General features: G+C 44.9%; 3 protein-coding genes and 1 pseudogene across 3 annotated transcripts; 1 reads left to right on the top strand and 3 right to left on the bottom strand.

Annotated features, from left to right (window-relative positions):
• Positions 1-2,664: 2,664 nt before the first annotated feature.
• Positions 2,665-9,583, bottom strand: Ensa (endosulfine alpha). Its single transcript, XM_051157712.1, has 4 exons — positions 9,388-9,583; positions 7,679-7,804; positions 5,692-5,858; positions 2,665-2,874 (listed from the first exon to the last, which is right to left on the bottom strand). The coding sequence occupies exons 1-4, from the start codon at positions 9,442-9,444 to the stop codon at positions 2,859-2,861; spliced, it is 366 nt and encodes a 121-aa protein (XP_051013669.1). The 5' UTR covers positions 9,445-9,583; the 3' UTR covers positions 2,665-2,858.
• Positions 9,584-12,733: 3,150 nt separating this feature from the next.
• Positions 12,734-35,988, bottom strand: Golph3l (golgi phosphoprotein 3 like). The gene is made up of 5 exons (XM_051157710.1): positions 35,782-35,988; positions 32,670-32,858; positions 20,149-20,280; positions 17,927-18,041; positions 12,734-13,180 (listed from the first exon to the last, which is right to left on the bottom strand). The coding sequence occupies exons 2-5, from the start codon at positions 32,850-32,852 to the stop codon at positions 12,753-12,755; spliced, it is 858 nt and encodes a 285-aa protein (XP_051013667.1). The 5' UTR covers positions 32,853-32,858; positions 35,782-35,988; the 3' UTR covers positions 12,734-12,752.
• On the top strand, positions 13,242-13,333 carry LOC127199750 (uncharacterized; annotated as a pseudogene).
• A 1,206-nt stretch (positions 35,989-37,194) lies between the features above and the next one.
• Hormad1 (HORMA domain containing 1) lies at positions 37,195-68,907 on the bottom strand. Its single transcript, XM_051156949.1, has 14 exons — positions 68,872-68,907; positions 67,117-67,261; positions 64,237-64,300; positions 63,299-63,335; positions 60,354-60,374; positions 60,077-60,103; positions 56,306-56,373; positions 55,463-55,614; positions 51,890-52,134; positions 50,037-50,103; positions 49,883-49,959; positions 46,589-46,672; positions 42,059-42,130; positions 37,195-37,275 (listed from the first exon to the last, which is right to left on the bottom strand). Exons 1-14 carry the CDS (start codon positions 68,905-68,907, stop codon positions 37,195-37,197), a joined length of 1,176 nt encoding a protein of 391 aa, XP_051012906.1.
• Between the last annotated feature and the right edge of the window lie 1,978 nt (positions 68,908-70,885).

Below are 70,885 nucleotides of genomic sequence, written 5' to 3'. Positions count from 1 at the left end.
GTGTAGGCTACACTAGTTAAAGTCAAAACTGGCAGGCAGCTGCCTTGACTCCAGCCGTCCTGCCAGGGCTGACAGGCTTATCACAGTCACCGCCAACTGTGTTAGAGCAGCCGAGGCTCTCTTCACCCAGTTCTTCTGAGATAAGGGTTCCAGGGAACACCTGGCTGAGGTCCTCAGCAGAGCCTAGGGTAGCTATGGCAGCGTACTTTTATTCCACACACAGAAGGTGGGGCGGCAGAAGTCAAGTTTGGGGTCAGCCTAGGCTACACAAGAATGCACGTGAAAAAACTGAAGGCTGCTTGGCTATTGACTGTGTTTACCTAGGTTGCTTGGGTATGTTGAATAAAGAATAAATACCAATAGTTAAGTTATTTGTGACGGAGTCTCATTGTGTAGCCCTGACTGTCCTGGAACTACATGGACCAGGATGGCCTTGAAGTCAGAGATCTACCTGACTCTGCCTCCCAACTCCAGCCCCTTATTTTTTTTAATTTTTTTTTTTTTTACTTACCGGTAAGAGCTTACTATGTAGTCCTTGGCTGGCCTGATGCCAACTCTGTAAACCAGGCTGGCCTCAATCTCTTAAGAGGCACCTGCCTCTGCTTCCCAAGTGCTGAGATTAAAGGCGTGTGCCACAGTGCCACAGCCCAGCCCAATTTTAAAACATACTTTTATTATATGTGTGTGCTTGCCACCCTGAGTGTCAGCTCTGTGCTTCCACTGTTATGTGGGCTCTGAGGTTGGTGGGGTTCTCAGGTCTGTGCGGCAGGGGCATCACCCACCGAGCATCTCCCCAGCCCCAAACACTGCTATACAGGTAACCCAAAACACTTCTTGGTACCCAGGGATATTTCAGCATTACAGTTAAAACTAAGGCACTGGGACTCCAGAGCAGCAGGGAGGTGATAACACAGGGGCTAGACACTCCCACAAGCTCTTCCTCTGCCAGTTTCCCAAGCACCTTATTTCCATACCCCAACCTCCTCGCCTGTGTGGAAGAGTCTGTACTACCTGGATGCTCGGACACAGCTTTCCCACTCCTCAGCCCTTTGCACTTGGAAGCCATGAACCCAGCGTGCTTGGGGAAGGCATGGGGCTCTGTGCTTATACCGGGAGCACACAGCTTTGAATGCTCCTGTCAAAGTACTGAACTCTTCTTTTTTTTTAACATATTATTCTTTCAGCTACACAGTGAAAAAATTTGTATTTTTATTTATTCTTAATTTTTTGGCATATGTTTGTGTTGTTGGGTGTACTCATGTCACTGTGCATGTGACGGCGCCCTCTGCTGGGGGCTGAGAGTAAGTTCTCTTCCGTTGTTGTGGGTTCTGGGAATCACACTGAGACATGGCTGCAAGTGCCCTTATCATCCATTTTTGGTTTGTTTTGAGGCTGAGTCCTAGCACACAGCCTTGACCTGTAGCTCACTGCACAGAGCAGGCTGGCCTTGCCCCTGTGAGCCTCCACTTGTGGAGTCTGGGTCACAGGCGCCTACTACCCGACCCCCCAAGGGCTGGACTCCAGGCGCGCCCAGCCCAGCCCAGCCCAGCCCAGCTCCCTTCTTAATGCTCTCTCAGCTCTGTTCAGCAGGACAAACTTTTAGGATGTATCAAGCCCCCTGGATGAATGAGACGAGAGAAAAGGCAGGAACATCAAGCAGCTACAGATTCACCTGGAAAGCTTCTGGCTAAGAGAAACCAGTGTCATGGACACCCACAGCCAGACTTCTTCTCTGTGGTGGCCCCCGAGCCCAGCACATTGGTGGCATACTTCTCTTTCAGTGGCAGGGTTTCAGGAAGGCAGGGCGGATCGCATGTGGGGGAGTCACGCTGCTTTCCGCTGGCCAGCAACAGAAAGGCCAGCTTCTTTTGCTTATTACTAAGAACTCACACATCTCCCACTGACAGAATTTAGGAATAGAAACTGAAGGGGAAGGGAGCCCCATTTTTTGCTGAGCCTGGACTGAGCTTTGGGCATCAGCCCACTGTTTAATCAAGTCCCCTGAAGCTCTCCTTTTGTAAGGTGGGCAGAGTGTGCCAACATTCCTCCTCCCTCTCCCTACGTGAGGAGCCCTGCCAGAGACCCCGTGTTCCTTGCAGGGCCAATACCAGTCTTCCCCGGCAGTCATATCTTCAGTATTGTTTTCTTCATTCTCCCAAACCCCAATAAAACACACCAACTGCTTCAGAGAATTTCTGGTTTTGGTTTTTTGGGTATTTTTTGTTGTTGTTGTTGCTTTATTTCAAAGACTGAAAAAAATTCCCCAGGGATCTGTGGGGCGCCCCACTCACTGCCCTTCTCTCAGTGGCAAACCTGTTTCATGGACAGCACTTTTTAAAAAGAACAATTCACACTGAACCCGAGAGACACGGCCTCGGTAGAGAGCATGACGCCCTTTCTTGGACACCAGGTCACTAGCCACGTTCAAATAACGCCCCTCTCTTCAGAGCGGAAGCCCTTCCCATCAGTCTCCTGACAACGCCTTCACCTCACACCATCCCACACCAACCCCACGGTTAAGGAGGATGGTGGGAAATTTTCCCTCCTATCAATTACAAACCCTAGCCCATCCGTCTTCACTCCGCCCTCTCAGCCCCACCCTCGGGATTTCAGTGAGTTTTCTCCCAACAGTTATTTGGAAAAAAAAAAAGGTAAAACAAAACAAAACAAAAAGTTCACAGTCTTGGTGCTCAGCCCAAGGGGCTCCATGCGCTGGGACACCAGTGGGCAGGGATCTCTGCCTCTCTAGCCTGCACCCCGGCCACCTCCTGACCCCTGGTGCAAAGCAGGGAGGGGCAGGAGCCAGCACAGGACCCAAGTGGGCAGCGTCTCTCGATCTGGTAGAGCCCCAGGCAGCTTCACTCCACTTGGCCACTGTGGATGGACACAAAAAGAAACAAACACACACACACACACACACACACACACAAACGAAAATACTGTCAAGTAAAAGGGGAAAACATCTTCAATTCCATCCCAGTCTTGACCCCATGGTTTCTCCAAATACTTCATTATGCTACCTGACATATGCCTAAATATTAATTATAAGAAAGTTGAAAAAAAAAAAAAAAACACATTTCAGTCTTGTCTTACTCACAAAAAGAATTTCTGTCTTTTTGACATACGCATGGAAAACAGAACAACAGTTCTTTTTTTTTCTCTTTCTTTGGTTTTTCGAGACAGGGTTTCTCTGTGTAGCCCTGGCTGTCCTGGACTCGCTTTGTAGACTAGGCTGGCCTCGAACTCACATTGATCCGCCTGCCTCTGCTGGGATTAAAGGCGTGAGCCACCACGCCCGGCCAGAACAACAGTTCTTAAGACATCAAGTAACTGGAGGTGTCAGAGTACAGTGGTGAGATGCCTGTCTCAGGAGCCCCACAGGCCCGGCCACTGCTGAGGTGCTGACTGGCCCGGGCCAGGGTCAGACCACATACTTGCTGGGGGAACGGGGCAGCCTGGACTCGATCAGATATATCTGGATTCCGAAATGGCTCTTCCTTGCTAAGAAACAGCCTGAGAAGTGCAGTTTGTTTCCTTGCCATGGAGGAGTGAGACTACCAGTTTGATTTTTGACTTCCTTTTCCCCTTTCCCGTGTGTGTGTGTGTGTGTGTGTGTGTGTGTGTGTGTACACACACGTACCCACTGGCTATTGTGTATATTACTGGAGGTCTCTTGCACACTAGGAAAGCATTCTGCACGTGAACAATATTCCCTAGCCCTCTTTGCTTTTTGAGACAGGATCTCACTAAATTCCCAAGGCCAGCTTTGAACTCACTCACTCTGCAGCCCAGGTTAGCCTTGAAGTAGCAAATCATCCTGCCTCAGCTTTCTGAACAGCTGGGATTACAAGTCAGCTAGATTTCCCCATCTCTCCTGTCCTTCCTAAACACCAGACTCATTGTGAATATTAGCCTTGAAGACACAAAACTGACCAATCGGGAAGGCAGCTCAGACAGGAGAGAAAAAGGTACAGAATTTGAGAAGATCGGAGATGAAGAAAACGTACAAAATTATATATATATTTATATATATAATAACATGACATATCTATGTACAACATGGCTGGGACATTGAAGAAACTATACAATGGTGTTCAGCATTGTCCCCTTCCCACATGGACTTTTGATTAGGGATGACAGCATGAGAAAATGGAGCAAAAACCACAAAACTTATATACAATTACAAATGAGAGTCGAGGAGTTTGGAGGCCAGGGAGACCAGGGGTCCTGCTCGTCCCACTCCTTCCTCACCAGCCTACGCCTACCACCCTGAACGACGGCCAGTCAGGAAAAGAGCATGTTTACACGCCTTCTGCCCTGACGCTCACATCAACTAACTCGCACACTAGAATCTGTGAGGGGAGAGAGTGCACCACCTTGCTCTCCTGAACACTTCTCACTCTCGCCCTCTCTGCCACTAACGAGCAGGTGGCAGTCAGTGAGATCCAGGCCAAACTGGTGATGACACAGCAGGACAGGCTGCTGTGTCCTCCCTACACCCTCTTTGCAGCCTCCACCAGGGAACCGTCTGCTAAGCACCAGCTGCCCCAGCTGGCAGTAGCACTAAGCTCTGGGGATCAGCTCCCTTCACCCTCTCTGTTTCTCCATGGCCGATGCACACCTAGCATCTGATTACAGCGGAAGCGTGGACGCACGTGATGGCCCATCCGACCTGCCGCGGGAGCAGGCCTGCAGCAGCTAGGGCCAGCTGTAGACCCAGGAAGGTGGGTGGAGCGGAGCACCTCCAGGGCCTTTTCGGGTTTGTTCTCTCGCCCTCTTCCAAAAAGGCCATGTACCTATGAGACTCTGCTGCCTGAGGCGATGCCCTTAACCCTCACTGCCTCTTCCCATGCAGTGCTCTCCAGGCTTCACAGAGCCGAGGCCCAGCCACCCGCCTGCCTCACCTTTGGTTCTACAATGAGCAGCAGCTATGGCAGGGTTAGGAGTGAGACTTGGTGAGACTTAGCTGTTACATGTTTGCTTCTGTTTACCGATGAGGGACAGAACCCAGAGAGGCTACATGACCTGGCCAAGCTCACACATCAGTGCTGCTGAGCACGAGAGCCCGGGTATTTCAATTCCTAAATTCTTTCCACTAGCCCATAATACTTTCAAAAGCAGCATGCTGGAAGAGAACCGATACCAACTTTTCGTGAGTGACTAACTTGACACTCCGTGAGAAGCAGGGCAGCTGCTGGGGGACACAGCAGTGGTTAGGCGGGCACTGTAGTTTCAGGCAAGCAAACCCCTCTCCTTTCCACAGGCTCCCCAAACACCCACGACGGGAACACGATGCACAGAGGCCTAAGGGACAGCACACTTAGAAGCACAGAGCGTCTCCTCCTCTACCTCCCCACAGTCACGTCAGCCTTGGGACACTGAGCCTGCCACACTGCTCCGAGGCTCAGCCTCTGAGGACTTACTCCTCCAAAAGGAGCACCCCCCACAGGAAAAGCTGCAGTGCTGTGCACCTCTAGTCTTTCCTACTTTTGGGTCTCTACTGGGCTACAGTGAGGGTGTACAAGTTTCAATTTACCCAAAGACATGGACTCAGAGCCCCTCTTCAACCTAAGCCCCCAGCAGAACGTCTTCCCCGGATGGCAAGCTGAGCTCTGACTAGGTGCCCATTCCCTGCCTACAATATATAAAAGTCCAGTGGGTGAGGAAGGGGAAGAGAGGGGCCCAGGTTACCCCGCAAGCTTGCTGGTGACGAGCGAGGACTTCCTCTGGGGCAGGTCCTGCGGGGTAGGGATGTGGTCCCCGGTCACTAGGTTCTTGTCTGGTCCTGCGCTCGGCAGCTGCTTGTTCTTCATCTTGGCTTTGGCCATGTTGTAGTCTCCTGAGTCAAAGTACTTTTGCTAGGGGACAGGAGGGAGGTCGAGATGAGGTGCAACTCTGGGGTTTTCAAAGGTCACGTGACCGCCAGCCCAAGCTCACGCAAGCCAGCCATCCGAGCATTCCCCACGCACACAGGCCACATCACATCTAGCATGCTCTGACCGCGTCAGTGTCACAGTGTCCTAGCAGAAACATGGGCCTCTCTAGTCTGAGGGGCAGTTACATCCCTGAGCCTGGGTGACAACCCTTGCACCCGCTGTACCGTGCTCAGCCCAGGAAGGTTCCATTAGGATCTCTGACTTCTCTCTGAACAGTGCAGTGAGGACTGTACTAGGTGACAAAGCAATACCTCGGTGCTGGGCAAACAAATGAGTAAGCCTCCAAGAAGGGTCAATTTGGGGCTACCAGCAACCAGAGATCAACCTAAAACCAGCTACCTCAGCGCTAGGAACTATCCTCGCAGACCAGGAATAGGAACTGGGCTTGTTCATGAAGCAGCGTGCTCTCCAGACTCCCACACATGTTCCATGGTGAGACAGTCTGCCTACGCCTGGCTCGCTTAAGGCAAGATAAGCTGCAAATCAGCATCACACCGGCGTCTGTGACTAAGACTGAGTGCCTAGGACTCTCCACAGGAGGCCACTTCCCTCCCCATGCCTCCCTCACACTCTAGCTCTAGCCTTAGGCTCTGCGGTCAGCTCACGGCAGGGAAAAACCTGACCAAGACGAAGACGGCTGTGAAGGCAGACCTCCATTGTTGAGGAAGGTCCTTCTGGTTGGGTTTGTTTGTTTGTTTTGTTTTTGTGGTCTTATGGGTTGGATGCAGGCTGGACAAGTGCTTTCGCATGGGGCAACATCCTCTGTCATTCCACACAGGAGGAAGAACTGTCTGTGTGCTCCCTTTCGGTTTTGTTTTTTGATACAGTCTCGCTATGTAGCCTTAGCTGGCCTGGAAGGCACTATGTAGACCAGACTGGCCTCAGTCTCAAGAAGATATCTACCTGCCTCTGCTGCCCCAGTGCTGGAATTAAAGGTATGTACTTTTTAATTTAAGAGTTTTTTTTTTTTTTTTTTTAATTTTATTTATGTGTGCACACGTGTCCTCGGAAGCCAGAGAATTTCCTGGGGCTGAAGTCACAGCTGCCTGGTGTGGGTGCTGGGAACCAAACTTTGGGTTTCTCAGAGAGCTGCAGCTCAGCTCTCTTAACTGCTGATCCACTCTCCAGCCCTCCTTTTCTCCACCGCCCCCGACCCCTTTCTTTATATATATATATATATATATATATATATATATATATGTATATGTATTTTTACCCCTTTCTTTTTAAAGGCAGGGCCTCACTTTGGCCCAGGTTGTTCTTGCATTTGTGGTAATGTTCTTGCTTCAGCTTAGGTGTTGAGATCACAGACATGAGTCACCACACGCAGCTAAAGGAAGCTCTCTGAGGAGCACACTAACGTCTGGTGCCAGGAGCAGTAGGCGAAGGCAGCCCACTGATGAGCTGAGGCTTTCTGGGTCTTCTGGATGACTCACTCTAAACTTACCTCTGGTTTGCAAGAAGTGCACAGCCCCTCAGCCCACCACCACTCAGCCAGGCAACTGCTCTACCACGCTACCTTCCGTCCCGGCCTCCACCCACCCAATGCCCAGTGTTAACCCTCCATTTCCTGTGGTCAGAAGGGGAATGGCATCACCGCAGGGGTTCAAACAGTCTACTGTCCTCTTTCCAAGTTTCTAACTCATCTCTACAAGTGCCCGGTAACCAAGCCTACAGAAAAACACGCAGATGAACCTCTAGGGACTTCATCCAAGGTGCCACAGAAAAAGGGCGTCGCATACCCCTTTCTGGAGTCTCTTCATGAGGAAGTCGGAGCCTCCAGGCTTCTGTCCTAGGCTTGGGTATTTGGCCTTTAGCTTTGCCTCCTCAGCTCTCTCGGGAAGAATACCTTCTTTCTCCTGTGTATCCTGAAGAGAACAAGCCAACTGAAATCAAAGACTGGACACAATGACTTCTGCTATCTGATAGCCTTTATATCACCACCTCCCCCAGACAGCTGCCTGCTCCTCATAAACACACCATCTCCACGCTGTTCTTTTTACAGAGTGTGTGTATGTTTTTAAATTGTGTGTCTTCTGCATGGGCGTGTGTAGTGCACCACGAGGCTGCCTGCTGCCCTTGGGCTCAGAAGGGGTATCAGGTCCCCTAGAACTGGAGCTATGGATGGTTGTTGAGACGCCATGTGGGTGCTGGGAGCCAAACCCAGATCCTCTGCAAGAGCAACCACTGGGCCATTTTTCTGGCTTCTCCGCAATTTCAGTTAAGACTTTTGTCTAAATCCCTAACGCTCAAGATAACCGCATAACGTGAACAGAAGCAAGCTAGTTCCTATGCCACACCAAGGAGGCAGCCCGTGGCCCGAGCACTGGTTAAGGGTGGCACCAAAACATGGTAACTGAACCATAGAGCAAGTCACAGCTCACTCAGCAACGATGGTAGGAAAGATTAAAAAGAAGCTACTGGCCAGGGCTTTTAGCAGTACCAGGAAGGGGGCTGACTGGTGTTCTGAGAGGCTCCTTCCTCACTCAAACTCCCAGAAGCCATCTGGTCTCACTGTGCAGGATCCCAGGCATCTGGCCTCTTACAGAGATAGCCACTTAAGTAATATACTTCCATAAATGCAGCCAGGCGAGAGGCAAACAGAGATGAACACACCACTAGGTTTTTTTTTGTGTGTGTGTTGTTGTTTTTTCTTTCGAGACAGAGTTTCTTTGTGTAGACCAGGCTGGCCTCGAACTCAAAGCTCCACCTGCCTCTGCCTCCAGAGTGCTGGGATTAAAGGTGTGCGCCACCACCGCCCGGCTACTGGATATTTCTCTGGACAAACTGGTACAGAGCCTTGACTTCAGTGTTAAGTAACTCAAGTACAGAGCCCAAGAAGGGTTTAGTTGGTGGTAGTGTTTTCCTCAGGCGATGGTGGGTGGACTATATCCCACTGCGGAGGAATTCGAGGGGTTCTGCAAGTCACTGACGGGGAGCAGTAACAAATCATCCCTCCCAAAATAGGGTCTGAGGAAGCTGCCCCCTGAACCTAGCCAAGGTAACGATCACTCTTCTCCCCTCCCCGAGTAACTGGTTCATTTTAAACATCTTCACCTTGGCCTGTCTCTTCCTGTGGGTGAAAGCCGAGCTCCAGCCTGGTGGTCGGGTCGCCTTATTTCTACTAATCAAACAGTCCGTCTACACCTCAGGACCACCAGCCAGCCCCCTTTCATTCGCCTCACCTCTCCAAACACCCGCCCACGCCAGGACTCGGCCAATTATAGAACAGTCTTCACAGGCCTAGTAGCCAATAAAGCAGGGGATCGCACAGAATGACAACCAGCTTGACTAATCGAAACCAGAGCACCAGGCCGCGCCGGAGCGCAGGCTGCGCGACGCCAGCAGTGGCCAATCCCTGCGGAGCCCGAGGCGCGGGCGGCCAATCAGCGTCTGCGGGGGGCGGACCTCGCCCGCGCGGCGGTCCCCCCCGTCCCTCCCGCCCTCTCACCTGCTTCTCCTCGCCCGTCTCCTCCGCAGGGTTCTCCTCCTCTTGTTTCTGAGACATGGCAGGGCCGGGGCTGCGCGGTGCAGGGCCCGGGAAGTCAGCCGGACGAGGGAAGGGGGGAGGGGAAGACCGGGACAACCTGACCTGCTGCTTCGGCTCCTGTCACTATGGTTGCTCAGTCAAAATGGCGGCCCGAGCCCGTGACGTTGAGACCGCCCCCTCCTATGGGAGCCAATGAGGGTGGGCTCGATGGGGCAATGACGTAACGACGCACCAATAAGCGTTGACTGGAGGCGGGGGGAAATCTTCAGGGGCGACAGGCAAGCTAGAACACCAGCCGGGATAGAGCGCGAGCCGCAGGAACCAATTAGAAGCCAGCAAGGGGGCGGGGGCGGGGCAGGACAGCAGCTCGCCTCGGTATTTTTGCATCTTAGGTGGGCAGAAGCTTCTCTCAGCCGGGTCCCGGGCAGGCTGTTTATTCTCTGGCGTTAGGAGGAAGTTACCGACACATCCAGAAATAAAAATTGGAGGACAAACTGATCAATTCAGTAGTTTCCCGGGATTTAGTGCTAGCTTGTATGAGACTGCGTCTTCCTGTAATGGTTTTCGTTCCACACTTTAATCCTTATGCAGAGATGTTCATTTCTTGGTTTTAGGAGTGCAGTTGTAGGTACATGGTAAAAAAATTTAAATTTAGCACATATATTAAATACCATTTAGTGTAAACAGAATCAGTTCAACAAAGCTTTCAACTTGTGTGGTGGTTCCTGCCTGTATTATCCGTACAAAGGACACAGACGCAGGAAGATCTCTTGAGTTTTGAGGTTGACTTAGACTAACACACAGTGCGACCCTGTCTCAAAAACCAAAATCAACCCAAGAAATAGAATAGTTCCTGAGCTTCTGTCAGTAGACAGTACTGTATTACTTTTATGGGAATGCATACAGAAGGCAGCCCCTGCCCCTCAAAGCAAGGTGGTGCTGCGTGCCTTTAATCCCAGCACTCTGGGAGGCAGAGGCAGGTGGATCGCTGTGAGTTCCAGGCCAGCCTGATATATAAAATGAGTCTAGGACAGCCAAGGCTAACACAGAGAGACCCTGTCTGGAAAAAAACCAAACCAAACCAAACCAAACCCAAATAAACCAAAACACACAACTAAGGAATAGGGACCAGAGAGATGGCTGGGCAGGTAAAGTCAAACCTGATGATCAGAATTCAATCCCAGGGATTAGGAGAAAATCAGTTCTCACTTTACATAGCAAAGCACAGCCAGGCCTAACAAGCCATTTCTTCCTGTTCCTTGTGCTGCAGACACTCTGAGGGAGGGAAGAATGAGAAGCCAACCAGAGCAGAGTTGTGTTTTTGTTAGCTAATGGTCAGAGCTGGCGCCCTGGCTCTCACAGGCGTTATTAGGTTTTCTCTAGTGTCTCTGCAAGGTGTTCACAGCAGAGGGCATTCTCATTCTCCTCGGGGCAACCAACTGTGCCTGAGATAGAGACTCAACTGGGATGCCAGCTGGTGCCCAGGTCAGCACTGCTGTGCCCTGTCAAGACATACCACAGTTAATAAAGTTATGAACCATGCACAGAAAGACAGAGGCACAACTATTGATCTTTATTATACAGAAATGTGAAGGCGATATGCACTAAGTGAGTGTTTGGCAGTGAATGTTACACAGATTTGAAGTGAAGACATCTTCATTTTATGGACATATAAAAATAAACACGGAGAGTTACAACAAAGAACTCAACTGCTATCCCCCAGTCAAGCTGAAGCTTCCCACAGGAAACCCTGCTTTCAATTCACGCTGGATTGTTCCACTGGGAGGACAAGCTGCACCGCTAGGTAACACAGGGTGGGCTCCACCTAGCTTCTCCAACTGTAACTCACATCTTATGCATCTAAGAGACACAGGAAATGAAAACAGTAACAATGAGCCCGGGAACTTTCGTGGACCTAGGTAAGTTAAGAGTTACTTATGACCAGGAGGATTTGGTATTAGTCAAGTCACCTGTACTGGCTGTGTGACAGCCTGTCTCTCCGCAGTGGTCAGCACAGTGCAGGGCTGGCCTCCTCACGGCCAGCTGCCACTGACACTCAACTGCCCAGCTACACGGGAGCTCATCTAACAGGGTCTTTCCTCACCCTCACTGCTGAAGCAAAACCTTTGAAGGGGTTTGGCCAGAACAATGGCTGTGCTGAAAGAAGACACAATTTGGAGTGTGTTTGGAGATTAAATATAGACAGAATTACTGCCAAAGCCCTTAAACATAGGGAGAATTTACCAATTTAGGTAGGAAATAAAAACAGAGACAAAGAAGATAGCAGAGTCTGGCTGCAGTGTCTGGACTCAATGCTGTTATTTGGGATTTGAAACACAATGCCCTTAATTTAATCAGAGTAGAGATATTTAAAGTAGCCTGGAGCATACAGGACAGTCAACATGCAAAGGATGAAAAGTGTTTAATTTTGAGTGAGAGATGGTTTCATATAGCCAAGGTTAGCCCCGAACTCACTAAAAGCTACTCCAGAGTTTGAGCTCTCAATGCATCTGCTGCTGTCTTCCAGGTGCTAGGATGACCGGTGTGAGCCCCCACACCTGTCTTCCAGGTGCTAGGATGACCGGTGTGAGCCCCCACACCTGTCTTCCAGGTGCTAGGATGACCGGTGTGAGCCCCCACACCTGGCTTCGAAGATGCGAGGTCTCTGGCTGCCTCCCTTCCCTACAAGCTCTAACGCTGGCTGAATGAAGGAGGTGACTGAAGCACATGGCTCTTAGTGAGTCTGGAAGCAGGATGGCTGCTAACAGGGCAATGGAGCACATCTCTGCTTTCAGAACTACGGGATTTGGGTCATCAAACAGAGTGTTCTCATTAGATAAAGGTGAGAAAATCACAGGAGGGTGGGACAATCTCAGGAACCATTTGCTTCAAAACTTAGTCTTGTTTCCAGCATGCCTCATTCAGAGACAGTGATCTCAGAGAGTGCCAGGTTTAGAGGAGTTGGGGAGACAAAGGCTGAGAAAACACGAACATGGGAGAAAAACTAGACAGTGCTTGCTCTTTGTCTCCTGCACAGTCCCCATGTACAAACTCCTGCTTACGCAAAAGCACACTGGTCAAAACCGAACCCAGGCACGGGAGGTGTTTACTGGACCTGAGCGGGTTCACCCTTTCGTTCAGAATTAGAGTGGGAGTGAGGAGAAATGGTCGGCTGAGAACGGCGACGGCCTGTGGAGAGGCCCTGAGGCTCTGCTCCCCAAGTCATGAGCTCTGATTGAAAAGGAGGCAAAGATGAAGACAGTGTCTCAGCGGTGGGGTCTCCGCCAGTCAGCAGCCGGCAGGGGAGGAGAGCCTGTGCGCTGGCTTTACGACCTGTTGAAGGCTGCCAGCACGGCCCAGATCATCTCTGTGGCACTGTGCTTTGTCCCCTCCACTTCAGGGTCCAGTTCTACTAGGTCCTTGGCTCGATTCATCGCCACATCGTACTTATCGTCTGTCAGACAGGAGAAGACGCTCTCCAGCACGTCGGAGGAGTGGGCCAGCACCAGGAGTGCCAGCGTTCGCCGGTCCATGCGCTGCGGGTCATTCACCCACCGCTCTAGCACACTGTCTTGGAGCTTTTTCACTAGCCGCTGTTTCTCCGTCGTATTGGTCACTGGGTGAGTGGTCATGTCGAACAGCAGGAAATTCTGCTTCTCTGTGGTTAGAATGCCCTTCTCCACCAGGTTCTTGGCGACTCGCTCTCGTACATTCCTCAGCTGGTACTGTAATTTGAAGGGGTTCCACGTCTCACCTGTGGGAAACAAAACGGGAAAAAAGCCAGTGTGTTATTTGGGTTGGTAAAATGGAAAAGATTGCTTGCCTTGGCAGCACATATACTAAGATAGGAATGATACACAGAAGATTAGCATGACCCCTGCAAATTCATTTAGTGTTCCATATTTAAAAATAAAATACACACCTTTAATTCTAGCACTCAGGGAGGCAGAGGCAGGTGGATTGCTGTGAGTTCCAGGCCAGCCTGGTCTACAAACAGAGTCCAGGACAGCCAAGGCTACACAGAGAAACCCTGTCTCAAAAAACCAACAAACTTAAATGTATTTTTACTATATACATATATATAATTGAGAGGACTAAAGTCCCTTTCTTTTACTTATCAGGTGGAAGGCCTACCAAGGAGTGGGGGGCTGAAGTATTGAGCCCCACTCACGATGGCCCATTCTAGCTTCCTTGAAGAGTAACGTTCTAGAAAAGGAAAGGCAAGAGGACAAGAGGCTGCCTGTCACTCCACCAGCCATAGAGAGGAGGGGACCACACTAGGAGAAATGGGCTCGGAGTCTCAAAGAAGGGTTCCATAGCTGTGCCAGAGAAGCCCATTTGACTGAGTAGTGAATCTCATAGGTTTGTCTTGAGACAGGGTTTCTCTGTGTAGCCTTGGCTGACCTGGACTCACTTTGTAGACCAGGCTGGCCTCGAACTCACAGTCAGCCCCCCCAACCCCCCCACCCCGCCTCTGCCTCCCCAGTGCTCAGATTAAAGGCGTGTGCCACCATGCCTGGATGAATATAGAGAATCTTAAGTCTAAAGATGTTGCTGAAAACTATGGAAGTCTTGGTACAGAACAATTGTCAGGATGCTGAGAGCAAACATCAACTGGAAAAGCCAGAAAAAAAGCAGGAAAACCTCTGGTGGGTGCTTATATACCAGATCACACACACAGGAGTGGTCACAACAGGATTTGGAGCCTGCTTAGCGGATGTCCCTGACACTAAGAATTTAAGCATAGCCTCTGACTGAACACCTAACAGTAAGCTGCTGTCCTCCCCGCCCCGAGCCACTTTGCTTCCTAAGACAGCACCTGAGCATATACAGGGTGATTCTCCTGCCTCAGGGTTACAGATGTGCATTCCCATGCCTAGAGAAGCAGCAGCTGTAGCCGGGCTGCACACACACAACTATGCAAATAAAAACGTAATAACAACAGGAACTGCCTAAAAGGCATACCCCCTGACATGCCTGTAAGGGTATTTCTGAGAGGTTTTACCTGACAAGGAAAGACTCTTCCCAGACGTTTGCTGTGTACCTACACTGGGGAAAGGAGACAAAGAAAGCCCTTCGAGAGCCAGCATTCACAAGCACTGCCTACTGCCCCCATGCTGTGCTGTGCCTGCCATGATGGGCAGTACTGTGTCAAAATTTGCATGAAAATAAAGCCTCTCTCTCTCTAAGTCAAAATAAACCACCCCCCCTCTTTTCTTCCCCCAAGACAGTGTTTCTCTGTGTAGCCTTGGCTGTCCTGGACTCGCTCTGTAGACCAGGCTGGCCTCGAACTCACAGAGATCCTCCTGCCTCTGCCTCCCGAGTGCTGGGGCTAAAGGCGTGCGCCACCACAGCCAGCTAAATTCTCCCCTCTTAAATTGCTTCTTGGCATGTGTTTGGTCACAGCAATAAAAGTAATACAGGTGCTTTGGCAAAAGCTTTGACTAACAAGTGGCTTATTTTAACCAGGTGACTTTAGGTAGACAGATAGATAGGCAGGCAGAAAGACAGACAGACAGGCAGGCAGACACATAGCACACAGGTGAGGATGCTTTAGCAGTTGAGAATGCATTCTGCTCTTGTAGGGGATGCAAGTTAGTGTCCCAGTACCTATATGTCAAGTGGCTCATGACTGCCTATAAGGACAGCTATCAGCTATAGAAGGGACCTCACACTCCTTTCTTGGCCTTTGCAGGCACCTGCACTCACATGAACACATCCACATACACACACAGACATAGACTCAGAATTAAAATAAAAATTAGAAAAAGAGTGGAAAGCCGGGCGTGGTGGCGCACGCCTTTAATCCCAGCACTCGGGAGGCAGAGGCAGGCGGATCGCTGTGAGTTCGAGGCCAGCCTGGTCTACAAAGCGAGTCCATGATGGTCAAGGCTACACAGAGAAACCCTGTCTCAAAAAACCAAAAAAAAAAAAAAAAAAAAAAAAAAAAAAAGAAAAAGAAAAAGAAAAAGAGTGGAAAAGTAGTATCAGAGGTTATATAGACATATAGATATTTTGGAGTTTGAGAGAAAAACAAACAAAATAAAAAACTTACTGAAGAGGTCACCAACAAGTTTGAGCTAGCAAAAGCGTTGGCAGTCTTTGACATTAATAAAGGGTGTGCATTTGCACTGGGCACTGTGAGTTCATCTCCTGCTACACAGTGCCCTTGAGGCCACTCCAGGCTCCGTGGAGTCCTGTCTTACAATACAAAATGAGATTATGCAGTCTGAAGTGAGCCTTAGAGAAACACGGGATGCCGTCAGGACTGGCACATGTGTTAAAAAAAAGTACACAGAAGGAGAGATGTCGGGGAGAAAAAACATTTTAAAAATGGCAGGATCCCATATTTCACGAAAAACACTAGTCTACACATTTGGAACTCAGTGAAGCCCACCTAGGACACATGCAGAGAGAATCATATCTAAAGCAGGGACTGGAAGGTAGCCTGAGGAAAATGACTTGTCATATCAGTGCTGCAGTCAGAAAAACAGAGGCCAGAAAGCTCTCCCCCCCCCCCCCCCCCCCCCCGCCATCCCCTGCTTCTTTAGAAGGGTGGGTGTCTCGATGTAGACCTGGGAGTCCTGAAACTCAGGAGATCCACCGGCCTCTGCCTCCTGAGTGCTAGGATTACAAGTGTGCCTCCACACCAGGTACTACTTAATTGTTTATTCTGGGACAAAGTCTCATGAAGTTGTCCACAGACGAGGCCGGTGAGGTGGCTCACAGGCCAAGGCACTTGCCAGCCAAGCCTGACTACCTTAGTTCAAGGCCCTGGACCCAGACGGTGAAAGGAGAGAACCAGCTCCTCCATCGTGTCCCTGGACCTCGTCACATGCACTGCAGTGGCAGGGGCTGGGGAGGGGCGCACACAGGCAGGGAAAAACAGCAAGAAAAAAAACTTTTTAAAAAAAGATTTATTGCTGGGCGTGGTGGCGCACGCCTTTAATCCCAGCACTCGGGAGGCAGAGGCAGGTGTATCTCTGTGAGTTCGAGGCCAGCCTGGTCTACAAAGCGAGTCCAGGACAGCCAAGGCTACACAGAGAAACCCTGTCTCCAAAACCCCCCCCCCCCAAAAATTTTTTTTAAGTTTAATAAGCTTTAATAAAAGTTTATCTTATAAGCAGGTGGTGGTGGTGCAGAGGCAGGTGGATCGCTATGAGTTTAAAGCCAGCCTGATCTACAAAGCAAGTTCAGGACCGCCAAGACTACACAGAGAGACCCTGTCTGAAAAAAAAAAGTTTATTTTATGGGACTGGAGAGATGGCTCAGAGGTTAAGAGCACTGTCTGCTCCTCCAGAGGTCCTGAGTTCAATTCCCAGCAACCACATGGTGGCTCACATGGTGACCTAGTGCCCTCTTCTGGCCTGCAGGAGTGCATGGCGGCCCACTGCAGACATAGTAAATAAATATTTTTAAAGAAGTTTATTTTATAAAAGGGCTGGTGAAATAGTTTGGTGGGTAAAAGCACTTACCATAAAGTCTAATGATTTGAGTTAATACTGGGAGACCACCTAAAGGTGGAAGGAGAGAACCAACTCTACAAAGTTAATGCCCTGATCTTGGTTGGCATGTGCACCCCACGTCATTACACACATATACACTGCATAAAAAATAAATACAAAGTTTCTTGGGAAGGTCTAAGGGTGAAACTCGGTTGGTCAAGTGCTTCCCTAGCATGCTTGCCCGCCTGGTTAACCCTTAGCACACATGAACTCAGGTGAGGGCTCATGCGCATGCTCCCTGCTCCGGGAGGCGACGGCAGCAGGGTTAGAACTTCAAGGTCGTCCTTGGTACACAGCAAGTTTGAGGCCAGCCTGGGGCACAAGAGATGCTGCCTCAAAGACAAAAATAGGTAAGTAAGGAAGTAAGTAAACACAGTCCTTTGACTGGACATGGTGGCACACACCTTTAATCCCAGCACTCGGGAGGCAGAGGCAGGCGGATCGCTGTGGGTTTGGGGCCCACAAGCTCCTAGCCAGCCTCTGCTCCATGGTGAGACTTATAAACAAACAACAAAATAAAGCCCTGGTGAAGAACACTGGTAAGCTGGACGTGGAGCTATCTACTTGCAATCTCAGTACTAGGGAGACTGAGGCTGAAGGATCGGGAGTTCTAGGCCGCCTCAGTGTACAGTGTCTTGTCTCAAAAAGCCCAACAAAGTAAAACTGTTAAGAGCTCTCGTGGGCTTAACGTGGTAGCACATGCTTGTTCCAGTGCTTGTGGGGTGTAGAGAGCAGGGTCAGGAGAGAGCCAAGGTCATCCTTGGCTGCATAGCAAGTTCAAGGCCAGCCTGGGCTACATGAGACCCTGTCAAAAAACAACCAAACCTTTCAGAGTAGGGTCGCAGATGATAAGCAGAAGTGTGTGGAAGCTTTAGGCGCTGGTTAGGCACATCACCTTCCCTAGCATGCTGCGTTTGTGTACTTTTCCCTCTGCCCCTGAGAGCAGGCTAAAGATAACAAGAATGGGACTTGTAAGTTATTTTCTGTCGTCTCACCAGTGAGCAGCTCTATCCATGTCTGCACAGTCTCTGTTGGCTCAGTTGCTTTGATGTGTTTGAGAGTTTCATCCAGCAAAACATCACCCGTTGGGCTGTCTGACTTTAGCAGGACCTTAAAGAAAGAAACAGAGTACACTGCTGCAGGCAGAAGGTCCTTGCATGCACGATACCCACACTGCTGGTTAGGGGGCTTGTGTAAGCAGGGTGTGCTGCCTGTGCCACAGAAGAGCTCAGTGTGGCATCTGACTGACCTCATAGGAGGACAGAGTTACAGTTGAAGTAGGACCTAGTAGCAGATTCTGTAAACAAAATGGACAAGATTCCAAGTATGGGCTGGGCATGGTGGCACACGCATTTAATCTCAGCACTCAGGGAGGCAGAGGCAGGTGGATCTCTGTGAGTTTAAGGCCAGCCTGGTCTACAAAGTGAGTCCAGGACAGCCAAGGATACACAGAGAAACGCTGTCTTGAAAAAAGAAAAAAAACAGATTCCAAGTTTGGAAACCACCTGTGAAACCATTAGTAATGGCAGGAAAGTCAAAACTGGAAGTTGCTCTGGGGAACATTGGTAAGCCTGGCTTTTGACTGACACCAGATAGTCAAAGTGAAATGTCTAGCCAGTGTTAACATGTTTCTGGAAGCTACAGGTAAAGAAATGTCTATAAATTTGGAAGTGAATTTACTCGAGGTAAGATATAGCTGAAAAGGTGACTGTCACTTCCAAAAGCCTAGAAAAGTCACCCAACAGGCTCCAAACTGATACTTGCACATTAGGCAGTGGAGAACTAAAGGACACAGGGTATACACAGTCAGAGAAAAAAAAATCTGAAAAGGCCAAGAATGTCAAGTAGGGAAGTGGAAAAAGTGCCAAATACTCTGGGTGTAGTGAGCACGCCTTTAGTCCTAGCACTCCAGAGGCAGAGGCAGGTGGAGCTCTGAGTTCGAGGCGAGCCTGGTCTACAGAGTGAGTCCATGATAGCCAGGGCTACACAGCCCCCTAATCCCCTCAAAAGGAAAAAAAAAGTGTCAAATATTATATATATATATTTATATATATATATTTTTAGATTTATTTATTTATTATTATGTATACAGTGCTCTCCTTGCATGTACTCCTGCAAACCAGAAGGGGGCATCAGATCACATTACAGATGGTTATGAGCCACCATGTGATTGCTGGGAATTGAACTCAGGACCTTTGGAAGAGCAGGCGGCGCTCTTAACCACTGAGCCATTTCTCCAGACCATATATTTCTAAAATATTTTATTTAATTTTACTTTTTATGTGCCTTAGTATGAGAGTGTCAGATCTTGGAGTTACAGACAGTTGTGAGCTGCCATGTGGGTGCTGGGAATTGAACCCGGGTCCTTTGGAAGAGCAGGCAGTGTTCTTAACCGCTGAGCCAACTCTCCAGCCCCATGTATTTTTAAAGAAAAAATTAAGGCTAAAAATGAGATGGATCGTCTGTCTAAGAATGCACTTTCAGCAGACTACTTGGGATGACAGGCATTGTGAAAGGAAAAGAATGGCTAAGCCAGTGTTTGTCTAAGCGTCAGTTCATCCATGGCAGGGGATGTCAGTAAAAGAAGCGGGTCTGCAAGGCTGTTGGAGCACACCTTAGGCTGACTCAGACAGGCCTGATTCATGACTTCCTCTACCTACATGGTACTTAGCTTCATGCATAAAGAGTGAAGGATAAGCAACAGCAACCCAAATGTGACTTTTCTGTGCTAAAAAAGGACAAAAAAACCCATGCTTCTATGGTTTCACAACAGAGTTTCTTTGTGTAGCCGTGGCTGTCCTGGAGCTCTGTAGACCAGGCTGGCCTGGAGCGTCTATGACTTTTTAAGGAAATCTAATTTTTTTATTTTCCCTATAAGATTAATTAAAAGCTACTAGATGATGGAACACCTGAACTAGTGTTTATCTTCTCTAACAATTCTCATTTTTTCTCTTATACAGATGAGTGTTTCGCCTGTATATATGCACTCTGTGCACCACAGGTGTGCAATGCCTGCAGAGGTCAATTCATATCCCTGGGGCTGGAGCTGCGGACAGTTGTGAGCCACCATGTGGGTGCTGGGGGCCAAACCTGGGGCCTCTGCAAGAACAACAAATGCTTTCAGCTGCCGAGTCATCTCTTCAGCCCTCAAATACTCTTATTCTTTCGAGATGTCCTGTTGGCTATTTGGCTGTCCACAATGCAGAGGATATTGTACCTTTCTGTCTAGGAGTCGCTTCTTACGCATGGTGGGAGGTTCCAGATAGATTCGACCCCGCATGGCCAGCTCTATCAGGATGCCTCCTCGCAGCCCAGATGATATACAATCATTCCAGAAAGACGTGTAGCCCTAGGAGAGGGGAAAGAAAACAAAGAATATTCTGAAAGGAACAGCGACTTCCAGCCTGTACCTTATGAATAAGGTGTGGTAGTTCTGTGATTCCTGTCACATCACCCTTCATGATCTCAAAGCAAGGTCAGAGTGAGATGTGTGTGGCCTGAGCAGTGCTGGGATGGCACATAGGGCCTTCAACACACTAGGACGTGCTTTGCTACTGCGCTCCATGCCTCCCACAGCAGAATAGTTCATTAGTCAAGTGCCTTTCCATGTAGAACCAGTTAACTAGTTCTCATTGCCTTAACGTAAATGCCCAAAATACTGTTTTCTACCTGAGTTTTGACTTATCTAGCGAGTTTCTATAACTTGATTGGCATGTCAGATTTTTCTTTCTTTCTTTTTTATTTTTTGAGACAGGATTTCTCTGTGTAGCCCTGGCTGTCCTGGACTCTCTTTGTAGACCAGGCTAGCCTCAGAGTCACAGCAATCAGCCTGCCTCTGCCTCCCGAGTGCTGGCATTAAAGGTGTGCGCCACCACGCCCGGCTCAGTATTTTTGTCTACTGATGGGATCAGGCTGGGACACGCAGAGGTCAGGGTACACAGCCTTCAGGAGCTGGTCCTTCCCTTCTACCATGCGGGTCTTGGCACCAAGTGCCTTTACACACGGATGCACTTCCCTGGCAGGGTCTTTGGTCTGAAAAGGTTGGCAAGATGATCTAAATTGTAGAGCAGTGCACACATGCCAGGTAGAAATAAAAACAGAGGCTATCTCAATTTTGTTGTTGCTCTTCCTAGGTATCTAGGTATGATCTGCAAGCTTTCCCTGCCCCTGTGGCCCCCTGTGTGTCTCTCTGTGTGTATATGTGTGTGTGTGTGTACTATGACTGAACTTAGGACTGTATACATGGCTAAGCTATATCTCTAGCTGAAAAAAATGTTTTCTGTTTGTTTTTTAGACAGGGTTTCTCTGTGTATCCCTGGCTGGCCTACAACTTGCTCTGCAGACCAGTTTGGCCTTGAATATAGAGATCTGCCTGTCTCTGCCTCCCCGAGTGCTGGGATTAAAGATGTGCGCCACCACACCTGGCTGAGCAAATGCTTCTGATGCAGGCAGGCACTGGACAAACCCACTGATTCGTTAAGGGCCCTAAGTATGATACTTTCAGTGTCTTTATTTGTAAAATGGAGGCACTAGTATCTATGTTTATGAGTTGTGAGGACTCAGTAGAATGAACTAAATGAGGAAAGGTGAGCACAGAGCATGGGCTACAGAGGGACATAGATGTCAGCTCATCTTCTCTAGGAGATATTCTTACCAGCTGAGCTACACAAAGGGACCAGCTGCTCACGGGTCTCTCTGGCGGATCATTACATTTCAGCTATGGCTAACTCCTTTAAGTGCTCTTTATTTATATTTATGTGTGTGTGACAGTGTTTTGCCTGCATGTATGTATGTATGTCTGGGTACCAGCTGCATGCCTCCTGCTCACAGAGGCCAGAAGAAGGTATTGGATCCCCGGAAACGGATGGTTGTGAGCTGCCATGTGGGTGCTAGAAACTGAACCAGTCCTCTAGAAGAATAGCCAGTGCTCTTAACTGCTGAGCATCCCTCTAACCCCATATTTTGTTATATGTTTTTTAACAACTTTATATTTATCAATTGACTTTTTCTCTTAAAGGGTACTGCTATATAGACAAGGCTGGCCTTGAACAGGCAACTCTCCTGCCTTCAGCTCACAAGTGAAGGCATTAGCTGGTATATGTAGCGCTGGGAATCAGGCCCATAGCTTCATGTATGCAAGACTCTAACACATAAGCTACCCATGCAGGTCTGAATGCTTTTTTCTTTTCTTTTTTTTTTTCCCCGAGACAGGGTCTCTCTGTGTAGCCTTGGCTGTCCTGGACTCACTCTGTAGACCAGGCTGGCCTCGAACTCACAGTGATCCGCCTGCCTCTGCTTCCTGAGTGCTGGGATTAAAGGCGTGCACCACCATGCCCGGCCTGAATGCTTTTCTTTTTCTTTCTTTCTCTCTTTCTTTTTTATTTTTATTTATTTATTATTATTTTGTTGTTGTTGTTGTTTTTGAGACATGGTTTCTCTGTGTAGCCTTGGCTCTCCTGGACTTTTTTTGTAGTCTACAGGCTGGCCTCGCACTCACAGAGATCCACCTGCTTCTGCCTCCCTGAGTGCTGGGATTACAGGTGTGTGCCACCATGCCCAGCTCCTTTCTTTTTCTCAGGTGTCCTGGAATTCAATGTGTAACTGAAGATACTCTTGAATTTCTGAGTCTGCTGTGTCTGTAGACTGAACCTGAGAGGCTCCTGTTTCTAAGCACTCTGGAGACTGAGCTTTATCCCCTGCTTGTCAAGTGCTCTCAGTACCTCTGCACACCCGGAACCAGCACTGCTCCTGCTCCAACGTCTTTGTACGTCAGGACTGAGTTTGCAGGGGTCACGTCTTCTGTGGAATGTTTTCTAACACTGCTTCCTTCTCTACTCCACCATGTGGGATAGGTTCTGTACCTGAGTGCGCCTATAAACAGCCTTCCTATCCTGTGTTATATTATATTGCAACTAACTTGTTTGTTCTCACTCTACCCTAAGAATAGAATGTTTCTTTGCTGGGCATGGTGATGTGTCCTTAAATCTCAGCACCTAAGTGGCTCTCTGTGAGTACACAGCCAGTCCTGACTCAGAGAAGAAAAGGGAGAGAACAGGGTTTCCCTGTGCAGCCCTGGCTGTCCTGGAGTCGCTTTGCAGACCAGGCTGGCTTCAAATTCAGAGATCCACCTGTGTCTGCCTCCCCGAGTGCTGGGATTACAGGCCTGTGCCACCATGCCCACCCTGAGAATAATAGTCTTTATAATAGACATATACCTTCTGCTCAATAAATTATTTTTCCTGCAGTGGTGGGGAGGAAACCTAAGGCACAAACTTTCAATCATAAATTTATGCATTCAAAAAAATGCATGGTGGGGGCTGGACAGATAGCTCAGTGGTTAAGAGTACTGCCTGCTCAGCTGGGCGTGGTGGCGCACGCCTTTAATCCCAGCACTCGGGAGGCAGAGGCAGGCGGATCGCTGTGAGTTCGAGGCCAGCCTGGTCTACAGAGTGAGTCCAGGATGGCCAAGGCTACACAGAGAAACCCTGTCTCGAAAAACAAACAAACAAACAAAAAACAACAACAAAATAAATGCATGGTGGCATTTTTTTGGTGGCATATGCTCCAAAGAAGTTGGAAGACTGAGCCGGGCGTGGTGGCGCACGCCTTTAATCCCAGCACTCGGGAGGCAGAGGCAGGCGGATCGCTGTGAGTTCGAGGCCAGCCTGGTCTACAAAGTGAGTCCAGGATGGCCAAGGCTACACAGAGAAACCCTGTCTCGAAAAAAACAAAAAAAAAAAAAAAAAAAAAAGAAGTTGGAAGACTGAAGGCTAGCCTGGGCTACATGAGATGCTGTCTCAAAAATCTAAAAGTAGGGGGGCTGGAGAGATGGCTCAGCGGTTAAGAGCACTGTCTGCTCTTCCAGAGGTCATGAGTTCAATTCCCAGCAACCACATGGTGGCTCACAACCATCTATAATGTGATCTGATGCCCTCCTCTGCATGCGGATGTACATGCAGGCAGAGCACTGTATACATAACAGTAAATAAATAAGTCTTTGAAAAAAAATCTAAAAGTAGGACAAAACAAGCAAGCTAGCTACGTCAGCTTGGCAAACCTCAGCTCGGGCCATAAACATTCATGAGACATGTCTGTATTTGCGGAGGGGCCTGGTCTTTGACCCAGGACAAGGGTTATTCCTCTCTTTTGCCCAGGCCATGGCCACTCCAGGGACACACTTAATTCCTTTTTTTTTCCCTTTCCGAAACAGGTTCTCTCTGTGTGGCCCTCGCTGTCCTGAACTCACTGTAGAACAGGCTGGCCTCGAACTTGCAGAGAGCCACCTGCCTCTGCCTCCCAAGTGCTAGGATTAAAGGCCTGCGCCACTCCCACCCAGCTCTTAATTCCTTTTTGAGGAGAAAGAACATTTTTTTAAGCTTAATATTTGGGTTTTGTACACTTTAGCTGCTCAATTAGATTGTTAAACTATAACTTTAGAACAGACAGTTTATTTAGCATAGCACATATAATTCCAACAGGTGTGCAAACATTAAGGTTAGAATTAACTGGAGGGAGGTTTTTCTTTTTTCATTTCTTCCTTGTCACATATAACTTCTGTTTCAAAGGACAATTCAGAATTACAGACGAGAAGCACTGTAAACAAGGACACAGTGGCACCCAGGATGTGGGTCTCATACAGTCCTCCAGGTTAACCTTCAACTCACCAGTCTACTAAGGAATGCTGGGCCACAGGTGCGCACCACTATCTACTGGTGATGGACACTAAGCAAGGACTCTACCAACTAAGCTATATTCCAGGCTCCTAGGTACTCTTTAAATATTACTCTTTCTCTCACAGCCTCTCAAAACATGTAAAACTCTCCAAGTGAGTCATTAAACTTTTTATTAATATGCAATAGAAAAAAAGTTAAAAACACACTTAGCTTAAAAATTAAAAGTACCTGTGGCACTATGACATCAACTTAGAAGAGAGAATGATGAGCAACAGAGAAGGGCTGGGCATGCGTCCCATCTGTGGAGAGCACAGATGACAATACAGAGCACCGTGCCACTTCAAGGACACACCCTTAGAAGGGAGCACATGTGCCATAATCAGAGGGAAAGTAGCTCCTTATGTTTCCAAGGTTCTGTTCTCTTCACGTACACAGTCTGGTGAAGTCCCAAGCTACCCATACTAAGGACTCTCTGATACGCTTGGGGACTGTCTCAGGGCACCTAGCAGGGGAAGAATTGGTTTTTAAACCCCTGTTTGGGGTGAAGGGTTGTAGGCCAGGCTAGCCTGGAATTTATCACGCAGACCAGGTTGCAAAGGACAGCTATCCTGCCCCCTCTGCCTCCTGACTTGTCATCACAGGAGTGGGACACAATACCTGGCCAGAATAAGGTCTCTGGATAGTAATTTTGTTTTGTACTGATTATAAAAAAAAAAAAAACAAAAAAAAAAAAACAAAAAAAACACATGAAAACATATAATTTAAAAAGTAAAAGCCTAACCCAGGCATGGTGGAACACAGCTTTAATCCCAGCACTCCGGAGGTAGAGGCAGACAGATCCTTTTTTGTTTGTTTTTGTTTTTTCGAGACAGGGTTTCTCTGTGTAGCCTTTGCTGTCCTAGACTCGCTTGTAAGACCAGGCTGGCCTCGAACTCACAGCGATCCGCCTGCCTCTGCCTCCCGAGTGCTGGGGATTAAAGGCGTGCACCACCACCACCTGGCTTTTTTGAGACAGGGTCTTATGTGGCCTCAGCAACTCTGGAACTTGGTATTTAGACCAGGCTAGCCTCAAACTAACAGAGATCATCCTAACTCCACCTCCTGAGTGCAGGGCTTAAAAGGTATGTACCACAGTGTCGAGTTTGGAGGCCAGCCTGGTCTATAGAGTGAGTTCTAGATAGCCAGGGTTACACAGAGAAACCCTGTCTTAAACCCCGCCCCCTTAATCTTCTTCAGGTGACTGTTATAAACAGTTTAGTGGGCAATTGTTCTAATTTAACATATATTTATTTATATGTCAAAGAAGAAAAAAGGAGGGCTAGGCATGTAGCTTAGTTAGAAGGATACCTGTCAAGCATGCAAGAAAAAACAAAACAGAACAACAACAACAGAAACCCAAAAACAAACAAAAACTGGGCTTATTGTTTTTTTGGTTGTTTTTGTCTTTTCAAAACAGGGTCTCTCTGTGTAGCCTTGACTGTCCTGGACTCACTTTGTAGACCAGGCTGGCCTTGAACTCACAGCGATCCACCTGCCTCTGCCTCGAGTGCTGGGATTAAAGGTGTGCGCCATCACGCCCGGCCAGCTTAGTGGTTCTTGCCTAAAGTTCTAGCACTGGAGAAGTAGAGGCAGAATGGAAAAGTCAGTGTCATTTGCACTGTGACTTTGAGACCAGCCTCCAGTCTGGTATAAATGAAAACCTGTCTGAAAAAAAAAAAAGAAAGAAAAGAAAGGGACATTATTTCGTCAGTGTATTTCTAAATAAACCCCTAAGAGAAACATTTTAGTTAAAGATTATAGATAATTTTGCTCCTATCAAAAGCCTAGGCAATAGGAGTTCATTACATACAAGGAGTCAAGTATTACATACAAAGTGCCCTTCCTTAGCCAAACATCCTGGAAGACACACCTTAAAACAACCATGAGTGTTACATATCTTAGAGTTGGCAGCTGAGAGTGGCAAATGGAAATGAGGAAGGAAACAAAACAAAACAATTTAAAGCATCATTAAAATCCAGGTGTCCAGCTAGGGGTGGGGGTGGGGTGCTCACTGTAACCCCAGCACTGAAGAAGTGGAGGCAGGAGGATCAGTCAGAGTTCAAGGTCCATGGCTGCAGAGATCAAGACCAGCCTAAGCTACAAGAGACTTTGTCTTAAAAAACTACCCCAGAGCCGGGCGGGGTGGCGCACGCCTTTAATCCCAGCACTCGGGAGGCAGAGGCAGGCGGATCGCTATGAGTTCGAGGCCAGCCTGGTCTACAAAGTGAGTCTAGGATGGCCAAGGCTACACAGAGAAACCCTGTCTCGAAAAAAAAAAAGAAAAAAAGAAAAAACTACCCCAAAGAACAAAGACCATCCTGCACTACCTGGTCATTTCCAAGACAGTGAGACCATTTAAAAGCCCCAAACCAGAGCCGGGCGTAGTGGTGCACCCCTTAATCCCAGCACTCGGGACCGCTGTGAGTTCAAGGCCAGCCTGGTCTACAAAGTGAGTCCAGGATGACCAAGGCTACACAGAGAAACCCTGTCTCGAAAAACAAAAAACAAACAAACAAACAAAAAACATTAAGTGTAGGGCTGGAGAGATGGCTCAGTGGTTAAGAACAACCTGGGTGAGATTACCAGCATCCACGAGGCAGCTCACAATAGCCTTAACTCTAGTCCCCAAAGATTCAACGCCCTCTTCTGGTCTCCACAGGTATTGCACACACTTGGTACACAGACATAACATGCAGGCAAAACACCCACATACGTATTAAAAAATACTTTCTTTTGTTTTGTTTTTTTGAGACAGGGTTTCTCTTGTAGCTATGGTTGTCCTGAAACCCGGTATGTGGACCAGACTGGCCTCAAACTCAAGAGATCTGCATTCCTCTGTCTCGCGAGTGCTGAGATTAAAGGCATGATGAGCCACTACAACTGGTGAAGGAAAATACTTTTAACTCTCGACCCCAAATTTTAGAAAATGCTTACGATAATGTTGAATGAAAAAGAAGAAGAAGGAGAAGAAGGAGGAGGAGGAGAAAAAGAAGAAGAAGAAGAAGAAGAAGAAGAAGAAGAAGAAGAAGAAGAAGAAGAAGAAGAAGAAGAAGAAGAAATAATGCTGGAAATGTAACTGAGTATTTAATAGCCTCTACTTTAAACCAGGATTGATTGGTTTTTATCCCAATGGAGGGTTTTGCTATGTAACTCCTGGTTGGCCTGAACTCACCATGTAAAACAGCTGGGACCACAGGCCTGCGTCCTGGAACTCCACTGTGCGTGCCCCTCTAGGGATGCTGAGGGCAGAGCTCACATCACCCGGACACTCTCTAACCGCTGTGCTGCCCTCCACCCGCTGGCCAGTTTTCATTGCTAGACTGAAATAACCTAGACTCGGCTGGGAAGAGCCACCGTACCAGAGTGGGCAGAGCCTTTACTTTGAGAAACGGAGCTAAAGCTAAAATGCACTAATTCAGTCTTCTTTGTTCTTGGCTGATGTGATGTGACAAGTCGCTTCAAGTCCCTGCGTCCTTGACAGAATGGACTGTAACCTGAAGTTGTGAAGCAAATCAATGGTTTCTCTGTTAAGTGGCTTTTGTCAGGGAGGTTTTTTGTTTTTTTGTTTTTTTGTTTTTTTTTGTTTTTTTTTTTTCCGAGACAGGGTTTCTCTGTGTAGCCTTGGCCATCCTGGACTCACTTTGTAGACCAGGCTGGCCTCGAACTCACAGCGATCCGCCTGCCTCTGCCTCCCGAGGGCTGGGATTACTGGCATGTGTCCCGAGACAAGCTTGTCATGGCGTTTTATCACAGCAACAGAAAAGGAGCCTAAAACGATCACTTAGCAGTAGTAATTCCAGGGCAAAACCACTGCCCTCTTTCTATTCTGACCCACGGAGTCAATCAAATGTAAACGCCACCAATAAGCTCCCAGATAATCATTCTGTATCAACTCAGAGAGAGCGTTCCCTGACTTGCAGCATCTCATAAGCAAAGGTACAAAGTGTTTAAAAAACTCTCAAGCTAATCAAACTATGAAAGAGACAAAAGGCTCACAGTAAGTTTATAGGCTCAGTGTTTACAGCCATATATATATATATATATATATATATATATTTTTTTTTTTTTTTTTTTTTTTAAAAGAGGGCAGGTTTGTTTGTTTTGTTTTTTGTGACAGGGTTTCTCTGTGTAGCCCTGGCTGTCCTGAAACTCGCTTTGTAGACCAGGCTGGCCTCGAACTCACAGCGATCCACCTGCCTCTGCCTCCCGCGTGCTGGGATTAAAGGTGTGCGCCACCACGCCCAACATCATCATATATTTTAGAGAAGTGTACATTTTCGAACTGGGGAGAACCAGGAGAGGCCCTAGGGAAGGAGCTTAGACTTTATTCTCTTGCTGACTCTGGTCTCTGGCTCATTTCTCTGAGTGTTAAAGCTGGGTATAATATTGAGCAAGACAACGCTCTTCTTTTCAAACAGCCATGTAAATGCACGCATCAAACAGCAGCAGGCGTCTTCTAGTGTACTTGCACAATTCACAACGAGCAGTAAATAACTAGTGACAAGGCTCAGTGGGCATTCCGCACAGTCAGCACACTAGAAGGAAGAAGCAGGCAGTCACCTAAGTTAGACTGTCGCAGGCTGTCATGTAGGTTATGCTGACCTCAGACTCCCCATGGAGACCAGAATAGCCCTGAGCTTCTGGTCCTCCTTACTCCACTTCTTGAGTCAATCCTAGGCCTTCCTGCATCTAAGCATGCACTCTGTTAACTGAGCTGTATTCCTAGCTCAAGTTTTTTGTTAACTGAGATAGGATCTTGCTATGTAGCCCAGGCTGGCCAAGATTTAGGAAAATCTTCCTGCCTTAGTCTCCCAAGTGCTCACACCTGACTCTGAAAAGTTAAATCTGAAAAGCTGTCATAAGGTGGGAGTGGTGAGATGGCTCATCAGGTAAAGGCACAACTTATCAATTTCATCCCTGGTACCCACATGGTGAAAAACACACACACACACACACACACACACACACACACACACACACACACACACACAAACACAACACACACACACACACACACACACACACACACACACACACACACACACACACACACACACACCCCAGTATTAGTAGGTTCACTTCTCTTATAGGTTATCTTTTTGTATGTTTGGTTGGTTTGGTTTTTCGAGACAGGGTTTCTCTGTGTAGCCTTGGCTGCCCTGAACTTGCTTTGTAGACCAGGCTGGCCTCAAACTCAGAGATCCGATTGCCTCTGCCTCCCGAGTGCTGGGATTACAGGCGTGCACCACCGCCCCGCCTAGGTATCTTAATATATGAAAATACTCTATGAACCAGAGGTTTTAAATATAGCAGCAACTCAATTAAAGCATTCACTATTTATGAGATAATATATTAAAATTCTTATGATAAACAGGTTCCTGATTTCTACAAGAAACAAACATATTTAATTTTTTATAACTAATTTTTAAAAATTTAATGTGCACTGGTGTCTTACCTGCATGTATGTCTATGTAAGATTGTCAGATTCTGTGAAACTGGAGTAACAGACAGTTGTGAGCTGCCATGTGAGTGCTGGGAATTGAGCTCAGGACCTCTGGAAGAGCAGCCAGTGCTCTGAGCCATCTCTCCAGGCCCCATCTTAATAGTTGTAATAACTAAGGTTGCCTACCCTTCCTCCACTCACAAGTGTAGCCACAACATGATGACTATATGAATACTTTCTTTGAATTCCTTTATATTTTTACTACCTAAATATACACCCTCAAACACAAAAGTGTTTCTTTTCAATTTCATGAAAGTGGAATCATATGGTGTGTGTGTGTGTGTATGTATGTACACACACACACACACACACACACAGATATATATTCTTTTGTGCCTGGCCTGTATTAAGGAATAGTATTTGAGAAATACACATAGCATAATAATGTTCATTTGAATCTGTATATAAAACATCTAAGGGAGGAACTCCTAAAGCCCCAAGCCTCACCCCTTCCCCATAAGGAGCTAGGAGAGGGAAGTCAGGCTCCTGGGTGGTGTAGCCACTGGTAGACACCCTTACTTGTTAAAGAGTTCCTGTGGGAGCAGAAGGGGGATAAGGGAAGATAACAGGGGAGACTATGATTAAAATACATTATAAATATGCATATGAATTTTTTTTTTTTTTTTTGGTTTTTCAAGACAAGGTTTCTCTGTGTAGCCTTGGCTGTCCTGGACTCGCTTTGTAGACCAGGCTGGCCTCGAACTCACAGCGATCCACCTGCCTCTGCCTCTCGAGTGCTGGGATTAAAGGCGTGCGCCACCATGCCTGGCTATGCATATTAAATTTAATATGATAAAAACAGAGTTAAAAAATTTTTTTAAAAATCTATTTAAATCAACAGATTTTGTATTTGAGACAGGGTCTGGAATTATAGCCTAGGCTAACCTGAAAGTTGTGATTGTCTTGTTGCAGCTGGCCTCTAGAGCAGTGCTTCTCAACCTTCCTGCTGCTGTGACCATTTAGTACAGTTCCTCATGTTGTAGTGAGACCCCCCAGCCATAAAATTCTGTTTGTTGTTACCTATGAATCGCAATGTAAGTATCTGTGCTCTCCGACAGTCTTAGGCAACCCTGGGAAAGGGTCAGGTTGAGAGGCCCCTCTCTAGAGGGTCAGGCTGGTCTGTGGGTGCCATAGCATCGTGCCCAGCTGGGCCAGTCATTTCTGTCTGTCGTGCTACTGCTGAATGGTGATGTTACCTAAGTTTTAAAAACATGTCTTAGCTTGGTTTTTGAGACAGGGCCTTATGTAGCCTTGCCTATCCTGGAATTTGGTATTTAGACCAGGCTGGCCTCAAACTACCAGAAATGCTCCTGCCTCTGCCTCCCGAGTGCTGGGACTAAAAGATGTGCGGCACCATGCATAGCATTCAATGCCTTGACTCACCTTCTCTGGAGCAGACTGCACTTCAAGTGCCTATGTAGCCAAGAAGGAGCTTGTCTGACCCTCCTGCCCCTGCCTCCTAAGTACTGGGATTACAGATGAGCATAAGCCTTCATTAATAAATAAATAAGCAGGAAGACCCCTAGAATGCACATTTTAAAAAAGTACAGAGGCTGGAGAGGTGACTCAGTGTCTAAGTGCCCTTGCCATGAAGACCAAATTTATAACACTTACATAACAGAAAATAGACATATAAATAAAATCTAAAGTTTGAGAAGTAAGGGAATTCTCAAGTCAAGGCAAGTTACCCACTGTTTCTTCCCCTATCCACCCCACCCCCACCCCCCCCCCCTTTTTTTTGACAGGGTCTCTCTACACAGCCCTGGTGGTCTTGGAACTATGTACACTGGGCTGGTCTAGAACTCTCAGAGAGCTGCCTGCCTCTGTCTCTCAAGCGCTAGGGTTAAATGCGTGCACCACCACACCCAACGCCTTGCTTCCTTTTGGTTTTTTGAGATAGGGTTTTAAACTGCCAAGTACCTCAGGTTAACTCTGAACTCAGTATGTGAGTGAGATGACCTTTAGCTCCTCAGTCCTCTCGCCTCCCCCTCCTCAGTGCCAGAGTCATTGATGTGCACCGTCAACCCTGGCCTGCCGTAAGAAACTCAGTCACCGCTGTTTCTGTAGAGCACAGCCATACATCTCCTTGTTTTTATTTGCTTGTTTAGCTTTAAGACAGTCTTGCTATACAGCCCTGCTTAGCTTATATAACCATTAGGTACATGAGGCTGGCCCTCAACTGGAGCTGTTCTTGCCCCACCTGCTGGACACGTCCACCACACCTGCCTGTTAACACTTCTCGTCAAGGCGCAACAAGACTGAGCTGTGGCCTCTATCTTCCTTTCACACGCGCTCAGCACTCCACCAAACTAAGCTGGGCAGCTACCAGTACTGACACAGTGCTACCCATCTCTGTCCTCCATAATCCTCCAATTAAATTATACTTCAAGCAATTATATTTCTGGGTTTTACCTTACAGGTGTTCTCTTTCCCATGTTCGTCTAACTCCAGTGTGGCTGGGGTATACTTTCTAAGGACGCTGCCTTTGCCTTTGAGCTAACGCAGCAACCCCGATGTCATTACCTCTTTATCTTTCAGTCCCAGCAGCAACACTTCTTCCATAAGAGTGAGGCGGATATCCTTAGCGTCCCCAGGGTCTTCATTATCGGGACTCCTTTCTTGATTAGTGTCTTCCTCACCTTCTACTTTCTTTTCAGAGCTCTTACTTACTTCAGTTCGACGGGTCCGGTGAGTTAATGTGGTCATCCTCACCTGTTCGTAGAGCGATGTGAAAAATATGTATACTTTAGTAAACAAGTAAATATAGGTTCACAGAACACACAAAACACACACACACACAGGGAAACATACAAGTGCAAATACAGAAAGAGGTAGTAAATAGAAACACTGGATAACATGCTCTCTTTTCAAAGCGTAAAAGCTTAAATTCCACAGACACCAAGTGAAAAGTGATCACCAGTAATTTAAAAGTCCACTAGAAATCATCACCTTTTCAGCATGCTTATTTCTTGGGCATACTCAACAATCCAGGAGTGAATTCTATCACCATAAAATGGGTCCCCAAGTTTTTTCTTCATTAATTTATTTATGTAATCACTTTATAGCCTGATCACAGGCCCCTCCGTCTTTCCTCTCAGTCCCACCTTTCCACTCTCTTGCCCCCATTTCTCTCTCCCTTTCTCCTCAGAGAAGGAGAGGCCCCCATGGGCACCAACCCACCCTGGCACCTCAGGTCACAGCAGGACTAAGCACATCCTCTCCCACTGAGGCCAGAGGAGGCAGCCCAGCTGGAGGAGAGGGATCCAGAGACAGGCCACAGAGGCAGCCCATGCTTCCATTGTTAGGGGACCCACATGATGACCAGGCTGCATATCTGCTACATAGGTGCAGGGGTCTAGGTCCAGCCCATGCGCGCTCTTTGGTTGGTGGTTTAGTCTCTGTAAGCCCCGACAGGCCCAGGTTAGTTTACTCTGTAGCTCGCGTGTGTGTGTGTGTGTGTGTGTGTGTGTGTGTGTGTGTGTGTGTGTGTGGTATCCTTGACCCCTCCGTCTCCCTCAGTCCTTTCTCCCACCTTCCCACAAGGAGACATGACCCAGCCGTTAAAGGCTAGGCCCAAGTTAAATAAGATGGAATAACAAAACTTCATGAGCATGTGGCCTCTTGAGTACACATAATTTATAATTTCTGTAAATAGTTAATGGCATACTATGAGACATATACAAAATATACATAATAAAATAAAATGCACACATTTTAATATTTTAAATTTTTAAGTCCATACACATAACGTTTGTGGGTGCCTGTGCCATGTGCACACGAGGAGGTCAGAGGACAACTTTTTTGGAGTCCACTTTCCTACCTTTTTATGGGTTCTGGGGATTGAACGCAGGTTGCTCAGCTTGTACAATTGCCTCTACTCACTAGGCCATGTCGTCATGCTTATGTTTAATTTTTCCTTTTTTAAAAATTTATTTTGTGTATATGTGTCGTGGATGTAAACATGTTTTTGTTTTGATCTCAAGTATGGGATTATGAGTTTTTTGCCTGCATGTATGTCTGTGTACCACATGGCATGCCTGGTGTCTGATGTGAATCTCCATGTGGGTCCTGGGGATTGAACCAGGTTCTTTGTACAAACAACAAATGCTCTTAACCACCAAGCCCACCCTGCAGCCCAGTTATTAGGTATAACACTTCAATGGATATCAAGTTTAGTAATAGCGTCCTTGTTCTATCTGGCTATCTTGTGATACACGAATAGCTACAAAAACAACGAACCCAGCAAGAATGTTTAAAGATTATCAAAAGAAAAGGTGGTGCTGGAATGTGGCTCAGTGTTATAGGACGTGTTAGTTAGCACGTACAAGGTCCTAAGTGCCATTCCCAGCAACGGGGAAAAAAAAAAAAAAAAAATCAGGGCACACCCCCTTTTATACTCAGCATTACACTTGTCTAAATCATCTTCAATAAAGTTTAAAGTTATAACATTTTATACAAATCTAATTTTTTTGGTTTCTTTTTTTGTTTTTTGATACAGGGTTTCTCTGTGTAGCCTTGGCTGTCCTGGAACTTACTTTGTAGACCAGGCTGGCTTTGAACTCACAGGGATCTCCCTGCTTTTGCCTCCCAAGCGCTGCCCAGAGTAAATGTCAACTTTTATCATCAAAACAGATATTTAATATGAGAAATTATATATCCTTGAGATCAAAAGAAAAATATTTAAAAGGTGCAGTGGCTGCACTAGTTATCCCTCACAGCAATGTTATTAAGCGGCCTTGTTTTCTTCTTGCCTCTGACCCTTGCTATTCCAGGCTTCTTTCCCATCTCCTTTGCTCCCTAGTGTTGTCCAGTCTTTGAGGCCTACCAAAGACTCACAAGTGAGGCCTCAAGGTGAGTCTCTATCTCTCCACTATGCATATGTCCCATGTTTAGAGCTGGTTTCTCCCTCAGCTGTACTTTAACAGATACTAATTTATACCTACCTCCTTTAAGACATGTATTATAGTCGCTCTTTTGGTACGACTGCATGTTAACTTAAACTTCTTCTTCTTTTTTTTTTTTTTGATTTTTTGAGACAGGGTCTTTCTGTGTTAGCCTTGGCTGTCCTGCACTTGCTTCTTTAGACCAGGCTGGCCTCGAACTCACAGCGATCCGCCTGCCTCTGCCTCCCGAGTGAACTTAAACTTCTTGAAGGCTGGGATATTGTCATCTTGAGTTTTCATATTCTTCATAACAACTAACAAATATGTTTAACGTTTTAATGGTTCAATAAATATATACTCATTAAAAGCCATCTCAACATCAAAAATAGAAATACACGCCAAGTGTCTTACAAACAATTCTTCGCACAAGGGTACATTTCAAATATAATTCTTGATGGGGAGAAAGAGAAGAGGAGAAGAAACAGAGCACAGAAAAACGCCTTAGGGTACTAATTCCATTTGGTACTGAATTGGGTTTATTTCCAAACCCAATCCAAGTAACTTTACACCTTCGGAGGAATGGGACAATTTTCTTTTGAAGAATTCATCATTTTCCTGTGGACACCTATTAGTTAAAACACTCTATTTGAAAACATGATGACCAACAATAAGTAAAAACCTCCCCTTCTCTCTGAAGTAAAACACGGAGCAGCTCTGTTGAACGTTAAGAAGTGTTATTTTCTGTTCCTTACCTGGCGTTGCTCCTGGGCTGCAGTGGGGCGCAGGCTGCAGTTCACACTCTATTGTTGGTGGGCGCCTTTTCCCCTTACCCCAGCCCGGGACTAGTAGCTGAAAAACTTCTCAGCCACGTAGCGAGCACAAACTTCCTGATCCTTCGTTGCAGAGAGGGAATAACACATCAGCTTCCTCAGGATCACTAGGCAACCTACCTTGGTGTTTCTTTAGTGGGCCAATCAGAAACCCTCACGGTTGAGTCTAGCCAATCGGAGCTTACGAGGGGAGGCCCTCCCGGCTATTGTGTTGCGATCCAGACAAACATCACCAAAAGGAGGCAGGTTTGGGTTCAACCTGACAGCTGGTCAATCCAATGGAGGAACCTCGGTGGAGCGAGGAAGCGGCTGCGCCCACCCCGACGAAGTCACCCAATCAAAGCTTCTCGTGAGATAAGGAACGCCGCCAACCAGGAAAGGATTCTGTTGGCCAATTTCAATGTAGCAGGTGTGTTTTGTAGCTCTCTGTATGGGCACTAGTGGATAAGAAACACTGGTGTCCAAGCAACAGGGCCAGGAGTAAATAGCATCCTCCCACTCCCCCGCGGGACCTTGCCTCTAGAGAAACCTCGTCTGACCCTGCACAGGATGGCTACTTCCTACCGTCACGCATGTGACATCCCCACGGGGCACTCTGATAATCCTGGCTACTGTGCATTTTGGAATATGGCTACTGAAACTACCAAGATACAAACAGACCAAGGCTTTAGGTCTTCCTTTTCTGAAGCAAAGGAAATAAATGGCAAATCTCTTCAAAGCAATGGTTCATGTTACCATGCAAAAGTTCTAAATGTGTTCAAAATTAATAGCTAAACTTTTTCTGCTAATAAAAATTAGAAGCCATGAAACAGCCTGCACAGAGTATCTTAGCCATGCTAGCACAATGGCAGTCTTTTATCAGTAGTTGCTTTCAATAATCTTTTTTCTCTAAGTACACATTTAAAAGTTGTGTTAGTAACACATTATATCAAAGTAGCAAACATTATTTTAATAGCATCAATTAAACGGAACAATTTTAACATAAGTAGAAGGTGAATCCTTACCAAGTTTTAGTGCCAGAATACACATTTCAGAAATTGTTTTAGAGGGATTTAAAAGTTAATACAGATTTCTAAATTTTTTTCTGTAAAATGGAAGGCAGACTGTAATCAGTGGATAGTGAACAACATCAATGACATTTGTATTTTTGTTTACTCAAAAGTTCCCTTGGAGTTAGCTCAGGTAAACACAATATAATAGCTCAAATTTTCATTAGAGTGATAACTGTGTGAACTACAAAATAATTTTCAGAGGTACAGAAAGCACACCTTCAAATAAGACTACAGCGTCTTTTGGTTTAAATGGTGAGAACTGCAAGTCTGCGTGAGAACAGCGTTAGGGGAGTGCCTCTGGCTCACTGACTCGTCTTCTTTTCAGTGCTGCCTCTTCACTAGAAGAATCCAAGAAATGAAGGGCCTGTTAAAGAAAAAACTTCTTAGAGACCTTACAGTTAAATTTTTAAGATTTTCTTTTAAAAATGTGTGTGTATATGTTTGTTTCTCCGTCTGTGGGTAGAGCACGTGTGTGCAGGTACTCTTGCATGCAAGGAGATGGTACTGGATCCTCTGAGGCTGGGATAGCAGGCTGTTTTGAGCTGCCAGATGTGTGTGCTGGGAACCAAGTTCTAGTCCTCTGTTAAAGAAGTAGGTGTTTGTGGTTTTTTTTTTTTCTCCTTTGAGACAGGGTCTCTCTGTGTAGCCTTGGCCATCCTGGACTCACTTTGTAGACCAGGCTGGCCTCGAACTCACAGCGATCCGCCTGCCTCTGCCTCCCGAGTGCTGGGATTAAAGGCATGCGCCACTGGGGCCGGCTGCCGTAGGTGTTCTTAATAACCACTAAGCTGTCTCTCCAGACCAAATTACAAAAAACAAGCAAACAAACACACCCTCCCTCCCCCCCCCCCCCCCCCCCCCCCCGGAGGAGTACACGCACACTCAACGATGCAAACTGTGGCGGCCAGGCGACAACTTGGAGCAGCTACTTTTCTCCTCTTGACACGTGGGTCCCATAGATTAAATTTAGATCATCATAGGGCAACGTGCTCTTACATGCTGGGGTACCTCACTGGTCAAAAGTTTTCTCCCCCCACCCTGTCTCTCAATAAAAATGATTATGCACCACATATAAGATAAAATGTCTTGGTTTTTTCCCTATTTACTTTTTATTATTAATCAAAAGCTTAAGTCTGCATTCCAGCTAAACTTGCCCAAAGAACTTCAGTGAGAGCCGAGATTACCGGGCACTGCGAGTAGATGGGGTAGGCGCTTTCCTGAGCTACAGAAGGAATGGTCTGCTGGGTAAGACGCCCGCAAGTGAAAAGAATTGGAGCTGCCCAGAGCCGGGAATGGTGACCTTCCTGCTGGTCTTGCCCTTCCTGGACCCAATGCGCTTCCACCTTCCCAGAGACCACATGCAGCCAGCCAGCTACTCAGGCTCGACAGTGCAGATAAAAAACTGGGCACTGTTTTGTGTTTGGTCCAGCATTTGCCATGGACAAGGTGCCAGGACCTGTACGCTTCAGGATGAAGCTCTCCTCAAATTTTTCCCCATAGACAGACCTGCCACCCGTGCCATTATGGTGTGTGAAGTCACCACCCTGGCACACGAATCCTGGAATAATTCTGTGAAAGGAGCAAGCCTTATATCCAAATCCTGTCTCTCCAATGACCAGAGCACCAAAGTTTTCTGCTGTCTTTGGAAATTTGTCTGGAAACAGCTGGAAGGCAGCAGGGCTCAAGGGCTTGCCATGGGCCATGATGTTAAAGTACATGGCGGGGTTGACCGTGGCTGCAGAGAGAGGCGACAGGAGACAGCCCCTTTCTTGTTTTTGAGACAGAGCCTTCTATGGCCCAGGATTGCTTCCCATGCACTACCTAACAGGGGTTGGCTCTGAGCTTCTCTCTCCTCATATACTCAGTGTGTCTAAGCATGGTTGGAGGTGGTGCTGAGGGCCTAGCACAGGCTCCATGCATGTTAACCAAGTGCTCTACTGACTGAGTTACATCTTCATCTCAGCACACGTATTTTAGACTAAGATAGGATACTTGGGGCGGTTTTTTTTTTTTACTTCAAGACAGGGTTTCTCTGTGTAGCCCTGGCTGTCCTGGACTCGATTTGTAGACCAGGCTGGCCTCGAACTCACAACAATCTGCCTGCCTCTGCCTCCCGAGTGTTGGGATTAAAGGCGTGCGCCACCACAGCCGGCTACTTGGCGCATTTTTAAAGTAGAGTATAATTCATTATTGGCAAACAATTTACCTATAAATAACTGCTAAAAGTATATACCCACAAAAGGCAAGATGTTCATTTGAGTTATTGCAGATAGAATTAGAAGAAGGAGTAATTGTAACATTTCATTTTTGAAATAGTCAAAAAATTGGAGAAATGAAAAGGGAATAAAGATTTTTTTAATCAAAGATGGGAAAACATTTTACTTTGGGACTATGTAAGATTTAAATATTTTAAGGCAGACAGTCTCATGACTATAATTGCAGCAGTTGGTACACAGAGGCAGGAAGAGCACAAGTTCAAGACCAGCCTCAGCTTCATGTTCCCAGTTAACCCCTGCCCCACCATGTCTTGATAAAAATGAGATGTTCAGTGCACTCACTCTCCTGTGTGTTCTCTTTTGCAGTGCTGAAGATGAAAACTAAGGCCTTACAATTGACATGGAAGTGCAGGGCTCTAGCTTCAGGGTGTGGGTGTGAGTAAATGGAGGAATGAGTTGGACAATGTCTAACAAAGACCTTCTGCTGAACTTTCATTTTCTGGAAAAAGTTAAAGTATAAATGACAAATTGAATTATGGTTCCTAAGAAAATATCAAGGTTTAAAACACAGAGGAAGACTAAGCCTGGAGAGATGGCTCAATGGTTAAGAGGGTGATAGGTCCCATTCCCAGCACCCATGTCAGATGTCACAAACCACGGTAAGTCCAGGTCCAAGGCACTTGTTTCTTTGGTGCCTGCACTCAGGTGCATGCACCCATGCAGAGACAAGAAGAGCTAAGTGTCCTTTGTTTTGTGGGGAAGGGTCTCTGACATTGCCCTGGCTATCCTGGAATTCACTATGTACTCTAGGCTGGTCTGAAAATCATAGAGATCTACCCGAGCCCTGGGATTAAAGGCATGCACCACCATGTCCTGCCATCGCCCCTCCCCCTGCTTTTAAAAAAAACCAAACAAACAAAAAAACAGGGTCTCACTACGTAGCCCTGAAAGGCCTGAGATTTGTTATGTAGACTAGGCTGGCCTCACAGAGTTTTGCCTGTGCCTCCTGAGTGCTGGGATTAAAGGCAAGGACGGACCACTATGCCTGGCAAAACATACACACACACATACATGCATACAAACATATATACATACATACATATATATATATAATTTACAAAATATAAATCTTTGGGAAGCTGGAGACATTCAGTGGCTAAGAGCACTTTAGTTGAATCTGACGCCCTCTTCTGACTTCCACAGGCACCAGGCATGCACGCAGTGCATATAGATCCCCCCGCCCCCGCCATGTATAAATCTTCTTAAAAACTGGAGAAATGCAAGAAAATGTCTTAGCGAACTGTCAATTTATGAAATCTGAACTGGCCCCAAACTCACTGTGCTCCCTCTAACTTTGTCACCTCAACTGCTGAGGAATTCAGAAGTATGTCGCTTCATTCTTTCCATTCCCTTCTTAAACGATGCATATTAAAAACACTGACTGGCAGGGGATATGGAGAGATGTACTTCTAGAGGACCCAGGTTTGATTTTTAGCATCCACATGGTGGCTCACAACTGTCTGTAACTCCAGTTCCAGGATATTTGATGCCCTCTTCATGCCTCTGTGGGGACTCCATGGGAGCATGTGGCATATGCCCTCATACTCATGCACATAAAATTTAAAGGACAAAACTAGCCGGGGAGCTGGTGAAACGGCTCAGTAGGTAAAGGTGCTTGCCACTAAGCATGAAAAACTAAGTCTTATCCCTGGAACCCACATAGTAAAAGGAAGAAACAAACTCCTGCAAGTTAATTGTCCTCTGACCTCCACATGGGCACTATGGCAAGTGAACACACGCACATGCACACATGCACACACATATTCAGAATGAACGAACGAATGCATACATAAATAACTATACCAGGACAGCCAGGGCAGTTAAACAGACAAACCCTGCCTCAAAAAGACCAAAAATATTGGGGGGGGGGAAACTAGTTAGGGATGTAGCTCAGTCAGTAGGATGCCTGTCCCAACACGCAGGACGCTCTGGGTTCTGTCTACAGCATAACTGGGGATGGTGGTGCACACCTATCGCCCCATGACTCAGGAGATGGAGGAAGGAGGTCTAGGAGGTCAGGGTCATCCTAGGCTTCCTGAGTAGTTCAAGGACAACCTGGGCTACACAGATCTGCTTCTAAGGCAAAAGGACAATAATTAACTCCTATGTACTTTAGGTTCTCTTTTAAACATTTCAAAGTGTTTAGGATTTCAGTGGTCTACATTTTTTGTTTCTTGGAAATCAAATCTAGGGCCTCACAGATGCTCAGCATGCACTCGACTACCAACATCCCAGCTCTTCAGGTGTCTAGAGTTAACTAATAATGTTCAAATCCTAGTTCAAATGTAGGGCTTTTTTCAAATGACAAATTATCTGATTTGGTAACGTTAAGTTTCCAAATATAAAGCAACTATAGAGATACGAGGAGACAGTATGTTTTCAGGAAACGTGGATATGGCATCTTTGCTGTTTCTCTTAGTTTTGATCTCCAGAAAGTTCTGTTCAATTGTGTAGCCCAAATGTCTGGAACATTTTTAGATCATTGTGCCATTCTACTTACGTTTTTCCTGATATACATGTTTATTTTACAAATTCTTCCAATAGCTGAATTGTTTGTTCATGGAATGGGCAGTAGTTACTTACATTTAGGAAACCTTTATTTTTTGAGACTCACACTATAGCTCATGCTGAGTTGCAGTTTACTCCGTAGGCCACGTTGGACTTGAGTGCTTGGTAGCCTCTGCTTTCGTCTCCCCCACACTAGGGTCGGGGCAGGAACCATCACATCCAGCAGCCTCAGATATTTGAACAAGTTTCGGGTGTCAGACTTTAAGGCATATTCAGGAATATCAAATTCGTCACCTTACTCTATAGTAACGACGTTCAGATAGCTGCCATTTTACTCAACCCATACATTTGCATTAGACTTACTGTTTTCCCAGCTTGACGAAGACTTCTTTTCCGATTTTCTTTAGAAGATTGTCCTTGCTGATTTCCGTTTATCTCCACAAAGACAGAAAAATTACTATTTCATTATTTCTCAAACAACAGGCAACAGTTGAGTTTTCAACCTTACACAACTATATAAATTTAAAAAGTTGCACTGGCACATAATTCAGACGGTATATGACTCACCTATCTTAAATGTATAATTCAGTAAGTATCTTCAGAGTGTTACAATTTACCACTCTATTCATTATTAGAACACTTCCATCTCTCTGGAAGCCTCACAGAAGCCCATCTTCTTCAGCTATTATCAATCTCCTACCCTCCAGCCTCCTGCCATTTCCAATACTTTGTTTCAGTAACTTTCCAAAATCTGACTTGTTTGTTCAATTTTTAAGACAAGGTCTATGTGGTCCTGGCTGTCCTGAGATGCACAGGGATCTGCCTGCCTCTGCCTCACTATTACTGAGACTAAAGGCTTCTTTTCACCACGTCCAGCCTCAAATTCTGACTTTCACATGAACAGGATCACATGGTGTGTGACCTCTGTGGTTTGGCTTCTTTCAACTAGTTGTATGTGTTTTAATGTTTCATTCCTTTTATGGCTGAATAATTCCACTGTGTGGCTCTAACAGTTTTGTTTATCCCATTATCTGTTGGTGGACATTTACTTTTTTCTACTTTTTGGCAACAGCAATTAATGTTGTATACATAGTTATTAAATACTGGATACTGGAAATTTACTGTCATATTACTATTTTCTATAAAGGACATACTTCATGCTTTACATTATTTGACAGAATTTTTCCAAAAATATTTTTGAGACACTGTCTTACTATGTAGCCATAAAGTTGTCACGTAGCCCTGGCAGGCTGAACTTTTACAATCTTCTTATCTCTGCCCCCTGAGTGCTGAGACTGCAGATGTCTGGCACATCTTTTCTTATGCTTGAAGCTGTCTTTTCAGCTGGAGGTACAGCTCAGTGTCCTGCATGTGTAAAGCCCTGGATTCCCAACACTGCTGAAATCTTCTTTTCTTTCTTTTTAAATTTATATGTGTATGCCACAAAAGTTATGAGCCACCCAACATGGGTGTTAGGAACTGATCTTGAGTCCTCTGGAAGAACAGCAAACAACTTTAACCACTGAGCCATCTCTCCAGTCCCTGAAATCTCAGTATTACTGAATATTTTTATTTCTGACCTTTTAAAGCTGTACTTATGTTACAATTTGTAACATCAGGAATACTTTTGATAAAATTTTCCATTTGGTCCAGCAAGGTGACTAACCAGTTAAAGGCCATGGCACATGTGTATCCACACACTTACGTGTATAAATGAAAATAATTTTAATGAAAAATGTACAAAGTATTAGTATATCCTCAAAACATCTTAGTGGTACATTACAAGAAAACCTTTTTATAAACAGTTTTATTGCCAGGCATGTCAATGCACACTTTTAATCCCAGCACTAAGCAGACAGAGGCTGGTGGATCTTTGTGAGGGTAAAAGCAATCTGGTCTATATAGTGGGCTTCAGGACTACACAGTGAGATTATTGTCTCAAAATAGATTTATTCTTTTTCTTCTTTCCTTCCTTCCTTTCTTTTTTGAGACAATGTTTCTCTGTGTAGCCCTGGCTGTCCTGGAACTCAATCTGTAGACCTGGCTAGTCTCAAACTCACAGAGATTCACCTCAAACTCAAAACTCAGAGATCCTGGGGCTGGAGAGATGGCTCAGTGGTTAAGCGCAGGCCTTTAATCCCAGCCCTCGGGAGGCAGAGGCAGGCGGATCGCTATGAGTTCGAGGCCAGCCTGGTCTACAGAGTGAGTCCAGGACAGCCAAGGCTACACAGAGAAACCCTGTCTCGAAAAACCAAAACAAACCAAAACAAACAAAACAAAACAAAACAAAACAAAAAAGAGTATTGACTGCTCTTCTAAAGCTCCCAGGCTCAATTCCCAGCACCCACATGGCAATTCACAACTATCTGTTACTCCAAGATCTGACACCCTCACACCAGTGCACATAAATTAAAATTGAATAAAATATTAAAAAAAAAAAACCTGAGAGACCCTCCTGTGTGCTGGGACTAAAGGTGTGCGCTGCCACTTCCCAGCATTGGTTTCGTTTTGAGACAGACCTCACTTTGTCACCCAGGGTGCCCTTGAGCCTGTGGCAATCCTCCAGACACAGCCTTCTGAGTGCAAAACCACACTGGGCTTAAACATTATTTTGAATGCTGCCTTTCTTCTTATATCCTAGTGAAAGATATTTATTCTAAGTTGAAGCTGGCTAGGATATTTTGCTGCTAGAAGTAATAATTCATGACATTCCTAATTTTTGTATCCCTCAGCCCCAGCCCCTCTCAGTAGAGTATAGCTCATGCTGGCCTGAAAGGCACCATGCAGCCCAGGGTGGCCGCAAACTCACAGCTATTTTCTGAATCCACTTCTCAAGTGTTGGGGTAACAGGTATGTACCACATCTGCCTTACGCTTATTTGTTTCTTACTCTCATCAGCATATTAGCATGAATATTACCTTCTGCTAATTCTAATTTTCTATTGAAAATGTGGAGAAGAAAAATACCCATGAACAAGGCAGCGTCTGGGGGATGCTTTACAGTCAGCTCTATGGGAGGAATCCTGAGGTATTTGCAATGTTCAGTTTCACGTTGCCATTATGATGTCACTGAGAGAGACCTTAGGAAGCTCTGCTCTAGCACAGCACTGGCAAAGTAAGCTCTTTGTTCCCTAATCTTGAAACTATTTTATAAATGCCTTTTCTCCATTCCTGGATCTTAGAGAGTAACTTAAAGGTCTAAAATAAAATCTGAACTAGGCGTGGAGTATGCAGCTATAATCCGTGTACACTGAAGACAGAAACATGAGGAGCAAGAAGAATTTAAGGCCTGTCTCAGCTACACAATGACTTCAATAACAGTTTAGGTTACCTGAGAGCTTGTCTTGAAAAACCAAATCAAATATGAACTTCTATTTAGTAAAATTAGTTATGGAAACTAAAAATTGATTTTTGCTCAATGAAATTTATATTATGCAAGATATCTACAAAATATCAACTTGTAATGGCAAGATAATCAATTTACAAAACAGAACATGGGTCCAGGTGATGGTGGTTTTTGCCTTTAATCCCAGCACTTGGCAGATAGAGGCAGGTGGATCTCTGAGTGTTGAAATTGAGGCAAATGTATGAGACAAGGCCAGCCTGGTCTACAGAAGGATTCCAGGACAGGCAAGGCTGCACAGAGAAAAGAAACCCTGTCTCGAAAAACCAAACAAAAACAAAAACAAAAAAACCAAAATACAACATGGGAACTTTCTGATATTCTAGAAATTTTCTTTAGAAATCTAGATAATATCATTTCTCAGAACCTTTTTCAGATTCTTCATGTATTTTGACCAAAACTTCCATTCTTTCCTTTGTGCCTCCATGTAATCTATTAAGACTTCTATAGTGATCTTGGGTCATTGTTTCCATCCAGGTACCACACAGTATCTTTTTTTTTTCTTTCTTTCTTTCTTTTTTTTTTTTTTTTTTGAGACAGGGTTTCTCTGTGTAGCCTTGGCTATCCTGAACTTTGTAGACCAGGCTGACCTCGAACTCACAGCGATCCACCTGCCTCTGCCTCCCGAGTGCTGGGATTAAAGGCGTGCGCCACCACGCCTGGCTACCACACAGTATCTTAAACAATGTGATCTATCTATCTGTCTATCAATCATCTATCTGTGTGTGTGTGTGCGTGCGTGTGTGTGTGTGTTCGTGTCTGTCTATGGTGTGTGTGTGTGTGTGTGTGTTCGTGTCTGTCTATCTCCCTGGCTTCTAGCATGTACTTGGCACATAAATAGCTATTTAAGAAATACTTGAGCCAGGCATGGTGGTGCACATCACTGTGAGTGAGAGTGAGAGAGAGAGAGAGAGAGAGAGAGAGAGAGAGAGAGAGAGAGAGAGAGAGAGAGAGGGAGAGAGAGAGAGAGAGAGAGAGAGAGAGAAACCCTTGAAAATATGAGGTTGAAAAGATGGATCAGCTGCTCAGCGCACTGGCTGTTCTTCCAGAGGACCTGGGTTTAACTTCCAGCACCATATGGACGTTCACACCTGTTTGTAACTCCATTTCAGAGGATCTAACATTCTCACACAGAAAAACATGAAGGCAAAATACCAATGCTCGTAAAATAAAAATAAACAAATTATTAAAAAGAAATGCTGGAAAATAGAGAGGTGTGGTGGTAAACAAGTATCATCTCAGCACTCAGAAGGTAGAGGCAGGCAGATCTCTGTGAGATCGAGCCCGGCATACATAGCGATATATATTTATATATGTGTATGTGTGTATATATGTGTGTTATGTGTGTATATGTGTGTTATGTATGTATATATGTATCTGTACACATATATAAGAGAGACCCTGTCACAAAAACAAAAAACAAACCATAAAAAACAAATAAAATAGCCTGAAAAATTCACACATGAAGGAGGAAATTACAAAATTATTTACCATTTTACTCTGAAAGATTTTTCCGCTTCTTGTTTTGCTTTCAGACACGTCAAGTTCAGATGTTTTACTAACTAACTGTTCAACCTAGAAAAGACATTTCACAAAACCATATAAAATACCATAATAAAAATCATTGTAAGTGGGGCCCAAAATATTAATCACAGCTAGGTGGTGATAGTGCATGCTTTTAATCCCAGCACTCAGGACGCAGAAGCAGGGAGATCTCTGTGAGTTTGAGGCTACCTGGTGTACAGAGTGAGTACCAGAACAGCCAGGGCTACATGAAAAAACGTGTCTTGGAAAACCAAAACCAAAACCAAAACCAAAACCAAAACCAAAACCAAAACCCAAAACCACAAAAAAAAAAAAAAAAAAAAAACCCACATAAAATTTAGCATCTTGTACTGGACACAGTAGCTCACACTTCTTTATTTTTAATTTTAATGTTGTTTTCTCCCTGAGACAGAGAGAGTCTCTCTGTGTAGCCTTGGCTGTCCTGGAACTCTCTTTGTAGACCAGGCTGGCCTTGAACTCACAGCGATCCGCCTGCCTCTGCCTCCCGAGTGCTGGGATCACAGGCGTGCGCCACCACTCCTGGCTGTGGCTCCCACTTCTAGTCACAGCACTCAAGAGGCAGGAGGAGGAGTGCTGTAACTTTGGGGCCAGTCTAGTCTAGGGAGTCCCAGGCTAGCTAAGCTTACATAATAGGACCCTCTCTCAACCCCTCAAACAGACAAACAGAAAAAGTGTAAGCTCTGAAATTCTTAGAGTCTATGAACGTTAATTTTTGTTTACATTTATTTATCAGGGAGAGAAGCATGTACACCACAGTGCATATGTTAGAGATCAGAGCACATCCTGAAGGAATTGGTGTTTTCATCATGTGAGTCCTAGGAATCAAATTGAGGTAATCAGGCTTGGTAGCAAATCCCTTTACCTCCTGAGCTATCTCACCAGCCCTCTACAATCATCTTAAGGTTTATTATTAAATATTTATTTACATAAACAAATGATATAAAGTGATCTACTAAAAACCTTAACATAATTTTATCTATAATAATTTATCTAAATACTTACTTTTATTCTGTAACACCTAAGGTAAGAAAGTGTGAGTAATAATCAAATAAGGATATACGCAATTATCTTTTAAAAAAAAGTTAGAGCAGGGCCTGGACTGATGGCTTAATGGTAAAGAGCACTGGCTGCTCTTTCAGAAGACCACCACCTACATGGCGGCTCACAACTGCTATAACTCCAGTCCCAGCGTATCTGATGTCATCTTCTAGGTTCCATGTGCACCAGACAGTCACACAGTACACATTATACATACATACATGTATGTGTATGCAAAATATTCATCACATAAAATCTAAAGGCCAGATATGATGGTTCACAGCTATAATCTTTTTTTTTTTTTTTCCATAGCTATAATCTAAGCACTCAAGAAGCAGAGGTTGGGGCTGGAGAGATGACTCCTCCAAAGGTCCTGAGTTCAATTCCCAGCAACCACGTGGAGGCTCACAACCATCTATAATGAGATCTGGTGCCCTCTTCTGGCCTGCAGGTGTACATGCAGGCAGAACAGTGTATACTTAATAAATACATCTTTTTTTAATACAATTTTTTTAATACAATTTTTAAAAATTAATTTATTCTTGTTACATCTCAATGTTTATCCCATCCCTTGTATCCTCCCATTCCTCCCCCCGCCCCATTTTCCTATTATTCCCCTCCCCTATGACTGTTCCTGAGGGGGATTACCTCCCCCTGTATATTCTCATAGGGTATCAAGTCTCTTCTTGGCTACCTGCTGTCCTTCCCCTGAGTGCCACCAGGTCTCCCCCTCCAGGGGACATAGTCAAATGTGAGGCACCATAGTACGTGAGAAAGTCATATCACACTCTCCACTCAACTGTGGAGAATATTCTGACCACTGGCTAGATCTGGGAAGGGGTTTAAAGTTTACCTCCTGTATTGTCCTTGGCTGGTGCCTTAGTTTGAGCGGGACCCCTGGGCCCAAATCTGCCTATCATAATGTTCTACTTGTAGGTTTCTAGGACCCTCTGTATCCTTTTATTTTGCTATTCTCCCATGCGTCTCTCATTTAGAGTCCCAATAGGATGCCCTCCCCTCTGTCCCAGTTTCCTGGTAAGTGAAGGCTTTCGTGGGACATGCCCCTTGGGCTTTTTTTTTTTTGGTTTTTCAAGGCAGGGTTTCTCTGTGTAGCCTTGGCTGTCCTGGATTCACTTTGTAAACCAGGCTGGCCTCGAACTTACAGTGATCTGCCTGCCTCTGCTTCCTGAGTGCTGGGATTAAAGGCCTGGCTCATAAATAAATCTTAAAAGAAAAAAAAAAAAGCAGAGGTAAGAACATGGTTGTAAATGTTTTTTATTTTTCAGATGTGGGGATGAGAGGAGAGCCATACCTGAGCTTTATGACTACGTAGCTTGAGGTGAGCCCATAGCATTTCTATCTATCCTTAGGCCTAGGCCTGGAAGTTTCTAGCCTCTGTACAATTTAATCTTCTGCAAGCCCAGACCTTGAAGGCTTCAGCTTCCAGCCTCCATCTGCTAACCTAGGCCTAGAATGTGTTTGGCCTCTAAGAGTCACTGCTGAATAGCTCACCCTTTTCAGTTCTTTCTGAACTCCAGCTGGCTGGTTCAATTCATCTGTTCTGGCTCAAAACTCTACAAGCTGACTGATGCAAACTGCCTTCTTTCTGTTTCTCACTGAATTGCTTTGCTTGTAAAAACTGCTTCTGAACTTCCTGAACTGCACGAACTCAGCTACACCCACCTGAATCAAACTGCACCAAACTGTACTGTATTTCCGAATTCTACTGTACTGTTTCCACAAGCTCTCTTCCTCTCTCTGTCTGTGCTGCTCTTCCGTAGCTTCTCTTTCCTGTCTCTTGGGAGTTGGGCATAACCTATTTATGATACATTCTTTCAAATATTTCTGATTCATCACTTTATCTGCCCCTCAATTAGACATCATTGTTTAAGATTAAAGTTGTGTACTAAATTCCAGCCTGAGTTTGGATTAAATGTGTGTACTAACAGCAGCCTGTATTACACAGACCTAGGTCTTTGAATATGATCCCTTGCCAGAGCATCCATTAAAATTCCTCTACACAAGGATAGAAGTTTGCAGCCAGCTTGGACTACATAGTGAGTTCTAGGCCAAATTGGGGTACACTGTTAGAACCTGTTTCAGACAGACATGTAAGTAGCGTAAAACAAGACAAAACAAAATAAAATTGAAAGCCAGATGTAACTTCTTCTATGTTTATACCTGACAATGAGAAATTGAAGGACTTGGGGTTTTTTTGAACTGCATAATTTCTTCTTCCTCACATTCTAATTTTGGTTCTGTTAAAAAGGAAAAGAAAGTTAGGATGGCATGAAATTGAATTGGTAGTTAATAAATATTTTTGTGAGCTTCTTACCTTTCATTTCAGAAGTTCCAGAGTTTTCTTCCTGTTCATCCATTTTAGTTTTAATGTCAAAATTATTCTACATAAATATGAAAAAAATTGAACAATTTAAAAAAATAAATGAAAACAATTAGGTAAGGACACCAATGAACACATTTGCTTTATGTAAGAGATAGAAATAGATGGTAAGTAATAGAATTACTATCACAAGGCACTTTTTTTTTCTTTTGACACAGGGTTTCTCTGTGTAACAGGTTTGGCTATTCTGGAACTAACGTTGTAGTCTAGGCTCGTCTCACATCCGCCTACCTCTGCCTCCTGAGTGCTGTGATTAAAGGCATGTGCTACCATGTCTAATCCACAAGGCAACTTATTTATGCAAAAAATATAAACTATTTTCTTTTTAGGGTTGCTTTAAGGGTAAATAGAAAAAAGGGCCTATTTTCCAAAATTTTGTGTTTATTCTAAATTCTTGGTGTTACCATTGTCTGAGCGCATGGCATTAGGTATGATTACACAAGCTGCTCATGTAACTGACTATGCCAACCCTCTTGAGGAAGTCAGTGGAGGGCGAACTTAGTTATGGTATAGTACAAATAACAACTGGTTTAAACTCTCTTACATGAAATTTAGTGGAAAAGGTTGTGAGTTCTTAATTGAGATGAACAAGGGCTAATGTGAACCTTGGGCAGTGGGGTTTCCAGAGTGGGTACAACGATTGGCTGAGGGGTAAGGCACTGAGATGCTTCGTGTTATGGCGAGGCGCTCCAAGAGTTCCAGGTGCTTGCTGAGCAAGGTCTTATCTGGTGAAATAAAGTTGAACCTCTAACTTCGTTAAGGCCTGTGTGACATTCCTCAGGTAGAGGGTATGGGGGTTCAGGCTCCCCAGGCAGAGGAGGAGAAGCCCTGCTGACAAAGAGAGTCCTGCATTTCATTGAGCTCAGGGCTTTCCAGACATGCTAGACTACAACCTTAATAGCAGGGCCCAGCAGCTCCCTTTGTGACGTGTGAGAGAGACTCAAATACTGTGTATGTATGGATGTGCACACATGTATGTACATGTTGGGGTATGACGCAAGGAGGCCAGAGGTTAATGTAGGCTGCTTGCCTTTATCATTCCTTACCTCATTTGTTTTTGAGACAGGCCTCACTGTGCTGGTCTAGAGCTTACTATATAGGCCAGGCTGGCCGTGACCTCAGTTATCTGATTGCCTCTGCCTTTTGAGTGTTGAGCCTTAAAGTTTTTGCATGCCCATGCCAGGCTTATTTATGTCTTTCCGAGGCAGCGTCTGTCACTGACTGAACTTGAAGGTGCTTGGCCAACAAGTTCCTGGAATCTTTCTGTTTCTAGCCCTGACCCTCCCAGTGCAAGAGTCAGAGACTTGCACAATCATATGCAGCTTTTACATGGGCTCTGAGAAACTGGTCACACACATTTTGTGCAGCAAAATTTTACCTACCGAACCATTCTTTTAGCCTGAGATTCAAATATTTAAAGAAAACTCCTAGATGACATGGTGGTTATGCCTGCAATCCCAACACTGAGGAGCAGGCAGGAGAGTTAGGAGTCCAACGACAGCCTCCGGCGCACAGCAAGCTAACCCTGGCCTCAACTATAAAGACGCAGCATTTTAAAAACGAGAGCCTGTGCTATGACACAGCACGTGAAGTGCTCAAGGCCTGGGCTGAGCAATCAGAGTTTGCTCCCAGCACAGCCATTTGATCCAGCTTCAAGATATACTAAAGCTCTTCCAACCTGAGGATTGTACTATAGTATTTATTGAGACATTAAATCTATCCAAGTCCTCAATGCCAACGTTTGCTACTATTGTACTTTATTATTCTTTGAATATGTTCACACTTACATGATTTTCATCTACATCATCTTTGTCCATTAGAATTTTCTGGAATGATATTTTTGATTGCTTTGGTGTTAGTATGGTTGAATCAATATTTTCCATTCGTTCTTTCTCAGTGGTCACTTTTAGTCTCAAGGTGTGGAAAGGTGTGGGGACTTCTCCCACGTTCAAGTAGGTGGGGTCCCCGTCAAATATCACCCCTTCACAATCACCGTCCTTAAACCCTGGAGGTTGGTAAGCTGGGGGTGTAACTGCAAAAAAAGGAAGTTAAAAACTGTACTTTTGTAAAACTGAAGAAGCTGAACAAAAACAAAAAACAAAGCAAGACTAAATTCAGACGGAAGAGCCTGAGCTGAGGTGCAGGCACGCCCCTTCTCCACTGAGCCTTATTCCTTAAGGATCACTGTCATTTTTTTGACTGGCTGCCATGACTGAGCAAATTATCATTCTTGGTTTGGTTTCCTTGTCAAATGGGGAAAATAACAGTATCTACCCACAAGAGGTCACTGTGGATACAAAATAGTAACCTGTAAAGCATTCAGAATTGAAAATGCACAGAATGGGGCTGGAGAGAGGCTCAGAGGTTAAGAGTGCCGCCTGCTCCTCCAGAGGTCCTGAGTTCAATTCCCTGCAACCACATGATGGCTCACAACCATCTGTAATGAGATCTGGTGCCCTCTTCTGTGCTCATATGCAATAAATAAATCTTTAAAAATATTAAAAAAAGAATGCACAGAATGAGTAACTGTTAAAAGTTGTTATTGTGTTCTGTAATAAAAGACAATGGTTTATGTTTATATAGAAAATATTATGCATATAATAGGAATCTTAGGCTGGGCACGGTGGCACATACCTTTAATCCAAGCACTTGGGAGGCAGAGGCAGGTGGATCTCTGTGAGTTCGAGGCCAGCCTGGTCTACAAAGTGAGTTCAGGACAGCCAGGGCTGCACAGAGAAACCCTGCCTCGAAAAACCAAAACCAAAACCAAAACAGAAAATAGGAATCTTCATGTTTGTATATGCTTTAGGAAATATATATCCTTTGTATTATTTACATATCTTTAAATAATGCAGGATGTTCATGCCTAGCTCTTCTTTTGTCAGGTGCAAGGGGATGGTCAGTAATGAGAGCACTGCTGCAGTCCCTCTGTGATTTTAACAGTTCATAGTGCATTTTTTAATATGGTTGCAACATAATTTACTTAGTCTTCAAGAAAGACACTCTACTTATACTTTGCTCCTATTTTAACCACTGCTATAATGAAAATTCTTACGAGCAGGAGGTGAAGGTGCACACACCTTTAATCCCAGCACTCTGGGAGGCAGAGGCAGGTGGATCACTGTGAGTTTGAGGCCAGCCTGGTCTACAAAGTGAGTCCAGGACAGCCACGGCTGCACAGAGAAACCCTGTCTCAAAACAAAACAAAACAAAACAAAAAAAGAGAAAGAAAAAAAGAAGAAAATTCTTATAAATATATAACCTTGGATATTTGTGCTAGCTATTCTCAAAATTAAAATATTAAAATTTGGGGTAAGAGATACAGCTTCATGGTAGAATGCCTGCCTAGTATACACAAGGCCTTAAGTTCAAGCACCAGCACCAAAGAACCAAAACATTTGTTGTTTTTTAAATAATCCAGTTGTGAGGTGATTATTCATTATATATACCTGAAAGAAACATTACATACTTATATTTTCTATTTGACATAACAAAATTATGAAGATATTATGTAAATAGTTTTAAAATTAAAACACAACTGGATTAGAAATGAAACACAGATAACTAAATCTTTTTTTTTTTTTTAAGATTTATTAATTATGTACACAATGTTCTTCCTTGCATGTGTGTCAGCAGGCCAGAAGAGGGCACCAGATTTCATTATAAATGGTTGTGAACTTGAACTCAGAACCTCTGGAAGAGCAGGCAGGTCTCTTAACCTCTGAGCCATCTCTCCAGCCCCATAACTAAATCTTTACACAGCTGTTCTGTAAGAAGATAGGTGGTGCTAGGCATGAGCATGATGGTGCATTTCATGCCTTTAATTCCAACACTTGGGAGGCAGAAGCAGGAGGATCCCTGTGAGTTCAAGGCCAGCCTGGTCTATGCAGAGAGTTTGAAATTGCCTGAGCTACAAAAAAAAAAAAAAAAAAAAAAAAAAAGTTTAAGCCCATGTTAAACAATTTAGGGGGAGTCAGTGAGAAATGGGCCATGGAGGCGTCAGCAAACATGAGAAAGCAAATCAGTCTGTAACTATATAGACAGGCCATTCAAAACTGTTCAGCCATGTGCCATAGATAAACCCAACTACTGCAGAAAAAAGAATAATTCCCGGAAACATCTGTTCAGCTGCTTCGTGCATCATGTTAATCCGCTGTGTGGGCAGTGAGCTCAGGTGTCCCAGCATGACTCAGGGTAGCTGACAGGGTGTAGTAGCTCCATTGCTGCACTGAATGTAGCCTGGCTGACCTACCCAGCTCCTCAATGCCATCAAAACCCAAAAAGTTTTGATAATGACAAAATGTCCGCTGAAAATGTTGCTCTTGTATGCATTATCTCAAGAATTAATTAATTAATCTATTTATTTATTTCTTTTGGTTTTTCAAGGCAGAGTTTCTCTGTGTAGCCTTGGCTGTTCTGGAACTCACTCTGTAGATCATGCTGGCCTCGAACTCAGAGATTTGATCTTCCTGCCTCTGCCTCTGCCTCTGCCTCTCAAGTGCTGGGATTAAAGTCATGTGACATGATGGTCTGGCCCTTCAAGAATGTTTAAGGGAATTCTCAGTTATGGGTTCATAAATTTTACCAATCTGGTAAATGAAAAAATAGCACTTCACTATTTCTTTAATTATAAGTTACATTTCCTACAGAAGTTCGGATCATCGAGAGGGATGCATTTTTTAGAGTTTTTTTTTTTTTTTTTTTTTGAGGCAGAGTTTCTCTGTGTAGCACTGGCTGTCTGTCCTAGACTCACTCTGTAGACCAGGCTGGCCTTGAACTCACAGAGATTCACCTGCCTCTGCCTCCTTGAGTGCTGGGATCATGCCCAGCTTTTTGCAGACATTTTTGTTTTTCAGTATTTATTTTATTTTTATTCGTTGTGTGTGTGTGTGTGTCTGTCTTTGTCTACATAAATGCAGGTGCTTGGGAAGCCCAGAAGAGGCACTGGGTCACCGTGGACATGGAGTTACAGGCATTTCTGTCACCCAACACAATTGGTGCTGAGAACCAGACTCTAGTCCTCTGCAACAGTAGCAAGTGCTCTTAAACTCTGAGTCAGCTCTCCCTCCCAACATGGTTCTTTTTCAAATACTCACATTAAATACAACTTTTCTAATATCAAAGACTCTTTAAACATTAGACATGGAAACCAATTTGTTTTTTGTTTTTCGAGACAGGGTTTCTCTGTGTAGCCTTGGATGTCTTGTACTCACTCTGTAGACCAGGCTGGCCTCGAACTCACAGCGACCCGCCTGCCTCTGCCTCCCGAGTGCTGGGATTAAAGGCATGCGCCACCACTGCCTGGCGGAAACCAATTTTTGAAATAATAAAACTAAAAAAAGATATATTACAAGTAGTACCTTCATCATAGTAAAAAAGCTTCATGGTCAGGCAAATGTCATTAGGTAAAGGCCCTAGGTTCTGCATCAGGACATAAATCTTCCGAATGAGGAGAATGCTTGCTTTCTTGGTGTCAGCAGATGTTGTACTAGATTTATTGTTTTGGTTTTTGCTAGAAAAGAATCAGATATCAATTTCTTTCATAAGACTTGTGACTTCTAATATTATTTCACATTTAACAATTTGACATTATTTTAAGATATTGTTACTATAGTGAAACCACAAAATATTTTAATGTCACTATTATAAAAATATAGTATCACTATTAACATCATTATTATAAGCTAAATACGTTTTACATCAATAAAACAACTATGCATTGTATACAAAGCATTTAAAGGAACTAAATGATGGGTTTTAAATGTATCTCTAACCATTCAATACTGCTTTTGTAATTAAAACAGTATATAATTAGCACACTGATCTTGTCTTGTGGAGTTCTAAGTCTCGTTTCATTTTGACAGCTGGTCTGGGGGAGGTTCTAGCAGAAAAATCACAGCTACTCATAAACCCTGAATGAAGAACAACCCTCCACTATCTTTAACTGAGGGTGGCGGCATTGGGAGGGAGTCACTGGGAGAGGCAATAAAGGAACAGAGCACCACGTCAGGCAGTCACATCAGCCAAACTAACCCTGGAGAGGGAAAGTGGGTGACAGACGTCATGGCCACATCCCACCACTCCATCATGTAAAGTCAAATTGCTAACTGGGAATTTGAGAAGTTTCAGAAATAACTTTGAAGTCTAGCTAAGTAGCATGAATGACAAGTGGCAGTTGATAATATAAAACTATAGAACAATACCTTATAAAGTCCATGATCGGTCCATTTTTGGTGTACTTGAACTTAAACTGGTAACATTCTGAAATTGTCTTAAAACAGAAAACATTGCAGTTATGTAACTGGTGCACAGTTCTGACTGCCAGTGCTCTACCCTGCCTCCAAACACTCAGTCAGTGGTTCTCTCCAGTGTGCTCATCTCCGTTGGTCCACTGCAGTTTCCAAGTGCTCATGGTTAATGCTGACAGTCTGGGATCTGGCACTTCAGTTGTGGAGAGAGAGAGTCCCTGACCGACTCTCGTGCCTGTTACAGGTACTAATGGTAGGAATGCTCCAGCAGGCAAACGCAGGAGGAACCACAGCTAAGCAGAGTGGGTGAGGGCTGTGGTTTGAATTGCCTCAGAAGTTTATGTATTGGAAACTTAAGTCCCCAGTGCAATGATTTATTTATTTATTGGTTTTTCAAGACAGGGTTTCTCTGTGTAGCCTTGGTTGTCCTGGACTCACAGAGATCCACCTGCCTCTGCCTCCCGAGTGCTGGGATTAAAGGCGTGCACCCCCATGCCCAGCCCCCCAGGGCAATGATTTTAAGAATGGGATTTTCTTTTTCTGGGAGTGAAAAAAGATGACTTTTAAAAATTGAATTCACAGGGCTGGAGAGACGGCTCAGTGGTTAAGGGCACCGCCTGCTCTCCCAGAGGTCCTGAGTTCAATTCCCAGCAACCACATGGTGGCTCACAACCATCTGTAATGAGATCTGGTGCCCTCTTCTGCAGATAAAGCACTCATATACAATAAATATTAAAAAAAAAAAAAAAAACCAGAGAGCAAGTAGGCTCCATTTTTTTAAAAAAGTTGAATTCACAATTCTTGATGGCACTGATTTTGCACAGTAGCTAGGATGGTTGTTTTAGCAGAAAAGGCAGCTGAAGCCAATCTGGTCAACTAGTGCTAAACAAAAGGAAGAAGAGTGCACTGAGTGGACACTCAGCACACACACAGCGTTGTGTGTTAACCTAAATGAGCCCCCTGGACATGACGACCAAACACACACATCGGTACTTTGAGCTGGCACAGCTAGATTACAACTGGCTGACTAGAGGAAGGAGTGCCATCTTAGAGAAGCCATCAGGTGAAGCTGATAGGTCTCACCCTTCCTAACACTGACCCTTCAATACAGTTCCTCAGGCTGTGGTGACCAGTAACCACAAACTTATTTCCATTACTACTTCATAACTGTAATTTTGTTATGGTCTGTTTTCCAATGGTCTTAGGTGACCTCTGTGGGAGGGTCGTTTGAGACCCCCCAAAAAGTGTGAGACTCACAGGCTGAGAACCACTGAGTTAAGTGGACCCTGCCCTCACGAATTATTTATAAATAGATAATTCAGTTATCACAGAAGTGGATCAAATGTGGTTCCTTATAAAAAGATATCTCTCTTCCTTCCACTGTGTGTGCGCGTGCACGTGTTTGTGAGAGAGACAGACAGGAGGTCATTACTAAATTTTGCTTACCCCTAGATGTTGGACTTCCTAACATTTATAACTAGAAGAAATAAATTCATAACCTCAGATCCTACCCTCCAGGATAATAAATGGAATAAACCTTTATTCTTTTTTTTTTAAATGATTTTCTTCTTTGTAAAATTTTTTTTCAAGATTTATTTATGTATATGAGTGCTCTGTGTGTGTGTACACCTGCACACCAGAAGGGGGCATCAGATCACATTATAGATGCTGTGAGCCACCATGTGGTTGCTGGGAATTGAACTCAGGGTCTCTGGAAGAGCAGACGGTGCTCTTAACCTCTGAGTCATCTTTCCAGCCCAACCTTTATTCTTTATAATTTACCAAGTCCCTGTAATAGAAAAGGAACTAAAGCAGATACTAAGCATAGGATCTACTTTTGTTATTATTTTTACCAATCACTATGGAGCCAAGGACTGACCTTGAACTGTAGTGCTTCCTGGCTCCATGTCCAAAGTGCTGAGATAACAGCCATGCACTACCAGATCCAGCAAAAGCAGATTTTTTAAAAATTCCAACTTATTAAAGACAGGGTTTCACTATGTAGCCCTAACTGGCCTCGAAGTGGGTTAGTACGTAGACCAGGCTAGCTTTGAACTCAGGGATGTGACTGCCTCTGCTTCCTGAGTGAGAGGATCAAAGACATGAGACTTGTGCTGCCAACACCACATCCAGGAGGCTTGGATCCTGACACCACATCCAGGAGGCTTGGATCCTGGCTACACTGTAACCACGTGCAGACAACGTGAGCTTCTGTTTCCCTAGCTAAGAGAAAAACTAAAGACAGTACCATCTTACTAATAATATAGACCATCAAACAGCTAATTTATAGAGCCCTTAACAAAGCTGATAGCACACAAAAGATATTTAATAAGTACAGCTAGTGCACAGTAAGGCTACTCATTGTGGCATATACTGTTAATCCCAGCACTTGAGAGGCAGAAGCAGGCAGATCTCTGTGAGTTCAAGGCCAGTCTAGTCTACATAGTGAGTTCTAGGATAGCTAGGGTTATATACAGAGGCTTAGTCTCAGGAAACAATAACAAAATCAATCCAGTAATGAATATTTTTTGAATAATTAATTAAATCATAGCCTTTCCCTTCAACAATCCACATTGTCATTATGGACATATATTAAGCATTAGGTGTTGACATGAATTTCAAAGACAAAATACATAGTCAGCCCTCCTCAAGCTTGGAATATTTAGTTTAAAAAATGCACTGTGTTTAACTAGGGCTACTTGCATGCCCATCGGTTATTATGTTAACCAGTCATGGGCAATTTACAAGCGGTTAATTCCACTGAAGAAAAATGACTCTCCTTCCCTCAGCAACCATTAACTGGCAATAGTACCTCAGCTAAGTGTGGAGGATATTTTGCTTTCTTTGCAGGTCAGTATACACTCAGGCATAGAGACAGCTCTGGGATTTCATGTGTATGCCCACTATAGCTAGTTTCTTACCTAGGGTTGTGTAAGTTAAACAAACTTTCTACCAGCTGAGCCACATCCTCAGCCCTGATCAGTTTAGATATTCTTCTAGGACTAAGTGACACATTACATTTTAGTGGTTGAAACCTCCCACATGGTGAGCTGGTTTTCCTAAATTTTGGTTTTGTCTCATCTGCTATAGTACTGTAGCTAAGAAATCTTGAACCCTGAGTCTAGGGAAATAGCTCAGCAGGCAAAGGAGCCTGGTACACTGGTATGAGCAACAGAATCCAAATCCCCCCAAGCCATGTAATAACTGTTGCGTGTGATTGCATGAACCTGTAATCCTCCCCCTGTGAGGAAGCATGACAGGAGGGTCACGAGGCGTTGCTGGCCAGCAGACTAGCTCCTGCTTCACTGAAAGAACCTGTCTCAAAGGAGTAAGGAGGGTGATAAACCAACCAACTTGTGTGCACAACCTGTGTGTGTGTGTATATAGTGATAAAAACTACACATCCCTAATCTGTAAGGGGTGATAATAATTCTAATTAGGTTATGATGAATAAATAAGGGGCAACTCTAATAAAGCTCCAAAGAATAAAGCCTATTATAGAATAAGCACACAAATTCTTCCAAAGACTGGGGGTGGGGTGGTGATTTGCTGTGGAGAGTTTGCCTAGCATGTTCTAGGCTGTAGGTTCAACCCCCAGTATAACAACAAAATGAAAATAATATTAAAAAATGCCCAAAACATGAGAGTGGTAGCCCACACCACAGTCCCTGTGTTTAGAGATTAGAAAGATTATATTTCTAACACTTCTGGCTCAAGCACACTCACCTGAGGATCTTCTGGATTGGTGTACACCTAGGTAAAAATGAATTACAGTCAAGTAAAGTTCTCACTTTTGACGAAATTGAAAATTAAAGTATTAAGATGATTCAATGGAACAAAATAAAAAACTAAAATGACCCTCTCAAATAAAACTTTATTTCTTTTGCCCCACTGGATACTTCAACTGGTTGAGTAAAGTGGCATAAATCATCTGATAGTTTCAGTGCCATTTAATAAAGGGAAATTTTAACAGTGTTAAAAGATACAATTTAAAAGTACTTACAGCTAGAATGATCATCCTTAGCTGAAAGAAAACAGAGAACAGAAGTCTTAATTGTATTCTATAAAATACATTTTCATGATGGATCATAAAAACTCTTTGTACTCGTTCAGAAGCATGGAGTATAACTCCACAACAGAGTTAGCACATGCACAACCTTGAGTTCAATTTTTAGTGCTCCTATGGCCATATAAGAACATTTGTTCTAGCTCAACATTTCTTACCTTCTTTTTTATTTATTTTTTATTTTTTAATTTTTGAAAATTCAGTTTCTCCAAGGGAGTCTCACCAAGGAAACCATTCTTTTTTTTTTTTTTTTTTTAAGATTTATTTATTTATTATCTATACAGTGTTTTGCCTGTCAGAAGATGTCATTATAAATGGTTGTGAGGTGCCATGTGGTTGCTGGGAATTGAACTCAGGACCTTTGGAGAAACAGACAGTGCTCTTAACCTCTGAGCCATCTCTCCAGCCCTTCTTTCCTTCTTTTTGTGGGGAAGGGGAGCAGCGTGGTGCTTTTTCAGACAGTCTCACTAAGTAGCCTTGGCTGTCCTAGAACTTGCTATATAGATGGGTTGGCCTTGAATTCATAGAGATCCACCTGCTTTTGCCTCCTGAGTGCTGCAATTGAAAGCGGTACCAGCACACCCATCTCTCAATATTTATTTCTAAAAGCACATAACCACCAAGGAAAGTATACTTCAAATCATGTCTATTCTCCCAAATAATTTTTCACTTGGCTTTTTGATGGCTGAAATTCATGTCAGCATTTTATTTTACTGACTTAATCAAATAGAACATTACTTATTGCCAATTACAAGGTACGGAGACACCATTTTAATTCCAGCTTGAGGCCAGCCAAATCTATATAGTGAGTTCCAGACAGCTACAAAGTACGACACTGGCTCAAAAAAAGAAGTAAATTATAAAAATTATTCCAATTCCCCATAGCTTTCCCAAAAATTATAATGGCATTTAATATTATTGGAAAATATTTACTTCTTTGTTGTTGTTCTTGTTTGAGATGGGGTTTCTCTGTGTAGCCTGGGCTGTCCTGGAACTCACTCTGTAGACCAGGCTGGCCTCGAACTCAGAGATCCGCCTGCCTCTGCCTTCAGAGTGCTGGGATCAATGGTTTTGTCAACCACTAGTTTACCAATGCTCCTAGGTGCCAGGGTGTATATGGTGTTCCATATTTACTGTCTTATTGGGAAAGTTAGGGACTGGGGATAAAAATTCACCTTTACAATTCTGCTAGAACTGAACTTCTCTGTACATATTGTTTAAAATGATTCTATGCAAAAAGGTTTGTGTTCTTATTGTGGGGCCGGAAAGCCATGCCACTGGGGGAGCTAGTCCAGAGCAAGAGGTCGAGATGTGTCCAAACCCTGAAAATGCCATCCTGAGACAGGCAGGGGTAGGACTGCTTCCTCCATGCGCTGGGCTGCATGTCTGGGCACACACAGCCTGAACAACCCCCACCTCTGCCACCTTTGAGGTGGTCACACAGCCTAGTGGCCAGGCTTCAGGTTAAACTTCCCATGTCCTTATAAGGACATGTCCAGCTAACACCTGAAATTCCTCTTCATGCAAATGAAGCATTTCAAGCGCCTCAGCCAATGAAATACACTCACGAATCCCTCTACCCACTCCCCAAGGTTTATGTGGTCCTTATTCACCCCCAACAAAGTGAGCTGTTTCTCCTGAACCCGCACTGACCGAGATCCTGTGTAGCCCACCAGCCCAGCTTCATTCCTTCCTGCTCAGTATGCACCTGTGCTCGGACACCCTGAGACCAGAAGCAGACTCAGTCAACAGTCTATTTCAAAATCTTAGTTAAAATGTCACACTGCTGGGCGGTGGTGGAACATGCCTTTGATGCCATCACTTTGAAGGCAGAGGCAGGTTGATCTCTGAATTTGAGGCCAGCCTGATCTACAAAGTGAGTTTCAGGACAGCCAGAGCTGTTACAGAGAAACCCTGTCTTTTCTTTTTTTTTCTTTTTTCTTTTTTTTCTTCTGAGACAGGGTTTCTCTGTGTAGCCCTGAGTGTCCTGTACTCTTTTTGTTTTGTTTTGTTTTTGAGACAAGGTTTCTCTGTGTAGCCTGGCTGTCCTGGACATGCTTTGTAGACCAGACTGGCCTCGAACTCACAGAGATCCACCTGCCTCTGCCTCCTGAGTGCTGGGATTAAAGGCATGCGCCACCACCACTTGTCCAGAAACCCCATGAAGTTTCAGTACTTTTGCATACTGACATGAGTTCAAGTCCAGCTTGAGCTATGTAAATGAGTTCAGGCTAGCTCTGGCACAGAGTAAGACCATGACTCAAAACCTGAAACAAATACAAATTTAGTCATTTCAGAATTTTTGTCAGTTTAACTTGAACTACATGTGAAAATTCATTTTGCTTTACTAAGAATTGAATTCAGGACCTTGTACATGTTAGATAAGTACTCCGACACTCATCTACAGCCTCAGCGCAAAGAAACTAACTTTTAGACTCTAATTAAGAAATACTTTGCAGCTGGGTGTGGTGGTGCACGCCTTTAATGCCAGCACTCGGGAGGCAGAGGAAGGTGGATTGCCATTGAGTTTGAGGCCAGCCTGGTCTACAAAGTGAGTCCAGGACAGCCAAGGCTACACAGAGAAACCTTGTCTCGAAAAACAAACAAACAAACAAAAGAAATAATTTGCCAGCGTGGTGGTGCATACCTGTAATCCCAGCATTCAGGAGGCAGAGACAAGTGGATCTCTGTGAGTTCGAGGCCAGCCTGGTCTACAGAGTGAGTCCAGGACAGCCAGGGCTACACAGAGAAATCCTGTCTCAAAAAAAGCAAAGCAAAAAAACCCAAAAAAACAAAAAAACAAAAAAAAACAACCCACTGTCTGAGTACATGATAACTCTGTGGTAGCTGTAGAGAAAGGAAGAAGACGCTGAAAGACTTACATATTTCTTCTGTAAAGCATCATAGCATCCTAGCATCCTAAAAAAAGAAAAAAAGCCAGAGTTGCTTTTATACTTAATGCATTTTCAGAAAATAGTTCTTTTCGTAAATCTCTGTATTTACCCCTACAAAACTAATAACTAAATTAAAGTATCTTTCTTATTAACTAGCTTCAAACTGAACAAAATAAAACAAAGAAGCCGGTTGAGCTGGGCGTGGTGGCGCACATCTTTAATCCCAGCACTCGGAAGGCAGAGGCAGGTGGATCACTGTGAGTTCGAGGCCAGCCTGGTCTACAGAGTGAGTCCAGGAGAGCCAGGGCTACACAGACAATTTTTATAATAAGGAGTACCAATTACTTGGAACCGGCCATTAACAGTATGTCTATAATAAGCTAGGTGGGTGGCCCATACTTGTGTGATCCAAGTGGCTGATGAACCTCTGAGTTCTATACAGCCCGGTGAACAGAGTGAGTTCCAGGACAGCTAGGACTACACAGAAAACTGTCTCAACCCCCACCCGCCAAAAAAGGTGTAACAATCAAACAGAAATACGAAGATGAGAGGTCAGAAGGGAAACTATAAAATATCTGATAGCTATTTGTAGAGTTGTAATAAAAAATAAATCCTATTTAGAGCCGGGCGTGGTGGCACACGCCTTTAATCCCAGCACTCGGGAGGCAGAGGCAGGCGGATTGCTGTGAGTTTGAGGCCAGCCTGGTCTACAAAGTGAGTCCAGGACAGCCAGGGCTACACAGAGAAACCCTGTCTCGAAAAAAAAAAATCCTATTTATATGGAACATGAAACAAAATACATAAATCCAAAGACCTAAAAACATGGCACACAGGGCTCAAGGGTTAATTACTAAAATCTGCTTACAAAGTATTCAATATGCAAAAAGTATGATTAGAAAAAACATCACTTTCTGTCTTTTACTTACCACTTCACTAACTGTGAGGAACCTGGACAACTTTTATCTTCTTTCAGAATTTTGACACAAAGATCTAAATGAAAAATAGAATAAATGCAGAGGTGTTTATGAGTAGTTGATTTAGTTAATTATATTTTTTCTTTGTTTTATATGTTTATGTGTGTGGATACACCACGTATCATAACACATATGTGTGACAGCCAGAGACTTTGGGAGCAGGTTTTCTTCTCCTGTGTGGGTTATGGGAAGCCAATTCAGATCATGAGGTTTGACTGCAAGTCCTTTAACTACTGAGTCATCCTGTCAGTCTCAACTGTAAATTTTAAATGATATTGATTTTCTTTAGCTATGAATTATAGGTATGTTAGTAATTTTTGAGACAGGGTCTCACTATGTAGCCCAGGTTGGTCTTGAACTCACAATTTTCCTGCTTTAACCTATCCAGTACATGGATAATATAAGCAAGTGCAACCCGCCTAGCTTATTGTAGGCACAGTATTAGTGGCAGTTTCCAAGTAATTGGTACTCCTTATTATAAAATGCTGTCATGATGATTAAGAATTTAAGCCGATAGGTAGAAAATTTCCTATTTCTGTGGCACAGTTGCTAAGTGTTTGCCTAACATTCACAAAGTCCTAGACTGAATCCCGAACACCAAGTACACTGGGTGTAGGGTGCGCACCTACAATCCCAGCAGGATAGACAGCTCACTATCAAGAGCACTGCCTGCTCTCCCCGAGGACCTAGGTTAGATCCTCAGCACCCAGGTGGCAGTTTATGCTAACTCTGACTCAAGGGGATCTGAACCAGATCTGATCTCCAAGAGCATCAAGCACACACAAGGTACAAGACATACATGCAAGCAAAGCAACCAGATAAAATTTAAGGAAATTTAGATAGATTTTCATACATTAGTTTTCCAACAGTCTTGCAATGTTTGGTATGAACTCTTATTCTACTGAGATAATTACAACTAGACCAAAAGTTGACTCTCAAAGACAACAGACTCTGCAGAGGCATGTAACTCATTGAAAAGGATTGAGAGCATCACTCTGCTTAGATTAGCTCATCAACACAGGTAATAGCTATCTTACAAGCGTATGTAGTATGTTTCCTAGTTTTATGTCCAACTTGACACAAGTTAGAGGCACCTGAAAGGAGGGAATTTCAACTGGGGGAAAAAACCCGACCCCATAAGATCCAGATATAGGACATTTTCTTAATTAGCGATTGTGGGTGGCGCCACCCCTGGGCTGGTGATTTTGGGCTCTATAGGAAAACAGGCTGAACAAGCCAGGCAGTGAGCAGCACCCACCATGGCCTCTACTTCAGCTCCTGCCTCCAGGTCCTGTCCTGGCTTGAGTGATGGAGTATGGTGAGGAAGTACAGGCCAAATGACCCTTCCTTCCCCAACTTGCCTTTGGTCATGGCGCTGCGTCCTAACAATAGTAACCTTAACGACGGCACTTAGGTACCAGTTGACAACTAGCATACATAACAATGCTTGGCATATTGTCCAGCATATGGCTGGTGCACAATTTTATGCACATACCATCTACGTGCCGGGAAAGAAATGACTGTACTATAAACTGGATGTGTTTTGCTTCTTTGCGTGGAGGATTTTTTGTGTTTTATTTTGTAGCCCTGGCTGTCCTGGAATTCCCTATGTAGTTTAAACTCAGAGACTCACCTGCCTCTGCCTCCCAAGTACTGAGATTAAAGGCATGAGCCACCACACTCTGCTAGTTTCATTTTTGACACCGGATTCAAGTATCTCAGGGCAGACCTTCAACCTGCTATGAGTTTGATGATGACCTTGAACTCCTGATCCCTCTGACTTACCTCCCAAGTGCTGGGACTGCGGATGTGTGGTGCCACATCTAGTGGTCTGAATAGAAACGGCCCCAGACTCATGTGTTTGAATGCTTGGGCATAGGGAGTGGCACTATTAAAGGCATGGCCTTGTTGGAGCAGGTGTGGCTTTGTCAGAGGAAGTGTGTCACTGTGGAGGTGGCTCTGAGGCCTGCTATGCTCAAGCTACACCCAGCAAACAGTCTCCTGCTGCCTTCGGATCAGCATGTACAACTCTCAGCTCCCTCTCCAGCACCACGTCTGCCTGTGTGCTGCCATGCTCCTGCCATGATCTCAATGGATAGACCTCTAAGCTGTAAGCCAGCCCTAATGAAATGTTTTCCTTTAAAAGGGTTGTATGGTCATGGTGTCTCTGCACAGCTATGAAATCCAAACTAAGACACCATACGTGGCTATTATCTTGCTTCTTTAAAATTGCATAAACACATATAGTGCCATTGTAAACGTTTTAAGTAACACTTAAATATGTTTACTTATTGTTAGAGGTCTAATGTCAGGTGACGTTATATAACACTTGCAAAATGAGGGAAAATTACAATTAAAAACCAATCAACCAAACAACCCAACTTGCATATGAGTGTGGTTTCATACATTAAGAGCACAAAAAAAGGAAACGTGTATGACTTATATGGACATTCAATGGAATATTATTCAGCAGTGAAAAGGAACCAATTATTAATTCATGGTACAGCAGGATAAGTTAAATCATTTAGAATACACCACATGATTCTTTTTGTGAAAAATATACAGAATTTCTACATTCACTGAAACAGAAAGTTGTTGTCTATAACTAGGAAGGCTGGAGAGGAGAAGGATTTATTGTGGATGCATTTTTTGAGGTGATTGGTGAAATGTTCTAAAATTATGGTGGTAATTACATAATGCTGTGAGTACTTAATCACTGAACTATATACCTTGGTGAGTTATAAGGTTATGTGAATTACATCAATAAAACTACTATCAAAAATCACATTCTCTAAGTAAAAAACCAAGGAGGTCTTAAATCTTGTAAATTACCATCCAGGTATCTTGTCCCATAAGCACGTTCTGGGAATATTCCTCTCAAATAGGTGATGCAGGACACGGACACAGCTAGGAGCCTTTTCACAAACATCAGAGACTGATGCTCAGTTGATATCTTACTGGGAAACACCAACGCACTCTAAAATTCAACAGAAATTAAAACATCTTATTGACATTGATTGAAAACAAAGCTCCCCTGAGCCTGAAAGCAGAGTCTAGTTTTGCATAAGCACAACACTTTCCCAAAGAGTTCTCTTGGATCCTCATGCCCACAAAGTCACCGCAGCCTGCAGGGTGGCAGGATATGTTCAGGGTAAACCCAAGGCTGAAGAAAAATGTCAACTCATCTCAAGAAAACTGTAGCATGTTCATTAAGAAAAAAGTAAAAAAAACAAAATCCCAGAAAAATAGCAGTTCTCTTACTGTTCTGATACCCGGATTGGGGGTGGGTGGGTGGGTGTGTTTGTGTGTGCGTGCGTGCGTGCGTGCGCGTGCGCGCGTTGTTAGCTTCTCAATCATCCTGAGTAGTAAGGTTAAAAGCAGCTCTGACAAAACATATCTTATATAACAGCAGGTACAACCATTTTACATTGACGGAGGTATAATAAGGTATAATACAGTGCTGGCCTACAGCTGTAGCGCTCAGGATACCTGTTAAAAGGCATTATTTGAGACTTGATTCTACTTTTCAAGAGTCCAAACGATGGTATGATAAATTTTTGTCAAGAAATGCACTTTGCCCGGTGGTGGCACACACCTTTAATCCCAGCACTCGGGAGGCAGAGGCAGGTGGATCTCTCTGAGTTCAAGGCCAGCTTGGTCTACAGAGTGAGTTCCAAGACAGCTTGGCTACACAGAGAAACCCTGTCTCAAAAACCAAACAGAAACAACAAACGAAAAGAAAAAAGAAAAAAATGCACTTTGGGGCTGGAAGGCGGCAAGATCGCCTACTCTTCCAGGTGGCTGGGTTTCCCTCTCTGCACCCACCCAGTGACTAACAGCTGCTCTAACTTAGTCCTGGGGCTCTGACAGCACTCGGCCACAGTGCACAGACGTGCATGCAGGCAAACCTCCTGTACAGAATAAGCACAGAGGAGAGGAGTGCATCTGAGGCAGATGTCGGAGCGTGTGCTTTTCATCCAGCGCTCAGGAGGCAGAGGAGGAAGATCTCTGTGGGCAGAGCCTGGCTGGTTACATAGGCAGTTCCAGGCCAGCCGGAGCTTCATAGTGAGATGCTGTCTAAAATAATAATAGTAGTAGTAATAGTAATAATAACAACAATAATGATGAGAAATGCCCTCTCACGATTTTCTGCCTTTTAGTGGCACAATTCTAAGTATCCACTCTCTTCATGAATGCCAGCTAAACATCATCATTAGGGAGAAACCCCCTAAAACAAACCCAAGCCCTGGGTTCGTGTACGGATGAGTGAATGGCAGCCGGCAGGACTCGGCCTTGCTGTACTCCACAGTTCTCACGTTTGGCTAAGGAGAGCTCCAAGGAAGAAAGGCAAGGCCAATGAATGAGCCAATTGTCCCCAGCAATTCCCTGTCACTTCTTTCCTTAAAGCACTCTTTTTTCCCTGCAGTACTCTGTGTAGACCAGGGTGGCCTCGAACTCACAGCGACTCGTCTGCCTCTGCCTCCCAAGTGCTGAGAATACTTGACTTTTAAACAGTAAATGAGTTACAACTTCATGAAACATGAAACCCGGCTACATTAATACATATTAAGTCATAAGAAATGATACCAAGGAAGCTGTTCTCCGCATCTGCATAGTGGCCATCTTCCAAGGAAATATTTTCTTCAGCTATGTAACACAAATACAAAATTTAATTTCAGATTTAATTTTCATCTCTAAAATTCTACTTTATTACATGAGATTTTTATCTTAATAAATATAAGAATTTTACTTAAGATAGATTCTTTTAAAATGTCAATGCATAGCCCTAGGATATAATACATGCCTGCAATCCTAAAACTTGGGAGGCTGAGGCAGGAGGATCTTGAGTTCAAGTTTATCCTTGGCTGGTTAGCAAGTTGCAGACCAGGCAAGACTGACTGAGATCCTACTGTTTGTTTGTTTGTTTAGTGTGTGTGTGTGTGTGTGTGTGTGTGTGTGTGTGTGTGTGTGTTTTGAGGTGATAGTGGTATCTGTGTGACAATTTAAAAAATATTTTTATCTCCCAGCACTCAGGAGGCAGAGGCAGGTGGATCCCTGTGAGTTCAAGATCAGCCTGGTCTACAAAGTGAGTCCGCGACAGACAAGGCTACACAGAGAAACCCTGTCTTGAAAAACCAAACCAACCAACCAACCAAACTACTTTTATCAAAAAATGTCAAAGTAGGTGTCTCCTTCATGCATTGCACTCTGGAACTGTAACATGGCAAAGCAGGAAGGGCACAAGACGCCTCAGCTGGTAAAGGAGCTTGCCTCAGGCCTGGCGATCTAGCTTGGTAGGACCAACACGGCGGAAGGAGAACAGATTGCCACAAGTTCTCCCCTGATGTGTTCTGCATGCGCCACAGAACTCCACCCTAAAAAGTAACACTAAGACTGTTTAAAGTCAACAGAAAATAAAATATTTTTTAAAACTTTTTTTTTTTAAGACAGGCTTTCATGTAGTCTAGGGTAGTGTCCAAGAAAGGATTTTGAACTTCTGGTGGGCAAGGTCTCCCTATATAGCTCTGTCCTGGAACTAAGTAGATCAGGCTGGCCGCAAACTCGGAGGCGCCCGCCCCCACCGGGCTTGCCCTGGGCCTGCTGCCTCCGCCTCCCCGGGGCTGCCGCGCACCTTCTTCATTCTAAACTTTTCACTTCTATTTCTGTTTTGAGACCAGGTCTCACCATGCAGCTCTCACGCTACGTGGACCGCGGTGGCCTAGGCGCCGCCCGCCTGCTGGACACGGCTAGTGACCGACTCTGAATCCCCAACCATCTCGGTGAGCGGAGTTAAACTTCCCCGCGGCACTCGCGTCCCACCCTGTGACAGACACCGCCACCGGACGGAGGGAAACCGTTGGCCTCATGGCGACCGCCCGGGGTCGGCGTCCACCCTCAGGGCCCTCGGGGGACACAAATGTCTGCCTAAGAGACGGCGAGGGGGCACAGAAAAGGAGACTCAGCGAGCTAAAGACGCAAGAGAACCAAGCCCAAATTAAACATTAATTACGCAACGCCTGAGAGACACGGCCGGCGGCGACGGGAAGAGCCACGAAGTGCGGGGCGCTCGCTTCGCCACGTGCGTGAGCGCGGCGCCTGTGCGCATGCGTGCGTACGGAAGGTGCGCACGTGCGCATGCGCCGCAACTGCCTCCGGCACCGAGAGCGCGCCTTTTGAACACTATTCCCGCCAAAAAAAAAAAAAAAAAAAAAAAAAAGCTGCGCAAGGCCTGCCGGGAGCCCTGCTCGCAGCACGGCTAAGGCCTGCCTGCGCTTAGCTCGTTAAATGTGCAAAGCCTGCCGGACGCACTCGGCTCCCCAGAGACCACGCTGTGCCCAGACAGACACCGTTTACTCCTGGTTTTGTTTTTAGGGTTTTTTTGGATTTTGTTTTTGTTTTGTTTTTTTCCGAGACAGGGTTTCTCTGTATAGCTCTGGTTGTCCTGGACACTCTCTGTAGACCAGGCTGGCCTCGAACTCACTCTGTAGACCAGGCTGGCCTCGAACTCACAGCGATCCTCCTGCCTCTGCCTCCTGGGATTACAGGCGTGCGCCATCACCACGCCCGGTCCTGCCCCCGGTTTTGATTGTTTTCTGGCTTT

Source organism: Acomys russatus, chromosome 15 (assembly GCF_903995435.1).
Source record: "Acomys russatus chromosome 15, mAcoRus1.1, whole genome shotgun sequence".
NCBI lineage: Eukaryota > Metazoa > Chordata > Mammalia > Rodentia > Muridae > Acomys > Acomys russatus.
The sequence above is the reverse complement of the archived record's forward strand: the minus strand, read 5'-3'. Positions and strand labels throughout refer to the sequence as shown.

Bases quoted from the DNA above. Each gene is read 5' to 3' on its own strand.
- Ensa (XM_051157712.1), bottom strand. From the start codon at position 9,444: ATGTCTCAGAAACAAGAGGAGGAGAACCCTGCGGAGGAGACGGGCGAG. The intron at 7,805-9,387 runs GTGAGAGGGCGG...TGTTCTCTTCAG, and splicing joins AGACGGGCGAGGAGAAGCAG to GATACACAGGAGAAAGAAGG. The intron at 5,859-7,678 runs GTATGCGACGCC...CCTGTCCCCTAG, and splicing joins TGAAGAGACTCCAGAAAGGG to CAAAAGTACTTTGACTCAGG.
- Golph3l (XM_051157710.1), bottom strand. From the start codon at position 32,852: ATGACCACATTAACTCACCGGACCCGTCGAACTGAAGTAAGTAAGAGC. The intron at 20,281-32,669 runs GTAATGACATCG...CCCCTCTCCTAG, and splicing joins TGGGACTGAAAGATAAAGAG to GGCTACACGTCTTTCTGGAA. The intron at 13,181-17,926 runs GTGAGACGACAG...TGTTTCCCACAG, and splicing joins ATGGATAGAGCTGCTCACTG to GTGAGACGTGGAACCCCTTC.
- Hormad1 (XM_051156949.1), bottom strand. From the start codon at position 68,907: ATGGCCACTATGCAGATGCGGAGAACAGCTTCCTTG. The intron at 63,336-64,236 runs GTAAGTAAAAGA...TTCTTTTTTTAG, and splicing joins TCCTCACAGTTAGTGAAGTG to GATGCTAGGATGCTATGATG. The intron at 52,135-55,462 runs GTACTACTTGTA...CTTTTTTTGCAG, and splicing joins GCTTTTTTACTATGATGAAG to TTACACCCCCAGCTTACCAA.